General features: G+C 47.8%; 3 protein-coding genes across 7 annotated transcripts; 1 reads left to right on the top strand and 2 right to left on the bottom strand.

The window, feature by feature from the left end:
- Positions 1-4,578: 4,578 nt before the first annotated feature.
- Positions 4,579-18,341, bottom strand: AOC1 (amine oxidase copper containing 1). The gene is made up of 5 exons (XM_069461858.1): positions 18,308-18,341; positions 7,465-9,050; positions 6,436-6,721; positions 5,194-5,326; positions 4,579-4,874 (listed from the first exon to the last, which is right to left on the bottom strand). The coding sequence occupies exons 2-5, from the start codon at positions 9,044-9,046 to the stop codon at positions 4,608-4,610; spliced, it is 2,268 nt and encodes a 755-aa protein (XP_069317959.1). The 5' UTR covers positions 9,047-9,050; positions 18,308-18,341; the 3' UTR covers positions 4,579-4,607.
- A 25,790-nt stretch (positions 18,342-44,131) lies between these two features.
- On the bottom strand, positions 44,132-48,465 carry TMEM176A (transmembrane protein 176A). Of its 4 annotated transcripts, none has more exons than XM_069462364.1 (7): positions 48,392-48,465; positions 47,556-47,743; positions 46,927-47,037; positions 45,812-45,868; positions 45,426-45,644; positions 44,791-44,901; positions 44,132-44,421 (listed from the first exon to the last, which is right to left on the bottom strand). In XM_069462364.1, the coding sequence occupies exons 2-7, from the start codon at positions 47,727-47,729 to the stop codon at positions 44,380-44,382; spliced, it is 714 nt and encodes a 237-aa protein (XP_069318465.1). In that variant the 5' UTR covers positions 47,730-47,743; positions 48,392-48,465; the 3' UTR covers positions 44,132-44,379. The 4 variants fall into 4 exon arrangements, with proteins under 4 accessions (XP_069318465.1, XP_069318463.1, XP_069318466.1 ...); XM_069462362.1 differs by lacking the exon at positions 48,392-48,465 and adding an exon at positions 48,280-48,332; XM_069462365.1 differs by lacking the exon at positions 48,392-48,465 and adding an exon at positions 48,088-48,266.
- Positions 48,302-56,164, top strand: TMEM176B (transmembrane protein 176B). 2 transcript variants are annotated; one of them, XM_069462361.1, is made up of 7 exons: positions 48,302-48,361; positions 51,081-51,289; positions 53,528-53,638; positions 53,965-54,021; positions 54,234-54,458; positions 55,322-55,441; positions 55,841-56,164. In XM_069462361.1, exons 2-7 carry the CDS (start codon positions 51,086-51,088, stop codon positions 55,931-55,933), a joined length of 810 nt encoding a protein of 269 aa, XP_069318462.1. In that variant the 5' UTR covers positions 48,302-48,361; positions 51,081-51,085; the 3' UTR covers positions 55,934-56,164. The 2 variants fall into 2 exon arrangements, with proteins under 2 accessions (XP_069318462.1, XP_069318461.1); XM_069462360.1 differs by lacking the exon at positions 48,302-48,361 and adding an exon at positions 48,865-48,925.
- Positions 56,165-69,798: the final 13,634 nt, after the last annotated feature.

Here is a 69,798-nt window from a genome sequence, read left to right as displayed (position 1 = left end):
TCTGCAAGCTCATGCATGTGCCAAACTCCTGGTGTCCATGGCAAGCTCCAGACACTGGGGCGGGGGTGGGGGAGAGGGCCTGTGAGTTTCCACAACCAGTAGGCACGCAGCAGGGGGTGGCATCCTCCCCCGTGCCCCTAATCTAGGCAGGCACCTGTGTCTCTCTAAGTCATTCCCTGGAGGTCCCTCAATTGACTTGAGGTGGGGGAAGAGCTGTGGCACCCTCCTTGGCTGACCACATCCCCTGCCTCAGTGAACCCCTTTCATGCTCAGACAGGCTGGAGGAGGGTGGTGGTCTCAGGACAGCACCCCCCGGGGCTGGGGCAGCTCCCTGACATGCTCTTTAGGATGTGGGTGTTCAGATTGCTCCTTTCGCTCCGCAGTGAGGGGGGATCCCCTGCCCCAAATAGTATGAGGGGCTGAACACATGACACCCCATGCTGGACAGATGAGACTGACAGTAGTTTCTTAGTCACATGGTCTCACAGCCCCAGGGCAGGAGGGCGCCACAGGGCCACAGGGGGGGTGCACTTGGGATCAGAGTGGACCTCAGGGCTGTGGGGGACAGGCTGTGTAGTAACAAGGGTTGGGGTGACCCCTGGTTCCTACAAGAGGATGTGATCGGCTTGTTTGAATAATTTCACAGGCTAACGGGTAACTAAAACCTGTGAGGTCAAGGACCAGGTGGAGTACAGCTAGTCGGGCTGACAGGGGACCTAGGGGGATGGGGACTCTCTCTTGTGGGGTGGGGGCACATTTGGTGACAGCAGGCGAACTCACAGTTAGGCCTTTGGGACTCTGTGATGCTCTAAGGTGTCAGAGCAGAACATGAAATTTTAGGCCTTCCAATACATGGGGGTGCTATGTCCATGGTGTTCAGCTTTGGACTTTAGAAAAAACTCATAGACCCTGAGAAATCCCATTCGATAATCTGTTGCCTTTTTCTGATTCTTCTTTTTAATGAGCTGCCCTAATAGTGAGAATTCAGGCATCTGCTCAGGCTCGTGGTCAAGTCTAAATGTGTTTAATTACTTCTTGGCCTTAAATTGTTCCTGCAGTGGCCAGAACTGCCAATCCAGGGCCTCCTACCCCCAGAAGAATTCACATCCTCTTTCCCTCCTTCCTTCCTCCCTCCCTCCCTCCTTCCCTTCCTTCCTCCCTCCCTCCCTCCCTCCCTCCTTTCCTTCCTTCCTCCCTCCCTCCCTCCTTTCCTTCCTTCCTCTCTCCCTCCCTCCCTTCCTTCCTTCCTCTCTCCCTCCCTCCCTTCCTTCCTTCCTCTCTCCCTCCCTCCCTTTCTTCTTTTTTTAATACGACAGCTTTACTGAGATATAATTCACATGCCATACAATTCATCCATTTAGAGTATACAAGTCAATTGTTTTTATTTATTTATTTATTTATTTATTTTATTTTTATTTTTTTTGAGACAGAGTCTCACTCTGTTGCCCAGGCTAGCGTGAGTGCCGTGGCGTCAGCCTAGCTCACAGCAACCTCAAACTCCTGAGCTCAAGCGATCCTCCTGTCTCAGCCTCCCGAGTAGCTGGGACTACAGGCATGCACCACCATGCCCGGCTAACTTTTTCTATATATATTTTTAGCTGTCCATATAATTTCTTTCTATTTTTAGTAGAGATGGGGTCTCGCTCTTGCTCAGGCTGGTCTCAAACTCCTGAGCTCAAACGATCCGCCCACCTCGGCCTCCCAGAGTGCTAGGATTACAGGCGTGAGCCACCACGCCCGGCCTCAATTGTTTTTAATGTAGTCACAGATTTGTGCGGCCATCAGCACGCTGAATTTTAGAATGTTTTTGTCATTCCCAAAAGAAATCGTGTACCCATTAGCAATTACTCCCAATCCTCCCCAGCTTTCCCAAGCCAGAGGCAGTCCCTAACCTACAGAATGTAGGAAAATGGCCGCATCATTTTGCACTCCCACTGGTAATGTATGAGGGTTCCAGTTTCTCCACATTCTCACCAACATTTGTTATTGTCTATCTCTTTGATTGTAGCCACTGTAGTGAATGTGAACTGCTATCTCTTTGTGGCTTTGATTTACCCTTCTCTAACGACTGACGATGTTGAGCATCTTTTCACGTGCTTATTGGCTATGTGTGTATCTTCTTTGGAGAAATGTCTATTCAAATACTTTGCCAATTTTAATTGGGTTATTTGTCTTTTTTTTTTTGAGACAGAGAGTCTCACTCTGTTGCCTGGGCTAGAGTGCCATGGCATCAGCCTAGCTCACAGCAACCTCAAACTCCTGGGCTCAAGCGATCCTCCTGCCTCAGCCTCCCGAGTAGCTGGGACTACAGGCATGCGCCACCATGCCCAGCTAATTTTTTCTACATAATTTTAGTTGTCCAGTTAATTTCTTTCTATTTTGAGTAGAGACAGGGTCTCGCTCTTGCTCAGGCTGGTCTCGAACTCCTAAGCTCAAATGATCCTCCTGCCTCGGCCTCCCAGAGTGCTAGGATTACAGGCATGAGCCACCGCGCCCGGCCTATTTGTCTTTTTATTATTGAGTTGTGAGTGTGTGTGTGTGTGTGTGTGTGTGTGTAGTGGACACTAGAACCTTATCAGGTGTATGATTTATAAATATTTGCTACCATAGTGTAGTTTGCTTTTCACTTTTTTGATAATGTTCTTTGAAGCACATGAGTTTTTAATATGGATGAAGTCAAATTTATCTATTTTTTCTTTAGTATCTTGTGTTTTGGCATCAAAGCTAAGAAATCATGCACTAATTCCAAGTAACAAATACTTATACCTATGTTTTCTCCTAAGAATTTGATAGTTTTAGATATTATATGTAAGTCTTTGATTCATTTTGAGTTAAATTTTGTATATGGTGTGAGATAGGGGTCCAACTTTATTATTTTGCATGTGGATATCCAGTTGCCCCAGAACCATTTGTCAAAAAGACCATTTTTTCCTTATTGAATTGTTTTGGCACCTTTGTGAAAAAATCAATTGACTATAAATGTGAGAGTTTATTTCTCAGCTCTATTTAATTGATTTATATGTCTATCCTTATGCCAATACCACACTGTCTTGATTATGGTGTCTTTGTAGTAAGTTTTGAAATCAGGAAGTGCCAGTTCTTTAGCTCTCAAGATTGTTTTGACCATTATGGGTCCCTTCAATTTCCATTTGAATTTTAGGAGCAACTTGTAAATTTCTGCAAAGACTCCATCTGAGATTTTATAGGGATTGCACTGAATCTCCATTCTCTCGGTAGTGCTCAGTTGGAATTCAGCCTATGCAAAATGGGGACTGAGGAATGCTGGTGACCTGCCCCTCCTGGGGAGCCGCCATATTCCTTGGCCAGGAGGTGGAGGGAGAGGGAGCCCTGTTTTCTTGGACACCTTTAGGGGGGTGTCGTTCCTCTGCCCCATCCATCTTGGCCAGCTGCTATAGCACCACTAATCAGCAGTGAGAGTTTCATTTTTCTTTCTTCCTTTTCCCCTCTCTCCCTAAATTTTAAAATTTAAATTTTAATTTTTTGAGTAGGTAATACATTCTCATGATCCAAAAATAAAAATAACATAGTACCAGGGTGAGAGGCGATAGCACGTGGGTTCCTGCAATCAGTTCTTTCCCGGGGCCTGTGCAGGAGCCAGGACACTAAGGGCGGGGGACCCTCAACTGCAGCAGCAGGGGGGAGACCCCCACCCCCACCTGCCTGGCCCTCTCCTTTGTCCCATCTGTCTTCTCAGGCTCTTGTCACTCAACAAACAAACAGGAAACAAACAAAACAACAGCAAAATCCCTAACAACAATCTGAGAAGGTTTACATTGAGGACTCCTGCTCCCACCCCATTTCTGTCATCTACGTGGAGATGACATGGATAGAACTTCCTCTCCTTTCTTACACAAAGGTTAGCACACCACGTAGATTTTTCTACACCTATTTTCTTTTCTTAATATTCCCTGAAGATTTTTCCCTATCAGGATGCAGAATGTCCTTGTTCATATATCTCTTTTACAATCACCTAGAATATTGTGGGGTGGGGCCATAGTTTATTCTATGATCTTTCCTATGGATGGGAAGTCAGTTGTTTCCAGACTTTTGCCGTTACAGACAACACTGCAATGAGTCACTTTGTACATATATTTTTCTTGTGTTTATAGGTAGATCTTAGGGATAAACCCCTAAAAGTTGGATCACTGTGCCAGAGAGTAAAGGCATTGGTAATGTTGCTAGATTTTTCCATAGCATCTTCCTATGGTTGCACCATATTCCATGCCCCCATGATTGACCTGGGAGAATTCCCCTGCAGCCTCCTCAAGAGAGAGTTGTCAGCCTTAGATTTTTACAAACCAATCTGTTAGGTAAATCTAGTATTTCAGTGGGCTCCCTTTTTGTTAGTAATGAAGGTCTTTTCCGGGGCACGGTAGCCCAGAGTGAAGGAGGCCACGCCATGGGCTTGCACATCTGTGTGTGTGTGTGTGTGTGTGTGTGTGTGTGTCCTGCACACATGCCCGTGTGGAGCTTTGCCCTCGGCGCCTCCCCCAAGAAGCAGTACACAGAGCTGGCCCCTGAGAGGTTTATTATCCATCCCTGTGAGGCTCTCGGGCTTCCAGGCGGGAGTTGGGGGCGGGGGCCCTTCACACGGGCCTGTAGGTCCCATTGTAGCTAAAAGGGGGAGGCACGGAGCAGTCCCTATCCTCAGGGATCCAGCGCTGGACATAGTTGGAGCCATTGTCCCGAGGCCACACGATCACATTGTCTCTGGACGCCACGGATGGGTCCTCTGGGAAGAAGTTGAAGGGCCGGAGCAGGAAGCCTACGGAGTTTCCGGGTGTGGCTGTGTTGGGAATGTCCTCCGAGTGGGGGATGTGCAGGAAGCCCACGGTCACCCAGGCCACCAGGTCCTGCGGGAGGGAGGAGTGGGCTCAGTGGGCAGGGAAGTGCTGAGTATTGGCCACTGGAGGCCAGCCTGGCCTTCGGGCACTTGCAGATGTGCCTCGAAACTTGCCGAAATCCTCTCAAGCCCCATTTAAACGAGACAGGCAGCTCTGTCACAAGCCCTGAACTTGCCCTGCACACAGCAAGCCCCGGCTCCTGGGATGGGGACAGGCCCAGGCAGAGGGTGTTAGGGGTTAGGGCTCTCTGACAGTGACGGGGCTGCTCTGGGCTAGGGCTGGAAGGAGGCAGGGCCGGGGCTGGGCAGGGCTGGGGACGGGGCAGCACCTCGTTTTCGATGTTCTCATTGTTGTGCAGAAACTCCTCAAAGACCACGGGTGGGGCCCAGGGGTCGTTCTGGTTGTAGATGCTGCTGCTGTGCAGCTCCGACTCCCGGTACCTGGTCACGGCCAGCGGGTACCTGCCGGGCAGAGGAGCAGCCTAGTGGCTCTGGGCCCTGCGCTGGCCTCCCAGCCCTACCAGCGAACCCCCGTGGGGTTAATAATGGGGGGAAGTCACTGCCTTCCCCCAAATGGGAGATCATCTCCGGGAAGTCAGCAAGATTGAGCGCTGTCACCTGGGGTGCAGGTGCTCAGCGCGAGTTCTTCACTCTCCTCCCCAAACGCACAGAGACACGCCAGGGAGACAGTTGACCTTGAACAACACGGGTCTGAACTTAGACTCAGATTTTCTCCCGCTTCTGCCACCCTGAGATAGCAAGACCGACCCCTCCTCCTCCTCAGGCTGCTCAACGTGAAGATGATGAGGATGAAGAACTTTATAACGATCCACTTCCACTGAAGGAAGAGTAAATATATTTTCTTTTCCTTATGATTTTCTTAAGAACATTTTCTTTTCTTTTTTTTTTTTTTTGAGACAGAGTCTCACTCTGTTGCCCAGGCTAGAGTGAGTGCCGTGGCGTCAGCCTAGCTCACAGCAACCTCAAACTCCTGAGCTCAAGCGATCCTCCTGTCTCAGCCTCCCGAGTAGCTGGGACTACAGGCATGCACCACCATGCCCGGCTAATTTTTTCTATATATATTTTTAGCTGTCCATATAATTTCTTTCTATTTTTAGTAGAGATGGGGTCTCGCTCTTGCTCAGGCTGGTCTCGAACTCCTGAGCTCAAACAATCCACCCACCTCGGCCTTCCAGAGTGCTAGGATTACAGGCGCGAGCCACCGCGCCCGGCCCTTAAGAACATTTTCTTTTCTCTAGCTTACTTTATTGTAAAGATACAGTATATAATACATAGAACATACAAAATATGTGTGTGATCAACCGCAGGCCAGTAGTAGTTAAGTTTTGGGGAGCCAAAAGTTACACGTGAATTTTCAACCGCTGTGGGGCGGGGTTGGCACCTCTAAGCCCCACGTTGTTCAAGGGTCAACTGTACACACACGCACACACAGACACACACAGATACACAGCCACATGGACATAGAATCAATCTCATGGATGGGAACACAGATAGACACAGGCACTGAGGGGAGCCCCTGACCCTCCCAACCCACCCCCAGATCCCCTCACCTGGCCCAGGTGACAGCCTGCTCCTCCTGCCAGCCCGGGGGCAGCACTTGGTCGGCCATCGAGTGGATCTGCAGGCGGTAGCTGCGCTGGTGGCCCCAGGGGTTGTGCTCGGGGCTGCTGAAGAGCAGGTACCTGGGCAGGGGCCGCCCGAAGCGGAAGGCCGCCTGGCGTTCCCGGGGGTACCGAGTCTGCCGCAGAGTCGGCTGGACCAGGTGGTGTCTCGGGCTCCAGGGGTTGGTGATGTTTTCCAGCTTCATCTGCAGTGTCTGGAAGCTATTCTTGGTGCCTGGAGGTGTGCAGGCAGGAGGAAAATGAAGACTACACTCCCAGAGCTGAAACCTCCTCCTTCTGCCCTGGGGTCTCCGTCCCAGACCAACAGCCACCGTTCAGGGGTGAGCAGTGTGTTGGGGCACGTTAAGGGCAGCTGGTGACTGTGTTGCCCTCTGGGCAGTTCTCTTGCCCGTCAGCTGCAGCTGCAATCCCAGAGAAGGGGCAGCCCACCTGTCTCCTGGCATGAGAGACCGTGCCCCGGGCCCGCCGGGGCTGAGGGGTGGGAGCCGCCTATCTGGCCCTGGTGGCCTTGTTCTGTTCTATGATTTGGTGTCAGGCCAACCTTTTGTCACTATCTCACCATTCTTTTATGGTGACCTCATCCAGGAGACACTGAGTGTTCCCAGAGGACACTGTACTCCATCTCAAAGTGCAAGGCAGGGACATTTCACACCTTCCTGGGCATCGTCCCTTCCCCACCCCAAGCACACCTTTGTACTCCACCCACCGCCCGGGGGTCAGCACAGCCCCAGGGCCAGGACAGGGTCCACACTGTGCATCCAGGACAGCCCTCAGCACTGCTCGCTTTCACCATTTGTCATGAGCACACACATTTCTAGCTTTAGGTTTCACAGAAGCAGACTGGGCGAATACTCCTCAGTTTATGCCACCAGGGAGTTGTCGTGCTGTCTCCTGTGGAGTTTAAGTTGTTGGTCGGCTGCTGATGTTTGACGGGGAGGGTGTAGTTTCGAGTCCTACCTGCCACGTCCAGGTCCACGCGGTAATGCACTAAGTGCGTGTGCATGTTGCCAATCAGGTGGGTGTGCAGGCGCGTGCCATAGCGCAGCCCCTCGGGCGTGTAGAAGGTGGCGTGGACGTAACCGGTGGCGTGCATCTTGGCTTCCATCACGCCATTGGGGTAGAAGATGAAGTCCCAAATGTAATCATAATTGTAGACTGTGGAAGTCGTCCGTAGCACCAGCACCTGGCCCTTCAATCCTGCGTAGAAGTTGAAGCCTCCACTAAAGTTGGAATTAAAGTGCCGCCGAAGCGGTACCCCTGTGGGCATCTCAAAGAGGCAGAGGGCTCGGGGATAGTGCACAGGGTCGTTGGCGTCGTAGTAGTGGAGGGCATCCATGAAGGTGGCAGTCTCTGGGCAGTCGATGCCAGGGGCTAACTCGTGACTGACACTGCCCAGGCCCCAGCCCCCGTCGATGTACTTGGTCTGCATGCCCGCAGGTGTGTGTCCTCCGTAGAGCGCCACGGCCTCCTGCACACTGACCTCATAGGCAATGCGCTCTCCGCCAAAGTGCACATTCAGGACCTGCAGCCCCGAGGAGGAGCGCAGCCGGAAGGCGAAGCTCCAGCCCCCGTAGAGCACGGCATTGCCCTCCAGCCTGTAGCGAGGGCCGTGGGGCTGGACCAGGCGGGGGCCACTTACACCGATGGGGCTGGAGAAGTCACCACGGCGCTTGTGGGAGGAGAAGAGGGGTGGCTCCTCCGTGCTCTTCTGCCCCTTCCCCTTGGGCATTGTGCCCTCCAGGACCACCACGTCCACCTCTCCATCGGCATACTTCTGAGCCAGTTCTTCTGGGCTCCTGTAGAAGTCCCCATTGTACCACACCTGCTCCACTGCCCAGCACCGGGCATCTGTGCTCCCATGATCCACAAGGAGCTCCAGCCCCATGGGGTGCAAGAAATAGCCTTCCACAAAGAGCTGTATCATCAACCAACTGCGGCGCTGGCCAGAAGCCAAGCCCCGGGGGGCCACATCAGTGAAGGTGAGGCATCGGTTGTGGCAGTCTTGGAACGAGAAGCCCGTGGTATCAAGGAAAAACTGATGCAGGGGCTTGGTGGCTTCCTGCAGGGTGTGGTAGAGGAGGGCATACTCTGCCATGGAGATGGGCCTGGATGCCCAGGAGGGCTGGTGTCCAGGCCTGGGGGACAGCACCCGCATGTAATAGGGCCATGGCAGGGGCCCCACAGCAAACTCAGTGACATTGGGATGCTCCTGGGCTCCAAAGAAGATGACCACACGGGCTTCCCGAACAGGACGCCTTTCTCCTTTATCCAGAAATCTCAGCACATGCTGCTTCTTGGGCAGGAGCATCTCAATGAGGAACACGGTGTTCTTGGCCATGGTCAATGCCGTGGAGGGCTCCAACCTCAGGTCTTCCCTGGACCAGAGGAAGCTGTGCACGGCCTTCAGCTCTTGAGCACTCAGGTCTGCGAACACCCTGGCCTTGCCGTGCAGGGTCCACGGGGAGTGCTCGGCTGCAGCAGCCTGCAGCACCAGGACCGCGGCCACAGCCCCGACGAGGGCCAGTGTCTCTTGCCCCATCGCTCTGGAATGTGGCACAGAAGATGAACTTAGTTGTCTCATAGGAGCAAATGGGTTTCCATTTGCCATATCTTATGTGAAATGCAGAATTTCCTGGGTCTCACAAGAATGTAACCATTTTGTCTTACTACCCCCTGCCCCGTGTTGTTTTTTTTTTTTTTTTTTTTTTTACCTTTCTTTATGCCCTACTCCCCTTAAATTGCTGAAAATTCCAAATTTTCTTTTGGAAAAACATCCACGGATTTGTCTGTGGTTTGTGTTTTTCCCTGGCATGTGCTCAATGTTGTCTTAATAAACCTCCATTGATTGAGATCTTTTCCTTAGTCACTTATTTTGGGTCCACACAGCTGAGACAACGGCTACCCGCTTGAGCAACGTGCCAAAGGCCACACACCTAGTCCTGGTGGCATTACTTACTAGAACTTGAACCCAGGCAGCCTGACTCAACTGCCTACTCTTTGAACTTCTACACTAAATTTTAAAATTTATCTCCTTAAAAAGTATTTTGTTGTATCAAAAATGTAGTTTTGCTTTCAATATAGGTGTCTGCCTCTGAAGGACACAACAAGCACTTCAGGGCACACATAAGAGCACAGCCTGGGGCCGCTGTGACTCACAGTGCCCCTGGCTGAGTAATCTACCGGCAGAGAGATAAGAGCCCAATGTTCTCCCTGGCTGAGATAACACATAAAAACAAGGGAGTTCACCTGAGTAAGCAAGTCCATGGGACTGTAAGAGGTTTACAAAGGAGCAAGGCGAGAGCAGAATAAAAATCGGGCCTGGACAGTGCATGTGGGCCCAGCTGCCCCTGTGGGCTGCCTCTAGCTGGAGTGGGGCAAGGGAAGGAAGCTCAGCCTATAGGAAAACCATGAGGGTAAGGGTCAATTTGCACAGTCTTTTACAGTATTCACTGACTCAATCATACAAGGTATATTGATTCTTACCCACAAGCAACACCTACTGTCTGAGAGATTAAACTGGGCATGCCAATACAATTTACACTGTCAAGAAGATCACAGGGCTGGGGAAAGAGACAGGATCTCAAAGACCTCCATCCTCCCTCATCAAAGAGTTTTAAGAATAGACTAGATCAGGCGGAAGAAAGAATCTCAGAGTTTGAAGACAATTCTTTTGAATTAATTCAGTCAGTCAAAAATAAAGAACAGAGAATTAAGAGGGATGAACAAAGCCTATGAGAAATATAGGGTTATGTAAAACGGCCAAATAGAAGAATCATAGGCATACTTGCGGGTGAAGAAGGAACATGCACAAAGGCTGGAAAACCTATTTGAGAGAATAATTGAGGAAAACTTCCCTGGTCTTGCTAGAGATGTAGACATCAAAGTACAAGAAGCTCAATGAATACCTGGGAGATTCATCGCAAAGACAATATAGTCATCAGACTGGCCAAAGTCAACACAAAGGAGGAACTCCTGTGAGCCATGAGGTGAAAACGTCAAGTAACTAACTTACAAAGGAAAATCCATTAGGCTAACTACAGACTTCTCAACTGAGACCTTACAAGCCAGAAGAGATTGGGGTTCCATCTTCAGTGTTCTTCAACAGAACAACTTCCAGCCTAGAATTTTGTTTCCTGAAAAACTAAGTTTCATATATGAAGGAGAAATAAAGACTTTCCCAGACAAGCAAACACTGAGAGAATTTGTCAAGACCTGACCTGCCCCCCAGGAAGTACTCAGAATCGCTTTGATCAGCACAACAGACACCTACCCACCAGAGTAAAACCACCCAAAAGCTAAAGCTCAGAGCTCATATAAAACAATAGCCCAAGAGGTACAACAAAGCAATAAGGTATACTCAACAGGATGAACAGAATGGCATCCTACATATCAATTCTATCAATCAACATGAACAGTCTGAATGCCTCACTTAAGAGACACAGGGTGGCTGAATGGATGAAAATATACAACCCAAGTATCCGTTGCCTCCAGGAAACACATCTAACCCACCAGTACTCATATAGACTTAAGGTGAATGGATGGAAAAAAAATAATCCATGCAAATGGAAACCAAAAGAAAGCAGGTATAGCCATTCTCTTATCACATAGAATTGAATTTAAATCAACAACAGTAAAGAAAGACAAAGATGATCATTATATAATGGTAAAAGGAGCAATCCAACAATAAGACATAACAGTCCTAAATATTTATTCACCTAACAGAGGAGCACTCAGATCATAAAGCAAACCCTGCTAGATCTAAGCAAAGAGATAAACAACAGCATCATACTTGCCAGGAACTTCAAGCTCTCAATGACAGAAGTAGACAGATCATCCAAGCAGAAAATAAATAAAGAAACACTGGACTTAAATGGGACTCTAGATAAAATGGGCCTAACAGACATTTACAGAGCATTTTACTCCAAAACTGCTGAATATACATTCCTCTCGTCAATACTTGGAACATTCTCCAAGATTGAGAAAACATGTCTCAACAAATTAAAAAAAAAATAGAAATCATACCATGTATCTTCTCAGACCACAGTGGAATAAAACTATTAATAGAAATCAACTCCAAGAGAAACACTCAATTCTACACAAAGTCATGAAAATTAAACAACCTGCTGCTGAACAATTATTGAGTCAATAATGAAATTAAGATGGAAATCAAAAGATTCCTCGAACTGAATGACAAAGGGGACACAAGCTACCAAAATCTATGAGATTTAGCAAAAGCAGTCGTAAGGGGAACATTCATAGCCTTAAATGCCTACACTGAAAAGACACAAAGATCACAAATTAACAATCTAATAACATATCTCAAGGAACTAGAAAAGGAAGAGCAAACCAAACCCAAAGCCAGCAGAGGAAAAGAAATAACTTAGGTCAGAGCAGAACTAAACAAAATGAAAATCAAAAAAACAATACAAAGGATCAATGAAATAAAAACTTGGTTCTTTGAAAAGATAAACAAAATTGATAGACCTTTTGTTAGATTATCCAGGACCAAAAGAGAAAGGACCCCAAAAGCTCATTCAGAAATGAAAAAGGAGATATTACAACTGATATGACAGATATACAAAATATCATCTGTGAATACTATGAAAATCTCTATGCACATAAACTCAAAAACATAGAGGAAATGGACAAATTCCTGGAAACACACAACCTTCCAAGATTTAATTAGAAAGAAATAGAACTCCTGATCAGACCAATAACAAGAAACAAGATTGCAGCAATAATAGAAAATTTTCAAAAAAAAAAAAAAAAAAAGCCCCAAACCAGATGGATTCACAGCCAAATTTTACCAGACCTACAAATAAGAGCTGGTACCCACATTGTGGAAATTATTCCATAACATCAAGAAGGAGAAAATCTTCCCCAACTCATTCTATGAAGCCAGTATCACTTTGCTGCCAAAGCCAGGAAAAGGACACAAGAAAAAAATAAAACTACAGACCAATATTCCTTATGAATATAGATGCAAAAATTCTCAATAAAACTCCAGGAAACTGAATTAAACAGCACATCAAAAAAGTAATCCACCATGACCAAGTGGGCTTCATCCCAGGATGCAAGGATGTTTCAACATATGTAAATCAATAAATGTGATTTACCACATAAACAGAAGCAAAAGCAAAGACCATATGATCATCTCAGTTGATGCAGAAAAAGTATTTGACAAAATTCAGCACCCTTTCATGATAAAAACTCTCAATGAACTATGCATAGAAGGAATATATCTCAAGATTATAAAAGCTATATATGACAAACCCACAGAGAACACCATACTGAGTGGGGAAAAGTTGAAAGCATTCCCCATGCTCCAAAAACTGGAACAAGACCAGAGTGCCCACTGTTACCACTTCTATTCAACATAGTGCTGAAAATCCTAGCCAGAGCAATCAGGCAAGAGAAAGAAATAAATAGTATCCAAATAGGAAAGAGGAGGTCAAACTATTGCTTTTTGCTGATGATATGATCTTATATCTGGAAAACCCCAAAGACCAAGAGACTCCTGGAATTGATAAATAAATTCAGCAAAGTCTCAGGTAACAAAATCAATCTACACAAAATCAGCATTCCTATACACCACTAACAGTCAAGCTGAGAGTCAAATCAAAGACTTGATATCACTCACAATAGCTACAAAGAAAATGAGATACCTAGGAATATACTTAATCAAGGAAGTGAAAGATCTCTACAAAGAAAACTACAAAACACAGTTAAAAGAAATCACAGATGACACAAATGGAAAAACTTATCATGCTCATTGGTTGGTAGAATCCACAATGTTAAAATGTCCATACTACCCAAAGCAATTTACAGATTGAATGTAATCCCAGTCAAAATATCAATGTCATATTTCACAAATCTAGAAAAAATAATTCTCTGCTTTGTTTGGAGCCAGAAAACAGCCTGAATAACCAAAGCAATCTTTTTTTTTTTTTTTTTTTTTTTTTGAGACAGAGTCTCACTCTGTTGCCCAGGCTAGAGTGAGTGCCGTGGCGTCAGCCTAGCTCACAGCAACCTCAAACTCCTGAGCTCAAGCAATCCTCCTGTCTCAGCCTCCCGAGTAGCTGGGACTACAGGCATGCGCCACCATGCCCGGCTAATTTTTTCTATATATATTTTTAGCTGTCCATATAATTTCTTTCTATTTTTAGTAGAGATGGGGTCTCGCTCTTGCTCAGGCTGGCCTCGAACTCCTGAGCTCAAACGATCCGCCCACCTCGGCCTCCCAGAGTGCTAGGATTACAGGCGTGAGCCACCGCGCCCGGCCAACCAAAGCAATCTTAAGCAAAAGGAACAAATCAGGAAGAATCACATTACCAGACTTCAAATTATACTACAAGGCTATAGTAACCCAAACAGCATGGTATTAGCACAAAAATGGAGACATAGGCCAACGGAACAGAACAGAGAACCCAAATATAAAACCATCCACATACAGCCAACTGATCTTTGACAAAGTAGACAACAATATACACTGGGGAAAAGAAGCCCTGTTCAATAAATGGTGCTGGGAAAACTGGATGGCCACATGCAGAAGGTTGAAACAGGGTGCACATCTCTCACCGCTCACAAAAATTAATTCAAGATGGATAAAATGTAAGGCATGAAACCATAAGAATTCTAGAAGAAAATGCTGGAAAAACTCTTCTAGATATCAACCCAGGCAAAGAATTTTTTTAAGGCTTTATTTATTTATTTTAGTTATGATTACTTTTTTAAAAATTTCAGCATATTATAGGGGTACAAAAGTTTAGGTTATGTATAGTGCCCATGTCCCCCCAACCCCTGAGTCAGAAGGCAAAGAATTTTGAAGAAGACACCAATGGCAATCACAACAACAAGAAAAATAAATAAATGGGACTTGATTAAATTAAAAAGTTTTTGCACAGCTAAGGAAAGAATCAATAGAGCAAATAGACAACCTACAGAATGGGAGAAATTATTCACAAGCTATACATCTGAAAAAGGGCTAATATCCAGAATCTATAGAGAACACAGGAAAAACAAACAACCCCATTAAAAAGTGGGCAAAAGACATGAACAGAAGCTTTTTAAAAGAAGATAGACAAATGGCCAATAAAGATAAGAAAAAATGCTCAACATCACTAATTATCAGGGAAATGCAAATTAAAACCACAATGAGATATCAACTTACTCCAGTGAGAATGGCTTTTATTAAAAAGTCCAAAAACAATAGATGCTGGCATGGATGCAAAGAGAAAGGAATGCTTATATACTGTTGGTGGTACTGTAAATTAGTACAACCTCTATGGAAAACAATATGGAGATTTCTGAAAGAACGGAAAGTAGACCTATCATTTGATCCAGCAATCCCACTACTGGGTATTCACCTAAAGAAAAAGAAGTCATTTTATCGAAAAGAGACCTGCACTTGACTGCTGATTGCAGCACAATTCACAATTGCAGAGATGTGGAATCAACCCACGTACCCATCAATTCATAAGTGGATTAACAAGATGTGGTGTATGTAGACCATGGAGTACTACTCAGCCATGAAGAAGGATGAATTAAGGCCTTTTGCAGCAATTTGGATGGAACTGGAGACAATTGTCCTAGTGAAATATCTAAGGAATGGAAAAACAAACACCACATGTATTTGCTGTTGAACTGGAACTAACCAGTGAGCACACATGTGCACAGAGGGAAGTAAAACTCAGTGGAAATCAAGCAGGGGGGAGTGGGGATGGATGAAAAACTACCTAATGGGTACAGTGAACACTATCTGGGTGATGGGCACACTTATAACCATGACTCAAGCATAACAAAATTGAAAAATGTAACCAAAACATTTGTACTACGGTAATATGTTAAAAAAAAAAAAAAAAGAAATAAGAAATGTTAGCTACTCTTCTTTCAAAATTAAATACAGTCTGTGGACACCAGCACATTTAAAGTTTTAAGCAATGTGGAGTGATTCAACTGTGACTAGGCTGTAGATCTGTGGCTTTGAGGGTGAGGACAAGGTGGCCAGTCTTGCCCAGGCTTCTTTGGCCCCTCCAGTGGGACACTAGAGTTGTGATCTCTTGACCATCCAAGGCTACCAGGAGGGCACTTCAGAGAGATGCCCTCTCTTCCCCTCTGGAAGGAGGGCAGGGTCAGAGTCTTCACCCCATAACCCCATCCCCTGAGCTACAAATACCATCCTATGCATGTAGCTGAGAGTCTCTTGAGGGGCTGGGACACCTTGGCGGTCACCACTTTGTGCTCCCTTGTACCTGCTGGGGCCACCACCAGGCCCTGCTGTGTGCGGAGTCTTTGGGAGACCTCGGCTCTTGGACAGTGCGTCGGCTGCTGCAGCCACTGGTCATAGCTGTCTCCCAGGCCTAGTTTCTCCAGATCCTGAACTGTCCTCCTCGATGCTGCTGGGCCCCTGCCTAGAAGGCCAGCTTCACCGTGTCATCTCTCTACAGGAGAAGAGCTGCCCTTGTTGCCATTCACGCACTTCCTAAAGGCTGCAGCTGACCTTGGAGTCCCACTCAAGGATCCCTCCTGTCTCTGCCTGTGCTGCTCACTGCCCACAGCTGGTGCCCGAAGCACAGGCTGCCAGGGTGGGCACAGGAATGGGGTGAGGACTCTGAGAGAGCCTTGCTTTCACAGGTGATTGCCTTTTGCTCCCTACTTCAGAACCCTGGGTGTAAATCTGGAGAAAACACTTGCTCCTGTGCAGACAGACAGGTGCAGAGAGGGCGAGTCCATTCCTGTCTCCCCGCGTCTTCCTGGCCCAGCCTCCTCCCACTGGCCACTCTGCCTGCAGGGAGGGGCGGGGCTTGCGACACCTAGAAACTTGGTTGCACAGTTGGTGTTAGGAATAACTGAAGTACAGGAGCACTTCCTGCAGGTGCATTATGGAGCACTTCCTGCAGGTACATTATGGAGCGAACAGGCTTTCCTCAGCTAGAAAGGGAACCTGACCACTGTGGACACTTTTTATCCTTTGCTTTTGTGTTTTGGAAAATGTATTTTACACAACACATATCTGATTCATATGTGTTGGGAACACAACCCATTTGTTAACTAGAGGTCCTATTCCCCTTGTGGATTTTTCTCTTCAGAGAAGCTCAAGTCTTGGTGTCCCTTTCCCGCCTGCCTTTCTCTGCTGAGTCCATGTTCTCCACCTCCTTCCACAGCTGGCTGAAGCCCTGCTCTGCAAGGAGCTTTCTGCTTTTGGCCCTCCCTAACTTAGTTCACTTCTCCACTCACTGTCCCCTTAGCACTTTGGTATTTAGCATGTACGCTAGTTAGCATTTCTTTCTTTCTTTTGAGACAGAGTCTCGCTCTGTTACCCGGGACAGAGTGCAGTGGCATCATCGTAGCTCACTGCAACCTCACACTCCTGGGCTCAAGTGATCCTCCTGCCTCAGCCTCCTGAGTAGGTGGGGCTATAAGCATGTGCAACCATGTCTGGCTAATTTAAAAAATTTCTTTTGTAGAGACAGGGTCTCGCTGTGTTGCCCAGGCTGGTCTTAACCTCCTGGCCTCCTGTGGTCCTCCAGCCTTGGCCTCCTAAAGTGCTGGGATTACAGGTGTGAGCCAGCGCCCTGGCCTAGCTAGCATTTCTCGAAAGCTTGCTCTCCCAGCGCTGAGAACACAGTCAAGGCTGGCCTGAGAAGTCCTCTCCACTGTCCCAGGCCCCTCACGCTGCTCTGGTTTTGTTCCATGCTCGTGGCCCATCCTGGGACTTCCCTCTAGTCGCCTTGTCTTGTCCCCCTGGTGCTGGTGGAAAGGCCCAGGACCCACGTGATCTGGGGCTCTCAGGGCCCAGCCTGAAGGGAGCAGGTGAGCAGCGGCTGCTGGGTGCACCCAAAGCCAGCAGGAGGAGATGAGCTCTTGGGTTCTAATATTAAAGTTTGGCTGAGTTGCTTCTTTTTTTTTTTTTTTTAATAGACTTCATTTTTTAGAGAAGTTTTAGCAAAATGTGCCGAGAGTTCCCATATGCCCTCTGGCCCCCCACACACACAGCCTCCCCCACTGCCCACATCCACGCTGGAGCGGGACATTTGCCACAACTGAGGAAGCTACATCCACACATCATTATCGCCCATGGTCCAGTTTACATTAGGGTTCACTCCTGGTGTCGTCCACTCTTGGGTTTGGACAAATGTGTGATGACATGTGTGCACCATCATAATATCACATAGGGTAGTTTCACTGCCCCCCAGATCCTCTGAGCTCCACCTTCTCGTCCCTCCTGCCCCTAATCCCTGGCAACCCCTGACCACTCACTGTCTCCATAGTTTTGCCTTTTCCAGAATGTCTTGCAGTTGTGATCTTATACGCGGCCTTTTCAGACTGGCTTCTCTCACATGCCGGTATACATTTAAGGCACCTCCGTGTCTTCTCACGGCTGGGCCTCCTCTTATCCCCAAATTTCTTTCTGCTTTGCCGAGATGGAGGGAGATGCATAGGAAACTCGCTTTCCCCCGTATGACCCTCAGTTCCCGCGTGCTTGTGGCAGTGGGGGAAGTGGACGGTGGCGGTGGAGCCTTAATGGAAGAGGCAGACCCCCACACGGGGAACAGGGGGCAGGCCCTCTCCTCCCGCGCCCACTCCTCTCTGCGCCTTCCTCTCTCTACCTTGGCCAGCTGACGCCTGCCACCAAGAGCGCCCCGGCGCCTTCTGCGACCCACTCTGGACTCCCACGCTGCTCCCTGGCTCCCCCCACACCTGTTCTGCTTCTCCTGCCTCACTCCGTGCCCTTCCCCCACAGCTTCCCTCCCGCCCACGCAGCCCTTCTCCACTCCCCGCGTATCCCACCAGGACGCACCTGTGTGCTCTGCTCTGGCTCCCCTCTGCTGCCAGCCTTTGTCCCCAGCCAGTCCCCCACTCCTCCCTGAAGTCTATCAGACCCCGCCCTGCAGGGAGGGACAGGGTGTGGCAGGGGCTGACCAAGGTGGGGCCCTGTGGCCCAGGAGATTCCCTGGTGTGCTGGGGGCTGTAGCACACGGTCCTAGGGCTGTCTCCTCATTATTCATCCTGTCACTGTGCCACCGTCCACAAGAACTGCCTTTCTCTGTTACGAGCAGTGCGATGCCGTAACCTGTGGTGGTGCGTTTCAGGGGCCGGAGGTAAGGACGGGGGAAGATTCCTAGCCAGTGGTCTTAGCTGAGCTGAACTAGGACGAAGGCAGGGGCTGGCAGAGACTGACACCTGCCACAGGACAGAGAATTCAACCCGGTGCAGCACAGGGCACCAGAGCCGGAACAGTCCGGGAGGAGAAGCCACTGAGTTGAGAGACTAGAAGCCTTCTTAGGCAGCCCTAGACCCTGACAGTGTTCAGAAAGGAGGAAGGGTTTGTCTGGGGAGAAAGCCGGTCAGGCCAAGGCCCAACCATGGCCAAGGCCATGGCACAGCGAGGAGAAGGGAAAGGAACCGGGGCGGGGGACGCCTGTGCAGGGAGGGGACAGTACTAAAGTGGCTTAGTCCAGTTGGGAAGGGAGGGAGTTCCTGGTTAGAGGGGAAAGAACAGAGTCAGAAAAAGTGCAGTTTGGAAGGCCCAAGAGGCAAGGGCCTCTTAGGTGTGACCCCCAAGCACAAATAACCAAAGAAAAAATAGGTAAATGGGACATCAGTATTTAAAAAGGCTTCGCTTCAAAGGACACCCACAAGAAAGTGAAAAGACAGCCCACAGAATGGGAAAAAAATTTCACAAATCACATATCTGATAAAAAACTGTATTTAGAGTATATAAAAATTCTTACAGCTCAATAATAACAAGACAACCCGATTAAAACACCAGCAAAGGATCTGAAGAGACATTCTTCCCTGGAAGACACACAAATAGCCGATAAGCACGTGGCAGGTATTCAACCCCGCTAGTCATCAGCGAAATGCAGATCAAACCATAATGAGATGTCACTTCTCACCCACTGGAATGGCTGGAATGAACAAGTGAGATCATAACGAGTGTTGCCAGGATGTGCAGAAACTGGAACCCTCGTTCACAACGCACGGTTAAATGCTGCGGCCACTCTGAAAAACTGTCCTCAAATGACGTAGCATGGAGTTGCCGCCTAACCCAGCTGTCCCACTCCCAGGTAGATACCCACGAGAAACGAAAACATACGTTCACACAGAAACTTGTGTGCAGGTGTTTATAGCAGCATTATTCACAACAGCCAAAAGGTGGAAACAACTCAAATGTCCATCAACTGATAAATGGATAAAGAAAATGTGGTCTATCCATACAATGCCATATTATCCAGTCACAAAAGGAAGGAAGTGCCAATACATGCTACGACATGGATGTAACCTTAAAACCACTGTGTTAAATGAAAGAAGCAAGTCACAAAAGATCAGATTTTATATGATTCATTTATATGAAATGTCCAGAATGGGTAAATCCACAGGGTAGATTAGAAGTGCATTTGTGCTTGCGTAGGGCTGGGGTGGGATGGAGGGAGGCTGAGAGCTAATGGATGTGGGGTTTCTTTTTGAGGGTGATGAAAATGTCCTGAAATTGGTGACGGTTACACGTATCTGTGAATATACTAAAGTCCATTGAACTGTACACTTTAAATGGGTGAAATGTAAGGTATGCAGATAACGTCTCAATAAAGCTGTTTAAAAAACAGCGACACTGTATTCTAGATATTAGGGACTACAGACTCAGCAATTCTGCTTCTTGGAGGATGTGCCAAAGGGGCTCTCCCGCGGGCCCCAAGGTAGACACGGACACGTGTGGAAATGAGAGCTGGAGGCTGCCGGGCCGCCTGTCACTAGGGCAGCGGCCAGTGCACACTGTGGGCTGCTGTGCAGCTGGTGGACGCAAAGGCACGGACGTCCACACGGCAGCCCCTGCAAATGGATCTTACGATCTCGGGAAGCAGCAGTATGAGTGGTGGAGCACAGTGTCATTGCACAAATGAAAACATGTGCACACAAAGCCCCCGGCACAGACACACGTAAAGGGACATACATTGAACACAATAGGATGGCTGCCTGGTGGGGACGGGGGTGGGAACACGCAGACATCGGCACATGAGAAAGACAGAGAGAGGCTTGGGCGGCAGCGGTGCCCGGAAGTAAATCTGCCATGAATGTCCATAGGTGAATGGAAGGAAGGCCTGAGACACAGGCTGAGGGACTGCGGGTCCTCACCCCGGGTAGTCACAGCTGTGGGACAGGAGCCGCCAGGTCTCACACCTGGAGGAATGAGGTGGTGAGTGCAGGGAGGAGCTCTGCAGCAAGCAGGTAAGAATTTCGTGTTTTTATTTGAAGCAGTACATAAAATGTGCAAAGAAAGGTGACTGTTACCACATAGCGTAGAGTGAGTGCAGCAGGAGTGACATCCAGGAGCTGTCCCCGCAGGGCTTTGAAAGGAGACCGCCCCCCCCTCAGTCCCCCCTCAGCTCTTTCCCCTCTGCAGGGCCTCCGCGGGCTGCTGCAGTGGTGTGCCGCAAACCGGGGGCTCCAAGCAATGGAAACGGACAGTGTCGCAGCTCTGGAGGTCAGAGTCCGAAATCAAGGTGTTGGCGGGGCCGAGTCCCTCTGAAGGCTGGAGGGGAGGGGGCTTCCCTGCCTCCTGCAGCTTCTGCCGTTGCCGGCAATCCTTGGCATGCCTTGGTTCCCAGGCTTGTGGATGCGTCGCTCCAGTCCCCGTCCTCATGTGCCCACCCTACTCCAGCACACACTGGAGATGACCTCCTCTTAACTAATTCATCCGCAGTGACACTATTTCCAAATAAGGCCACATTCTGAGGTTCTGGGAAGGACATGAATTTGGGGGACACTACGCAACCCAGCACGCCTTCCTCATGTGCCTCACTGCAGAGAGCCCGGCCTGCGCCTGCGAACTCCAGGTCCTGTGCTCTGGGGGCTGCTCCCTGAGGGGCCCCAGGAAGGGTGCGGGAGGAAGAGGGGCCCTGGGCAGGGGCTGAGAGGAGGGGGTGCCCCCGGGGCTCCTGGGGAGTGGGGGTCTGTGCGCCTGTGCTGAGGAGGTGGAGCTGAGAGACGTCGGGGAGGCGGGGGCTGGAGTGGGGAGGCTCGGGCACGTCTGTGGAAAGGCAGGACGGAGGGGTCTTTAAGAGGGTCCTGAGAGAGCTGAGGGAGCAGAGTCCTTGGGCAGAAAAGCCGGACTAAGGGACTAAGGCCACTGTGTTTGACTCCTGCTCCTGCACATGGTGGGGGACTCAGGTGTCAGATTCCGGAATGCTCTCTGCCTGGCCACCTCTCTCCTCCCTGGATTAGGTGCCCCGTGTCTGGCACTGGCCGCTCCCCACGGTAGTGACCTTGATTTCTGAACACAGTCCTCCTCCCTTCTTGGGGTTAATGATTTGGTGGCAGTTAGAGATAACACCTGGGTGAAGGTCCAGTCAGTCCTTGGAGTTCCTGGCGCCTGCCTTCCTTACCGGGGCAGGCGCGATGTCCCCGTGGGTGACCGTGGAGGACAGGAAGCCGGCCTTGGGGAGGGGCAGCTGATGTGTGAAGAGGGATTCGGTGTCTTGGACCTGGGAGGCCAGAGATTCTGACATTTTGTTTTCAGAAAGTCACAACCCATCAGGGACAATTTGAGTTAATCTAGAGAGCAGGGTCGTTCCCATAAAACCACAGGGAAGAAGGTGTCTTCACCAGGGCCTGCTGGGGGCGGGCCAGGCAAGTCACTCGGTTAGATCTTTATACCAAGAAAGCCAACATCATAGGTTTTGTCCCTGATTAGGGAAGACTTGGTTGCAAAAAAGAAAATTCTACCATTTTCCAAAGGCTGGGCCACTGCTGAGGAGGGGCCCTGGCAAGGTCTGGGTGGCTTGGAGCGACCCACTCTGATGTGTGGGAACGTCTGCAAGTGCCAGCCCTGTTTCCACCGTGGGCTGGTGCACTTATTCTTGACATCATTCATTCACTCAGCAAATATTTACAGAGCACCCATTCTGTGCCAGGCCTCCTAGGGGCCGAGATACAGCGGCAAACAAACAGGGCAACCCATGGTGCTTGCGTTTTGGTGAGGAGAGACAGGCAATGAACAGTAGCAAACAAGCAAGCCTGTGAGTCACTATAGCGGACCTGTCACCCAGACAGCCTCCAGGCTGGCCCTGGGCTGGCATCAAGGGACTTTTGGGGTGTTCTCCCTGCTGCCCAACCTGCAATGACTGTTTGTACAAACAGTGTGGTCATGAACACCGGCTTTCCTTTCGGGAGTCTGGAGTCTCAGTAGTTATGGTGGGTAGAAGGTGCCTATGTCACCAGCCCTGACCTATCCCAGGCTCCAACTTCCTACTTCCAGGGTCAGACGCACTTTCTGGGCACGCTCGGGGCAGCCTTCCTGGGTGGGAGAGCAGGGCGAGTCTGTGCACGGACCCCTCCAGACCCTGCTGTGTCCTTGCTGTGTCCTGGCTGTGGCTGTGACTGTCTGGTCCAGTGAGTCCCAGTGAAGCTCCTAATGTTGGGGTGGTCTTGGGGCCTCCATGGCAGAGGTGCTGTGATGTGGCACAAGAGTTCATGAAGGTGTCCTGCAGGTGGTGGCCGCGCAAGTCACAGAAGGTCTGGGTTTGACCTTCTGCCTCTTTTAGTTTTATGATGTGGGCAAAGCAGTTAACTTTTTAAAATCTCAGTTTTCTCATCTATAAAGTGGATGCAATAACAGATGATGAGGGTGTGATAAAATTGTTGAGATGATCAAATGAGATAAGAGGTATATAAGGCACCAAACCGGTGTTTTCAACACATTGAAATCACTCAATAAATGTTAGCTGTGATGAGGACGGCGATTACAGTTACTCCGCTGGGAGGCGGGGTTGGAGGGCGGATGTGATGCGGCAAACACAGAGGACGCCGGGAGGCCTGTGAGTGGCGAGTGTGTACGAGCTCTTAGACCTTCCTCCCCGCCCTGGGAGAGCCTTTTAGTCCACATCTGTCTTAGCCACAGCCAAGACACAACAGTCTCCTGAAAAGGCTTCTCATTCACCCCTCTCTTTTTAAAGCTCTAATGTTTCTTTCCCAGTGTGGGCCTTTCCCCGCCGCATGTGGGTGAGCTGTTGGTCATCCTGGGAGTCGAAGCTTCCAGAGCCAGCTGGTTTTGCAGCAGCCCCGGGCTCGCACCTGCCCACTCGCCGGGTGACACCCTCCGGCCCCTTTCCGGTGAGGCGGCCCTGTCAATCCAGACTCTGTCACAGGCACCACTGGCAAGAAACTAACCCAAAAGAATAACGACGACTGCAGCGTCCCTCAGGGAATAGCAGTCGGCCTCTCGCCGGCATCCCATTGCCGGTGTCCAGTTACTGAATAGCTCTGGATCTCTCCCCAGCTCGGTCTGTATTACCACTGTCTGTGTCAGCGTTTTCAGCCTCAGCACCATTGATATTTTGAGCTCGACAACGCTCCGTTATGGGGCTGCCCTGTGCATTGCAGGATGTTTGGCAGGATCCCTGGCCTTGACCCATTAGATGCCAGTAGCAGGCACTGCCCTGTCGTGACAACCAAAAATGTCTCCAGACATTGCCAGACATTTCCTGGGCGGCAACGTTGCTCTCGCGTCGAGAACCTCTGGTCTATGTTGAAACCTTCACGATTTGACCTGGAAACTGTAACAACTCCCTACTCCCCGACCGTCCTCCTGAGCCCTCCAGTCCATCCTTCCTGCTCTTGCTGGAACACACATCTGACCACGTCCCCTTCCCCATCTGGTGGGTTCCAGTTGCCTATTGGATAAAATGTAAACTATTTAACGTGGCGTCGAAAAGCTCTTGCAGTCCAGCCCCAGTCTCCTTTTGTTCCAGGTACACCCCACGTCCTAACTCCCCCACTGGAGACAGAGCCTGGGGCCACCTGGCCTTTGCCTGCCTGGTTCCCTTTCTGAAAAAAGACTCTCTCCCCTTGTTCACCGAACGGGCTCTTTCTTTAAGGCCCGGCACTAAAGCCCGCTCCTTCAGCCTCCCGCATCCTCGAGTAGCTGTCTCGGTCTCACTAGTTCCAGGGCACTTGTGCGTGGCTTTGTAACTACGGTTCACAAGTCTGTGTCCTCTCCTGCTTGCTCGAGGGCAGGGACTCTATCTCAATTCATTCAAATACGCAGAGACCAACACAGCACACGGCACACAGTGGGTGCTCGTTCTCTGTTTTTGGAGTGAATGACTAAACAGAGGACGTGGAAGAGGAGGACAGAAAAGGTGTTAGGTTCCTACACATCAGAAAAATTTTCTTTTTGTTTCCATGTGGCATTTTAAGAAAAAACATGCTAGGTGGTGTGGTTTCAACCAGGTTACCATTAAGATGGCCACACGGACGGGTTACAGGGTGATCCCTAAGGATGTCTTGACTCTGGACTGCAGGGAAAAGTCTTTATATAATGGAAATAGAGCCCCTGTGGTTGTCATCCTGTGCCACCTTGTGGCCACCTCACCGCTTCTCACCGAACTCCAGTTCTGTCACTGCCTTTATATCTCTTGCCTTGGAAAGTCAACGTCGCTTGTGCTGTGCCCACGGCGTTGCTTAATGTCAGTGGTGGATCTCAGGACGCTGATTTCTTTGGCCTGTCCTTGGCAGCATGGAAGGGTTGGATTGTGGAACACTGAGAGTTATGGGGGAGAGAGATGGGAGCAGAAGGGGCGTTCACGCATTTCTTCCTCTGCTGCTAACATACTCACGGAGGAGCAGTTGTTAAGTTCCATTAAGGAGAGCTAGCCTGCTCTTTCCCACACCCTTCTGCGATCCCGTTTCATAAAGCTCTTAGGCCAAGGGTAGCCGGGCGTGGCTTGAGGGAGCCCTGGCTCCTGGCCGTGGCCGTGCGGTCTCCCTGGGCCCCACACTCAGAAGGGCCCTGCACTCAGTGTAACACTCGCTGTTGCTGTCTGTAGATTCTCAACTTTTGAACGAGAGGACCCGCACTTTGGTTTTGTACTAGGCTTGGCAGGTGATGTAGCTGGTCCTGGCTTGGGATGAGACGGCCAGGGCAGGGAGGGCAGGGGGACAGGGTGGAGGGCAGGGAGGCCAGCCCTCGCAGGGAGTGGGTTAGCTTCACCGGGTTGGTAGGATGAGGGCTGGCGCTGAGTTGCAGAGGGACCAGGGAAGGTGTTAGCAGGTATCGGGAAGAGAGGCCCCAGGCACATTGGTGGCAGCAGCAAAGAGGTGACAGTTAACAGGCCAGAGTCGCCGATGCCTGGCTCTGGGCTCCGATTCCTCCCCCTTGCGATGTGCTCTTTAGCCCCTTCCTCTTACACAGGTCCCCGTCTGCTGAAGGAACGAGTGCGGCGAGGGGTAATTTCTCTAAAATGCCCTTTTGTGGTGACACTGTACCTGGGTCCGGAGGGAGGTTGAGGACTAAAGGAACAAGACCCAAGGGCTGGTCGACATTTGCGTCCTGTTCCAGCTCCCAGAGGCAGGGCTGGTGGGAAGCCCTCGGGCGATTTGAAGCCCTCAAATGCAGAAGAGCCTGGCGGGCCCCTGCCACTGGAACTGTACCCCAAGGGCTCTTTCTCTAGCTTAGGGACTTATCTATTATTTATTTTTTGCTAAAAGCTGTGGGATTTTATAAATAGCAAGAAAAAGAAAAACTATATTACCATGCATTCTCTGCATGAGAAGAGGGATGCATGAGGCCCAGGCAAGCGGCTGGGATGGAGAACCAGCCCCAGCAACAGAGTCCGCGGGCCGAGGGGCTGGCCTCAGAGAATATGTCGAGATGCCGCCGCGAGAGCTGTGTGTGTGCTCCTCAGGGCCCCCCTCACTCTCGGTCTGATTTGCGCCTCACTAGGAGTTGGCCAAGTTTGGCTTTGCAAGTTCCAGCCCGTGTGAGCCATGGTAAGAGGAAGCAAGGTGAGGGGTTGTGCCCTGTGTCCCTGTGGAAGGGAGGCGGGCCTGGCCCTTGTCCTGCCCGAGGCACCGTGGGCGGTGGGTTTGATGAGCCCTCAAGCCCTGGGAGAAGTTTATCTTGGTGAAGGGGCAGCCCAGGCCCACTCGGAGCAGTCTCCAAAGACACAGATAAGGGAAAACTGAGACGATGTCCTGGTCGTACCTGTGGAGCTCACACAGGGCACGAGGCGGCTTCTGTGGCTGACACGGACTGACTGGTCACGTACAGGTCTGTGTTACATGCTCTAGGTATATCATCCCATTTCGCCTTCCCAGCAGTCCTCTGAGAAAGGCATTTTCCAGATGAGGAAACTGTCCCTGAAACACCTAGTCATGTGTAAAGACCCCAGCACAGGGCCAGCTCCTGGGCCGGCCTCACCCAGGCTCCCTGGAGAAGAACCCCATTTTCTAACCTGTCAGCGTAGGTGTCTGGGCTGTTTCTTGCTCCGGCCTGTTCCTAAGTGGTTTTCCAGCACCCTGAGGATACGAGCCAGGGAGGGCTCAAGCCATCTGGGGACGGCGGGCCTGCTGCCTGGCTGGAGAAGGCAGATGTTTTATTCCACTCTCGTGGGCAGGGCTGCGGGGTCGTGGAGCTGCTGGCGCTGTGCTGGAGCCCCTTTCCGGACGCACGTCTCCAGCAGGGGAGCCCCGGGCCACAGGGGTTTAACGGTGCACAAGAAGGAATGCCTGGCGGTTCCAGATGTCCAGAAGTTTCCCCACTCAAACTGGTCTGCTGGACTTTCTCCAGGCCCCTGAGGGATGACCTTGACTTCACAGTGCACGGGAAGAACTGCTATTGCCCAGTGTAGGCATTCAAGTGTGTTGCAGGCTGCCTTTGCTTTGGACATAATTAGAGGTGCCTCTAGAATCATAGAAGATGACAGATGAGCTGGTGTTTTTCACAGGCCTTCGTGGCTCTGGAGATGTGTGAGCACTCAGGGTAGAAAAGGTCTCTCTGCCATGGGGCTCTGACGCTGTCCAAAGATGCGAGGTCTCGGCTAGGCTGGGCCACTTGGTTATTAGGTTGGCTAATCCCACGTAGGTTCCTGCACCTAGAATATCTCCCTGAGTTTTGCTGGTCACTGGGTTTTTCTGTTGCTCAGAGACTGGGCCATGACCCTGCCTTTCCTGGTTTTCCCTGTCTGTACCTGACACAAGCGCTGGATGCTCAGAGTGTCTTCCTGTCCCAGAGGTGTGAGCTCCCCACTGTCCCTGGGTCTCACGCAAGGTTGTCCGATTGCTTGCTGTCCCCATAGCTCTTCTTTGAACCCCTGTTCTTTAGGCTTTTGGTTTCTCAGGGAGGCAGCCACAGCCTGGAAGACCCTCTCTGGCTGTCACTGCCTGGGAGACAGTGACTGAACAGAGTTATGCAGATCCTTGAGAACCTCAGCGGAGGGCCTGTGGAGCCCCCAGGACTCCACACCCTGGACCAGACCCACCGTAGGCTGTTCTTCCCCTGGCTGCACACCGGAAACACCTGCACAGTGCTCCTAACTATTGGTGCCCTGGGCTTCCGCCTCTGGATTCTGATTTAGTTGGGGGAGGGGAGATTTGGCTTGTGAGTTTTTAACAGCTCCCCAGGTGAATCTAAGGTACAGCCAGGATTGAGAGCCACTCATGGAGCAGTCCTGTCGACAGAAGAGAACGCACACGCAGGCACTCTGATTGTACTTGGAGAAATCTGCTTTGATTTATTTTTCCTTTTTCTTCTTTTTAAATTGACAGATAACATTGTATGTTTTCATTACGTGCAACATGGTGTTTTGAAGTACGTATACATTGAGGAATGGTTAAGTATAATTAACTAACAAATGCATTACCTGGCATAGTTATCATTTTTATGGTAAGAGCACATAACATCCACTCTCTTTACACTTTGCAAGAATAGAATACATCATCATTAACTATAGGCACCTTACTATATAGATCTCTTAACGTTTTTCCTCCTAACTATAATTATGTACCATTTGGCCAACATGTTCCCATTCCCCCTCACCTCTAACCACCACAGCCTCTGGTGACCACCGTTCTACTCTCTACCTCTATGAGGTCAGCTTTTTAAAAATATTTCATATACGAGTGAGATCTTGTGCCATTTGTATTTCTGTGTCTAGCTTGTTACACTTAAGATAATGTCCTCCAGGTTTATCCTGTAGTCAAAAATGACAGGATTTCATTCTTTTAATGGATGAATAGTATTTCATTGTGATATATATCACATTTTGTTTATCCATTCATCCATTCATGGACACTTGGGTTGATTCCATATTTTGACTATTATGAGCTGAATAGTGCCGCAATGAACATGGGAGTGCAGGTGTTTGACATACTGATTTCATTTCCTTTGCATGTATACCCAATTGTGGGATTGCCAGATCAAACGGTAGTTCTTTTAATTTTTTGAGGGACTACCATACTGTTATTCCATAATGGATGTACTAATTTACCATCTCATCAAGTGTGTAAGGGTATCCTTTTCTCCATATTTTTTCCAGCATTTATTATCTCGTCTTTTTGATAATGGCTATTCTAATAGGAGTGAGGTGATATCCCATATGGTTTTAATTTGTATTTCCCTGGTGTTCAGCGAAGTTGAACAATTTTTCATACACCTGTTGTCCATTTGTATGTCTCTTTTGAGAACTATCTATTCAGGTCTTTTGCCTATTTTTTGATTGGGTTATTTTTTTTTTTTTACTATTGAGCTGTTTGAGTTCCTTATATATTTTGGATGTTAACCTCTTGTCAGATGTATAATTTGCAAATATTTTCTCTCATTCTGTAGGTTGACTTTTTGCTCTGTTGATTGTTTCCTTTCCTGTGCAGAAGCTTTTTAGTTTGATATGACCCCCGTTTGTCTACTTTTGCTTTTGTTGCCTGTGTTTTTGAAGTCTTATCCAAAAAATTCTTGCCCAGACCAATGTTAATTTTCTTCTAGTAGTTTCATAGTTTTGGGTCTTACATTGAAATCCTTAATCCGTTTTGAGTTAATTTTTGTGTATGGTGAGATATAGGGGTCTAATTTCTTCTGCCTGTGTATATCCAGTTTTCCCACCATCATTTATTGAAGAGACTGCCCTTTCTCCCTTGTGTGTTCTTGCTAACATTGTTGAAAATCAGTTGGCTATAAATGTGGATTTATTTCTGGGCTTTCTATTCTGTTCCATTGGTCTATGTGTCTGTTTTTATGCCAGTACCATGCTGTTTTAGTTCCTAGACCTTTCAGTATATTTTGAAGTCACGTAGTTTGATGCCTCTAGCTTTGTTCTTTTTGCTGAAGATTGGTTCAGCTATTTGGGGTCTTTTATGGTTCCATACAAATTTTAGGATTGTTTTTTCTATTTCTGTGAAGAATGTCATTGGCATTTTATTATGCTTTGCTTTTTTAAGTTAAATAGCAGATTTTCATTAAGTTCAAATTTCTAATCTTTAAAATAATTGATTCTAAGGAACTGAAATTTTCCTTGCTAGCTTATGGCAATGGAGAAGCCCGGTAAGAATCAAGGATGAGGCATTGTCACAGGCAGAATTGTGCCCCCTCAAATTCATATGTCGAAGTTCTGCTCCAAGTACCTAAGAATGTATTTGGAGAGAGGGTATATAAAGAGGCAACTAAGTTAAAATGAGGTCATTAGGGTAGGCCCTCACCCAATATGACTGGTATTCTTATGAGAAGAGGCAATTAGGACACAGACACCCAGAGAGGGACAACCACGTGAGGACACAGGGAGAAGATGGCTACCTGCAAACCAAAGAGAGAGACCTCAGGAGGAACCATTCATGTAGATGCCTTGATCTCCGGTTTCCAGCCTCCAGAATTGTGAGAAATTAATGTTTGCTGTTTAAGCCTCCCAGTCTGTGAAACTTTGTTCTGGCAACCCTAGCAAACTAGTACAGGCACCAATCAAACAGCCAGCTGTCACGGTCACATGGAATTAAGGCTCAGATGAAAGAATCTGACAGGAAGCCAGGAGGAAGGGGAAATGGGAGCAGTTAGACGGCACTTGATTCTCTGCTCTCCCCACCGCATTGGCCAGGCCAGTGCCTGGGCTTTGGGTTGCAATTCACCATCTGTGCAATTAGGGGCATATGTTTGCTGCCTTGGCTGCCTCTAAGGGCTGAGTTAAGTTTACAAACACTTATGTGGCAAAGATGAGCCAGTGAAGAATGAGCCAGGTGGGATGTTGGGATTGGCAGAAGGGTTAACATGACTTGCCCAGACTGGAATCTTGGGACCTGCTCAGTTGGCAGGTCCAGGAGTTTTCTTCAATATGTCTTTCCCCTCAGTCCATCTTGATCACATGGAGAGTCTCTAGAAAACTAGGCTGAGTCTGGCTAGCTGATCAAGAAATTATTGTTTTTTTCCATTTCTGGGAAAAATATGCATAATGCATTTGTGTGTCTGTCTATCTATTTATCTATCACTAGTAGAAGGAATCATACAAAAATATTAATGGTTATTTCTGGGGTGTGAAATTATGGATAATTTTTGTCTTGTTATATTTTTCCATATTTTCCAACTTTCTCCAGTGGGCATGTATTATGTATTTTTATCATCAGAAAAAAGCAATAAAAAGTCTACAACAAAAACACTGTGATCAAGAAGCCCAAGTTCTCAATGAATATATTACTCTGAAAAAAGATAAATATTAAACGGCAAAGACAGGAAGAACTTATATCAGGATATTCTTCATAGTTGTTGCTGGATTGTTAACCTCTTTAGGTCCTAAATTGGCTGAGGATGAGAAAATTTAGAAACCTCAAGACCTATGTTGGAGCCAGTTTGACAGTGAAAGTCATGACCCCAAGCCCAGAGCGCAGCAAAGTCTTTGTGCTAAGAGGGGAACAGGATATGTACACCCTAGAGAAACAAGCAGCTCATTATTCTCTTCCCTGGCAGCCTGTTAAAGCTTCTCAGACACTGGACTAAATTCTGCCCTTCCTCCAAGGAGAAGAGGACTTCCATGTCCTCTAACAGTAACCAAAATAAGTTATGAATAGAAGCCAACAGCTCTTCTCACGGAGCAGGCAGCAGAGAGTCGCTACTTGTCTGCCCTCCGGGCTCAGGTCAGTTTTCAGAACAAAGCAGATTTCTCACTCCACTCGGAATGGAAAGAGACCAAGGTTTTGCCGGCCAAGGGCCAACTGCATTGTTATTTAACAAGTTCCTCATCCCTTTATTCCACAGTCATGTATTAAGGGGGTAAGTATCAGATGCTGACTCTGTGCCAGGCACGGTGCTAAGTGATTCACACACGTATTTTATTCACTCCTCACAACGGTCCTTTGGGGGTCATCACGTTACAGATGAGGATGCCAGAACCAGGATCTCAACCCCACCCCACCCCACCCCCCAGCACTGGCTCCAAAGCTGTGCACCTTCACCACCCTATCCCTCCCTCACTGTGGCAATGCAGACATGAAAACCCCTGGCTTTGCCCTGGGGGTGTGGACTGGAGTGAGGACAGCCTGATCTGTGAACAAGTGAGGGTCATGGCCAGGCATGGGGGAGGGAGTGGTCCACTTGGCCAGGGTGGGGCAGCGGTTTTCAAAAGACTTCCCAGAGGGGTGGACTTTGTACTGGGTCTTGTGAGTCTGACTGGTGAAACTGATTGTGAGGGTAACAGATGCTTGGGGTGAGGAGGTTATTTCAGTCCAAAGGAGCGATGTTAGCAGCAGGTTCAAAAGCACAAAGGCTGGAGTCCGCCATCAGGAGAGGGGTGGGTAAGCTGATTGCAGTGTATTCGTAGGATGGAGTATTACTAAGAAATAAGAAGTAACACACTGATATCAACACAGGTAGCAAGGACAAGTCTCCATGACATGGTGCCAAGTCAGAGAAGCCAGATTCCAAAGCGAAGGCCTGTATTCCTCCATTTATAGGAAGTTCTGAACAGTGGCTGTCTCTGGGGGTGGAGGTGAGAGTGGGGACTGACTGGGAAGGGGCATGAGGGGGCTTCCTGGGGGTGATGGCAATGCTCTGTGTCTCGACGGAAGTTGGAGTCACACAAGTGTATGCATTTGAACAAACTCATTAAATGGTACACGTGGTAAGGTGAATATGGCTCCTAAGGTTGTGCCACATGGAACCTGTGAATATGTCCCTTCCCATGGTGGAAGGGGACTTTGCAGTTGTGATTAAGCCAAGGATCTTGAGATGGAGAGTTACGGGGTCTTACCTGGGAGGGCCTCATGTAATCACAGAGCTTAGAAGAAGAAGGCGGGAGATCAGAGTGAGTAGCAGGAGATGTAACTATGGAAGCAAGAGGTTGGCGTGATGTGAGGAAGTGGTCATGAGCCAAGGAATGCTCCAGAAGATGAAAAAGGCAAGGAAATGGACTGTCTCCTCCAAAGGAACGCGCCCTGCTGACAACTTGACTTTGGCCCAGCCAGATTGATTCTGGATTTCTAAGAGAATAAATCTGTGCCATTTTATGCCTCTAAGTATGTGGTAATTTGTTACAGTGGCAAGAATACTAATATATTGCACCTAAGATTTGTGCATTTCATTGCTTTACCTCAAAGCAAAAAAAAAAAAAACCAAAAAACAACAACACTGAAAACAAACCTGGGATCGAGTTAATGATACACATGCTGAAGTATCGCGGTCTAAGTATGCAGATGTCTACAACTTACTGTGAAATGCATAAAAATGGACAAAGGGATGGATAAATGAATAGATATGTGATAAACACGCAAAATGTTAATTGCAGAGCTTAGAGATATGGGTATTCCCTGCAAACTTTTGTCAATTTTATGTCTGAAAATTTTGATAGTCAAATGTTGGAGGTGAAAGGCAGAGCCTGGGTGGCGTGTTTAGGCCTGTGAGCAACTCTGAACAGCTGACTTGTCTGTGTTGGGGTAGGGGGAGCTGGCACAGCCAGGGGGGCCGCGGAGGTAGGGAGGGAGACGTGGAGGGACTTCCAAAGCTCTGACGAGGAGCAACAGAAGAGGGTTTGCCTTTGCCACTCTCACGGCACAAGCCATACCCCAGACCGAATTTTTGGGACAGCCGCTTGCTTGGTTTGAAATGCATGTCATTTGCAGTGGAGTTAGGAGTTAATTCGGCATTAGCCAAAGCGGTTCCTCCTCTGTGTTGGCTTCCTCAGTGGTAGATGGGGGCAAAGCGGGAGGCTCTTTCAGGAGAGAGACAGACCCGCCAGACAGTTTGTGAAGTTCGTGAGAAAAGTGCAGTTAATTTCAGCCTTATCTTTAAGGACTGCCTGTTCTTAGGGGTAAACTATGGGAAGAAGAAAAATATATAAAACCCTTGTATATAGACTGAGTAACTGAGGTGTTTATTCAGTGAAATGATTAAAAGAAAGTCCAAAATCAGGAGTCAGTGTCTGCATTGAATCAAGGTGATGAACTTACCGTCTCAGTTATGACATTTTCTAGCTGTGTGGCCTTGGGCGAGTTAGTTTTCTAGTTGTGAAATGGGCATAACACTGGTCAGGGCCTCACAGGGTGCCAGGAGGATTGTAATAAGTGAGGTCAAAGTATTCACCGTCCGGTACCTGGTACAGTGCCTTCACTGACCTACTTCTCAACAAAGAGCATGGACGTAGAAGCTGCTCTGGACTCTGGGCTTATGCCACTCCTTCAATGTCTTGAAAATGATTATTGAATGCATATCTTCAGTCTAGATGATTCTACGTTTCAGACCCATGTCCCCAGGTTCCTGGTAGGCGTTTTTAGTTGCCTAGCTTGCAGGTACCTCAAACTCAGCAAATGCCAAGCAGAACATACTGCCCCACAGATTTCTGTGCCTCCCTCCTCACGGGAATGCAGCCATCGCCCACCCAAACGCTCCAGCCGGGCATCGGGAGTCCTGCCACACTCGCATTTCTTCCCCTCCCAGCCACACCCACTGCCCGGCAAGTTCTATTTCCTGAGGATTTCCTTCATCTCCCTTTCTCGCTCCACTCCCCTGCTAATGTTTTGGTTCAAGCTTTCATTATCATTTGCCTGAATTCCTGCCGTAGACCCCTACTGGCCTTCCTGCTCCCACACTTGCCTCCTCCAACAGTCTATCTCTGCTAGAAACTCTCTGCAGCGAGAATCTGGCCACTTGCTGCGCTGCCCACGTCCTCCAGGGGCCCCTCGCTGGGCCATACTGACGACTCCTGTGTACTTCCGTGGTCCGATCTTGCATCAGTCTGAGCAATGCCTGGCCACCTATGCTCCTTCTCATCCCTGCACACACCGCTCTGCCTGGAACATTCTACACGCCCCCCCGCCCCCAGCCCTGACCTTTGCTTGGCTGCCGCTGACTCTCTGTTGCCTCTCTTGATCACTCCCTCCCCGGGCTGTGCCCTGACCTGGCATCCACCTCCATCACAGCCCTTGCCACTGTGACCCCGCCTCTCACGTCTGCGTCCCCGGTGCTTAGCGGAGCGGCTGGCTCGTCACAGGGACTGTGTCTGTTTCATGAGTGGAGTTGATTCCAGGCTCACAGGGGACTAAAACTGAAGAAAAAGAAAACTCAATATGTCAGTTACGGTCCGGTTAAGAAACAGATGGCCTTCTCAGAAAGGGGAACGAGAGTTTCAACAAGGACCTGCTTATAAAGATGAGGGGAGGCAAGGAAACCCCAAGAGATGGAGAAGCATCCTGAGGCCAGCAGCAGTTGGAAGCCATTTTCACCTCTAGGCGGGAAGTGATTCCTAGAACCCGGAGACTTGCGGGACAGAGTCACCTGACAAGATCAGTGCTGCACCACACTCTGGCCTGGCACAGCAGAAGCTGGGGAAACAGACACTTTGATCTCATTCACCTGCCAGGGCCACCTACGGGCTGAACCCTGCTGTAAACTGCGCATGCGAGGGATCTAGGTTGTGCTCCTTATGAGAATCTGATGCCTGATGACCTGAGCTGGAGCTGAGGCGGTGATACGAACTTTTAGGAGAGGCTGCAGTTCAAAAAGTGGCACATGTTCCTCTTTCAGCCAGCACCAAAACTATATAGATGAATTAATGAGATAGCAGAAGATACTGAAGCACAATTGTTAGAAAGGATTAATGAGTCACCATGGTACCCAATGCAGGTAGACAAGTCTACCGACGTTGGCAACAAAGCAACAATGCTTGTTTTTGTGTGATACATTCTTAAGGAGGATGTGAGTGAAATGTTATGGATGCTTTTGTTGCCAACCAACACCACAGCTGCAGAACTATTCAAGTCTTCGAATGATTATATATCAGGAAAACGGAATTGGTCATTTGTGTTGGTATATGCACGGACAGAGCAGTTGCCATGACTGGGTGGCCTTCTGGTTTCACTCCTCAGGTCAAAGAGGTCACTTCTGAATGTGAGTCTAGGCACTGTGGGTCATAGGGAAATGTTGGCTAGCCGAAAAATGTCACCTGAACCAAACAATGTTTTGCAGGATGTGATTAAAATTATCAACCACATTAAAGTACATGCACTTAACTCGTGTCTATTCACACAGCTCTGTGAGGAGATGGATGCAGAGCACACACATCTTCTCTAATACACAGAAGTGAGGCAGCTTTCTAAAGGTGGATCACTGGCCAGAGTTTTTGAGTTATGAGAGCCATTCCAGAGATTTCTTTTAGAAAAACAGTCACCGCTGGCAGCGTATTTTAGTGACACAGAATGGGTTGCAAAACTTGCTTGCTTGTGTGACATATTCAACCTGCTCAACAAACTCAATTTGTCACTTCAGGGGAGAATGACAACTGTGTTCAATTCGGCAGATAAAGTGGCTGCATTCAAACCCAAACTGGAATTATGGGGCAAAGAGTGAACATTGGGATTTTTGACATGTTTCAAACATTAGCAGAGATTTTGACAGAGACTGAGCCGGGGCCTTCTTTCTCCCAGCTGGTGCATGACCACCTGTCTCAGCTTTCAAAAGAGTTTGAGCATTACTTCCCAACCACAAAGACCCCCGAACTGGGAAGGAGTGGATCCTCGACCCATTTGTGATAAGCCAGGTGAATCAACTTTGTGCTAGAAGATCACATATGACAGTGGCCTTAAAAGTATGTTTGAGACAACTTCAAATCTCCATATGTTCTGGATTAAAGTCAAGGCAGAATATTCTGAGATTGCCACAAAAGCACAGAAAAACCTGCTTCCATTTCCAACATCGTATCTTTGTGAAGCAGGGTTTTTTGCAGTGACAGCCACCAAAATGGGATTACAGAGTAGACTGGACATGAGCAACACACTTTGGGTGTCACTGTCTCCCATCACCCCCAGATAGGATTGTCTAGTTGCAGGAAAACAAAAGCTCAGGGCTCCCAGTGATTCTGCATTACGGTGCATTGTATAATTATTTCATTATATATTACAATGTAATAATAGAAATAAAGTGCACAATAAATTTAATGTGTGCATGAATCATTTCCAACCCCCCTCCAGTCCATGGAAAAATTATCTTCCAGGAAACCAGTCCCTGGTGCCAAAAAGGTTGGGGACCGCTGAGCTAGTGTATCCCAGGCAGGGAACAGAAGCCATTGCAGGCAAGGCTGTGGGGTTAGGCAAACACACCTGAGTCAGTCCTGACTTCCAGGGGTTTACAATCGGTTGGGGAGGTAAGGCGGCCACAGAGAAAGTGAAGCAGGTAAGTGCCAGATGAGTGCCTCCTTCGAGAGGACAGCAATGCCTATTTGGGAAACAGTTGTAAAATAGATGGGGACGCTCTCCTTCCGTAGAGATTGAAAGGGTGTGAAATTCATAGGAGGGCAGAGAAGGATCTCTGACACAAAGATTAGGATAGAAAGGTGTACAAAGTTTATTATTTCTCCTAAGAGAAAGGGCACGACACCACCAGAAAGGAAGAGGGTGTGTTGACCTCAAAGCCCAGTGGTTTGGGGGCTTTATTAGGGAAGGTAAAAGAAAATTTATGGCTATGTTCCAATTGACAGGAGACAGCTGTGAAACTGCTGTGTCCACCTTTTCCTGTTTCTCCCGTATCAGATTGATAACAGGAATTGGTCTTTTCTTTCTTCTCTGCTATAGACTGATGACCGAAGGCATTTGGCGAGGTTTATTCTTGAGGAGGTGGGAAGTGTGTGCACCCCTGCTGTCCGAGCAGGAACTCTTCAAGGCTATTTAACCCCCCCCCCCCAAAACTTCCAGTCTATAGGTAGTGAATCTCAATGACAGCCAATCAGACAGTTTACCCATCCTTTCCTTCTCCTGGAGACTCTCATCTCTGGAATGTGGATTGAGCAGTTCTTTTCTTTTGTTTGCTCAGCTCCTTTTAATTGCTAGGTAAACATCTCTGCAGGAGATGTGTTGATGTAAATTTTATCACATTATATAACTTATCTTTTTATTTTCTTTCTTTATTCATTTTTTGAGAGTCAGAAATTTTTAATTTTAGTACATTTGGATCTATCGCTGCTTTCCTTTGTGGCTGATTCTTTTTGCGTCTTGTGTAAGAAATCTGTGTCTTTTGGGCTGACGGTGACCGGATTGTGCTGGGGTTTTGGAGCTGTGTTTTCAGGGTATTCCCAGGTGGGCCCTGGGTTTTGCTGCTTCCACTGGGGGGAGGGCTGATACCTCTGCACCTCCAGCCTTGGCTTGTTGAGGGAGGGAGGAAACCCACTTCTAGGCTCCTTCTGTGGTGGCACCCATGTTTCCAAGAAGATCCCTTCCTGCAGATTATTTCCACATCCTTCTTTCAAGTGCAGAGGGTCTTCCCAGTGAAGCTGCAGACCTGCGTCTCACTGGGCCAGGGTTGGGGCGGGACTGAGCCGACATCACTGTGGATGCTTGGGCAGGGTGGGCCATGTCAGGTGCTGACTCCAGCTCAGAACTGAAAAGCCTGTTTCCTGAATTGTGTGTCCTGGAGCTGATGAGGTGGGACAGGGACGAAACTGACCAGAGACAATGGAGCAATAGGAAAAACCCTACCTGCCCTGTAATTCTGGGGCTTGGCGGTAGTCTAATGGCATGATTCTGCCCATTTGGCTCAAGCAGAGCAGGTGGCATGGGGCATGCCCTGTGGAGGAGCTGGGAGATGTCATCATTTCTTTTTTTTGGTTGTTTCTTGTTTTACAAGATGGGAAATTTAATGAAAAGTTATAATTTGTTGAATCAGCCAGTTGTAAATGCATATGTCATGATACATACACACACACACCTGTGTATACATGTATGTCTATACATGTATATTAATGTGTACAACATAGGAAGAATAAATGTAGTGTATGGAGATAGAATTATGAATTGTCTGGACTTTTTTCTTTGTTTATTCTGCACATTTCACAATAAAATGTATTTGTTTTATAAACAAACAATAAACCTAAAACAATTCCAGTTTTCAAATTTAGAAAAGTAACAGAAATAAAATTTTATAAATAAAACAACTGTTTAGTTGATGGAATATTTGTTAACATTTCATAGGAAAAATAAAGCATTGACATTATGCATACATTTTATTTTCTAAGAAATTTACCATTTAAAACAAGCAAACAAATTCTTAATAAAAATAGCATACCCAGAGACAAAGCCCAGGGGTGTCAGTTTACACTGAGCTCTTTCCATTACATCATATTGATATAGCAAACATTCTTAGTACATTATAAATTTTACCTCAGGCATTTAACAACTGTGTCATATCAGTGAAGTTTTTCCTTCACATGATCTAGTGAGGAAAATAATATAGAAATTTAAAAATATTTATTCAAGACATATAGTGTTACAAATGAGTCTTAAAGGTTTTAAAAAAATTTGCCAGAGAGAGAGCATGGGCGAATGAATTTTAAGGCAATAATATCCTGGTAGAGAGAACATTTGCTTTAACCCCAGAAGGTCCTAGGTTTTGTAAATGTAGTTGATAGAGTCAGGACACACCACCCCAAATATATAGCACCTTGGTATTTGAATAAACAGAAGCAGAAAGTTCTCTCTGATCTTTTCCTACACTTTCCCCTAAATTAGGCCATAAAAGAATTCTCTTCTAAAGTGATATCATGATTTCTTGTCCCTTACTCCTCAATGTCACCCTGGGTTGGGGGAGGCAGGGAGCCATCCAACTTGTTTCCAGTTCCATTTCTAGTTCTGAAAGCCCTTGTCACATGGGATGTGTTCATAGATACTTGTTCAACGAATGAATAATTTGCAAAGAATTGTGTAAAAAATTTAATTTTTTCTTGTCTATTTTTTCCTGAAGAAAACTTTTTTTATAGCCACTAGGTGGCGAAGTTAATCGCATCTAGATGCCGCATAAGAGAAAATTCAGACAGGGAACCAGACATTTGCCTTTAAAATCAAACTTGTTCTAATTCTGTTGTTGAACTCGTTAATCATTAAGTTTAAAAAACATATTGTCCTAAGAAACACTGGCAGAGTAAAACTGAACTAAAGACCATGGTAAATTACTTTTTTCTCAAGCTAAAGATGGTATGAATTTTTCTTCCAAATCAGTCCTTTTACGGCCAGATTGGATATAAATACTTCTCATTCTTCATTCAGATAAACGAATGTCCTCTGCTCAGAAATGGTTTCTTACTGTCAAAATCTGGCAACTTCTTTTGCCTCTTGCATCTGGAGGATCTGAGTGTGAGAAAACAGCTCCTCTCTGCCAGAGCCCCCCCCACCTCCCGCTGACCTCTCAACAACCCCGCCTCCTCCCCAACAGTCTTGGAAAGTTCTGAATATTTGGTTTTTCTCTTTTAGGAAGTCAGATGTCACATCACCCTGCCCTTTCATTAAAAAAAAAATTCACAAACAATTTTTGTGTTTGAAAATACGCTAAAGCCACAGACTTGAGGTTCCTGTCTTGATGAGGAAAATGAATATTCACACCTGGAAATAATTTTGGATGTTGAGATAGAGACAGGCAAATTAATCCCAAACTTATCTCCTTATCATTATATTCCTATTATTATCAATTATCATGATAGTAAAACTGACCTTTTTTTTTTTTCTGTGTACAGTTCTATGAATTTTAATACCTGAATAGATTCGTGTAACCAACACCATGATCAGGTGAGGCAATAGTATCATCACCCCCCAAGTCTCCCCAGGGCTATACCTTGTCTGTCGTTCCCTCTCGCATCCGTAACCCAGGACACCATTGATTTGTTCTGCATCACTAAAGTTTTTACGTTTTGAGGGTATCATATCAATGGAATCATGTGATATGTAACTTTTGGGGACTGACCTCTTTCCTTCGGCATAGTGATCCTGAGATTCATTCTTGTTGTTTTTATCATTAGTTTCTTTTTATTGCAAGCGGTAGTCTAGTGTAGGAATGTTCCTGCAGTTTATCCATTCACCCATGGAAGGACATTTGAATTGTTTCCAGTAAACATTCACATACAGGTTTTTGTGTAAATACAGCTTTAATTTTCTAGGGTAAATACCCAGGAGTGTGACCACTGAGTCACATGGTGTAGGCTTAAATTTAGAAGAAGCTGCCAAACTGTTTTCCGGAATAGCTGGAAAATACTGGACCATTTTGCATTCCTGCCATTGTTCACGTTTTCTACTTTACCTATTCAAATGGATGTACAGTGGTATCTGATCATGGTTGTAATTTGTATTTACCTATTGCCTAGTGATGTTGAACATCTTTTCATGTACTTATTTGCCATATGTATAGCCTCTTTGGTGAAGTGTCTAGTCAAGTCTTTTGCTAATTTCTAAACCTTGGGTTGTTCTTTGCGTTGAGTTTTGAGAGTTCTTTATATATTCTTGATCCAAGTCCTTTGACAGATACATGGTCTGCAAATATTTTCTTCTAGCATGTAGTTTGTCTTTTAACAAGTATTTTATAGGTGAACAGTTATTAATTTTTATTAAGTCAAATTTATCAGTTTTTTCCTTTTGTAGACCATGTTTTCAGTGTCGTGTCTAAGAATTTTTTTCCTAACTTCAGGTCATGAAGATTTTTCCCTGTGTTTTCTTATACAGGCTTTATGGATTCATGTTTTACATTTAGATCTATTATACCTCATATGTTAAATTTCCCTACACTGTGAGATTTATGCTCAGGTTAATTTTTTTTGCCTATAGAGGTCCAGTTGTTCCAATACCATTAGTTGAAAAGACCACCCTTTGTCCACTGAATTGCTTGGGTACCTTTATCAAGAATCTCTTGGCTGTATTTGTGTGACTATTTCAGGACTTTCTAGTCTGTTCCACTCATTTAACTCATTTTTATGTGTATCCTTCCAGCAACATCACAACGTCTTGTTTGCTATAACTTTATTAGCAACTCCTAAAATATGCAGAATGATTCCTCCAATTTTATTCTTCTTCTTCAAAATTGTTTTAGTGACTGTAGTTTATTTGCTTTTTCATATACATTTTATAATTGGCTTGTGTATATATATTTACATATATACATAAAAAATTTCTGCTGGGATTTGATTTGAATTGTGCTAAATCTATAGATATATTTGAGCAGAATTGACATCTTTACTATGCTTAGTCTTCCAGTCCATAAACACAGTATATATGTCCATTAGTAAGGTCTTCTTTGAGACCTTTCATTAGCATTTTGTGGTTTTCAGCATACAGATCCTATAAATAATTTTTCAGGCTTATATCTAAGTGTTTCATTTCTTGGAGCTATTGTAAATGATATATTAATTTCAGTTTTGAATTGTACATTGCTAGTATATTGAAGTCTGATGATTTTTGTGTGTTGATTTGTATCTAGTAACCTTGATAAAGTCACTTTTTATCTCTAGGACTTTGTGTGTGTGTGGGCGCGCAAATTCCTCGGGATTTTCTACACAGGCAATTAATTGTTGTTATGCAAAAATAGGGACAGATTTTCTTTTTCCTTTTTAATATATATGCCTTTTATTTATTTTTATTGCCTTACTGTACAGGCTAGGACTTCCAGTATGACACTGAAAGGAAGTGGTGGGAGTACACATCCTTTTCTTGTTCTCCATCTTAGGGCCAGAGCACCCAGTCTTCCACCATTACGAACAATGGCAGCTGTAGGTTTTCAGTAGATGCCCTTTATCAGTTTGAGGAAGTCTCTCTCTTTGTCTAGTTTGCTGAGAGTGTTTTTTTTTTTTAATCCTGTTGCATTTTTTGAAATGATTTTTCTACATCGGTTGATATGGTCTTTCTTATTCAGACTCCTCATAGAGGATGTTGGTCTGTAGTTATCATGTTTTGTACTGTCTGTCTGATTTTGGTATCACGGTAATGTGTGAGCTCATAAAATTAGTTTGGAAGCATTTGTTCCTCTTCTATTTTCTGGAAGAGATTGTGTAGAATTCATGTTATTTCTTCTTTGACTACTTGGTAGAATCACCCAGTGAAACCATCTAGGCCAGGAAAATTCTTTTTCAGAAAGTTTTAAATGACGAATTCAGTTTCTTTAATAGTTATAAGACCATTCATGTTATCTAATTCAAATTGGTAGTTTGTGATTTGGGGAAATGAATTTATTTCATTGAAGTAGCTAAATTTCTATGTATAGAGTTGTTCATGATATTCCCTTACTATCCTTTTAATGTCTGTGGAACTTGTAGTGATAGCCTCTGTTTCAGTCTGGATATTGATAATTTGTGTAGTTTCTCTTATGTTCTTTGTCACTCTTCCTAGAGGTTTATCAATTTTATTGATCTTTTCAACAAACCAGTTTTTGGTTTCATTGATTTTCCCTATTTTTTTCTGTTTTCTATTTAATCAATTTCTCTTATTTATTATTTCCTTTCTTCTTGGGTTTATTTTGCTCTTCTTTTGCTAGTTTCTTAAGATAAAATTTTAGATTATTGATCTAAGAACTTTCTTCTTTTCTCATACAAACATTTAATACTATAAATTTCCTTATTTAGCTGTATCCCACAAATTTTGATAGAATTTTAACTTTTGTTCTGTTCAAAATAATTCTAATTCTTTGAGACTTTTTCTATCCCTGAATTATTTAGAAGTATGCTGTTTTGTTTCCAAGTGTTTGGAGATTTTACCGTTATCTTTCTGTTTATTGATTTCTAGTTTGATTCCATTATGGTTTAGAGAACATACTCTGTGTGATTTCAATTCTTTTAAATGTCGATGTTTGTTTAATGACCCAGGATATGATCTATCTTGGCGAATGTTCCATGAGCACCTGAAAAGAATGTGTATCCTGATGTTGTGGAATGTACTGTAAGCGTAATTAGATCCACTTGCTGATGGTGTGGTTCTGCTCTTCTATATCCTTACTAACTTCCATCTGTTCATTCTGCCTGTTACAGAGAGAGGAGTGCTGATGTGTCTCCACCTTTGAATGTGGATTTGTCAGTTTCTCCTTTCAGGTCTAGCCCATGTATTTTGAAGCTCTGTTGTTAGGTGCAAACACATTTAGGATTGTCTTGGTAAATCAACCCTTTTTGTCACTATATAATGACCCTGTTTATCCCTGGTAATTTTCTTTGCTTTAAAGTCTACTATGGGTGATATTAATATGGCCACTATAATTTTCTTTTGATTAGTGTTTGCATGATATATCTTTTCCCATCGTTTTGCATTTAACATACCTATATCATATTTAAAGTGAATTTCTTTTCTTTCAAAGCCTGTGGATGTTGTTACATAAAGCCAATTTCTTAGACATAGCATATAATTGGGTAATTAAAAAAATCCAATTCTCAAATTGCCAAGCATTCACCTTCTTAAATCTGAGTGGTAGGGTGTGGGGCACAGACTCGGCCCCCTTCATCTTTCATTCCCCAGCACTGGACCTGCGGCCACAGGACCAGCCTCACAGAGGGTCTAGCTGCAGGGCTGGCCACTCTGGACGCAGGTCTGTTGTCGGCTCACTCTCCACTGCCTCCCCCAGCCAAGTGCAGGTCCCTGAAATAACCGAGCAAGAAGCTGTGAACAGCGTGAGAATTTATTATCAAATTACTGCTCAGGAGGGGACCACAGCAGAGCAGAGTGATGAGTGAGCAGGAAATGGGCAAGCCGTGCCGTGACAGCAGGTGGAGCAGGGCAGTGGCTGTGGCTGCAGCGGAGACCGGGGCTACTGAAGAGCCTCCTTCCCAGTCTGGTTCTTCTTCCAGGAGTCGGAGGCAGGGCTGCCACTGCAGACGGGGCGCCGGCGCGAGGATCAGCAGGGCAGGGCTAGCTGCCACTCACTTCCTGCAGCTTCTTCTTGTCTCTTTCCTAACGGAGGGAGAAGGGCAAGACCATCCTGACTGGGAGGGAAAGGGTGAATTCTCTCCTCCAGGGCAGCTTGGTTCTGTAGCCAGCCAGTTCTGACACTGTCGCCTGGGACCTGACGTGGAGAGCCCCAAGGCCTGGCGTGGATGTGGACTTCCCTCGCTTCCTGGGGTCTTTTACTTGGGGGCCACTTGGTTGGGGACAGGGACTCTCTGGGCTTGGCCACCACTGGGGTGGAAGGACAGGCATAATGCTACTTGGGACTTGTGTAACGGGCCCTTTTCTCCACTCCAAACTATCCATTCTCCACTCCTGTCTCCTCTGAACAGCCCTGCTGCCCCAGACACACACGCACACACTTTAGCGACTCACCTCCTTACATGGGAGTCTTCTCCAGCAGTACAGCCACAGGGGGGCCAGGGATGCCAGAAGCAGCAGAACCCAGACACCCAAGAGCATGGCCTGAAGGCCTGTGAATAAGGCCTGGGGACAGAGGACCAAGGCTGTAGACACCAGGGTAACACTGCCTTTCTGCTGTGTCCCCACACTACTAACTGACATGGGTCACTCTCCACCCCTTCATCCCCAAGTTCATGGCTTCTGGAGGGGGGTAATGTACCCAGTGTGCAGAATGCAGCCAGAAACCCCGCTCACTGGGCCAGCATCCTCACCTGTACAGTGTTGGGCTTGGGCTACGATTTGACTCCCTGATAACCTCTAAGACTTGAGAGGTCAAGAACATTCATTTGGCATCTCTGCAGCACTCGCACACTTGCAACATGGGTTCAGTTGTTATTATGTTAATAATGTCTGTATTTACCACTAGTCTGTAACACCCACGACTGCCGGAGCTGTTTCTGCTTTGTTCAATGCTGTGTCTTTGGTGACAATAATGAAGCTTGGAGCAGAAGAGGCAACACCTATTTCTGGTGGCAAGCCTGACTCTGGCCCCCAGCCTGGCCCTCCCTGCCCAGCACCTGCCGCTGCCCCTCCCCTCGGCCACCTACCTGCAGCATGTTCACGTAGGAGGTGCACAGGTGTAGCCGTCTGACTTCTTCTGGGCTCTGGGTGCTGGGGGGTGGGGTGTACCAGCTCCCTGACCGGGAGTCACAGTTGCAGACATAGTCTCCATAACCATAGCCGTACTGGAAACTATTGGTCCCAAATACAATAGCAGCAATGGCTGTGGAGAAAGCTGCCAGTGCCAGCAGGGTCCTCAGCAGGGCCTGGGGAGGGAGGAGGCAGAGGGAGACCTCAGTGATTCAGTCTCTCCCAGAGCCCAGTCCGGGGGAAAGAGGGCAAGGCCCAGTGGAACTGGTGTATGGAGGGGCAGGAGCTTGGGGTGGCCTCCAGCCTGAGCCTGGTTCCCTCCCCTGCTCTTTCTTGAACTCACCCAGCAGATGCCACCCTGTTTCTCATAAATGAAGGCAACAGCTCCAGCCAGCACAGCCTAGGGAGAGATTAAGCCAGGAGCAGGGTTAGCACAGGAACTGCAAATCCCCTCCCATTGCCTGCTTCTATTTTCCTAGTAGCCCCTGCAGAGGGACCTGACACGTGGCCAGGCCCTCCCCAGCACCCTCTGCATGGATGGGCTCATGGGTACCAAGTTCTGTGCTAAGATAACTGTCGAGGGTGTTGAGTCTGGATCAAACTCACGAGGCTGCAGAACACTGTTTCAGTGACAGCAGACAGTGCTGTGGTCAAGTCAAGCACTCCCTCCTCCAAAACCTTCCTTTTTAAGCAACACCAAGTACTTTAAGAACGTTCCGGGGATCTTCTGGACGGAAGTCGTAGTGTGCTGGAGAAGCTGTCGGTGCAGCGTGAGTCTTTGGGCTGCCTGGGGTCTAGATGCCTACCAGTGCTCCAGCAGTGCACCCAGCTGGGCTGGAAGGGCAGGAAGTCTAGTATATCCCACCGGATAGACGGATCCAAATCCACCTGGCTACTCTGTAACTAATCTGCGTGCTTTTGCCATTGGATGGAGATGATTACTTCTGGCTCCTCTCTCAATAAATATGTGTGTTTTGCTGATATTCTGAGCGTGTGGGTATGTCCAAAGGTGGCTCCATCCCACCAAGCTCCTATGCAGACTGCCCTGCAGACACTAATCCCCGATTCCCACTGTGTGCAGGACCTGCAGAGGACAATGGGAATAACCAGGAGGTGACACTTCCTTGTGGATCACATATTGTTTGGCATATCCTGCCTCCCCTCTCAACGCAAGCATCTGCAGGTGAGTGGGTCCTTAGACCCTTAGTTGATATTTGCTGTTGAAGGTGCGGAGAGGCAGCCAGCTTGGTGGGAGAAGCACTGGGCAGGGAATCCGGAGAGCTGACCATGTGGCTTTGGACATGCCACCACCTCCCTTGGCAGGGAACGGGCCTGGATAATCAGGGTCTTCTCAATGGCTAGTGTTCTGCGGCAGGTGGAAGGTGGTGGTATGAAGACAACAAGGACAGCAGCACCTCCACCTCTGACTGGAGCTCAACCTCCCACCTCCCGACTCACCACAGCGCCTGCCCAGATGGCAGCTCCGGAGCCGAGCAGGAGGGAGTAGCTGCAGATATAGAGGCATCCTCCCAGGACCCCACTCAAGACTCCCAGCACGATCTGCACCACCTGAAAGACAAAGGGCCTAAGAACCCAGCTCCCAGATGCCTGGGCACACAGGCTACCTTCTGCCACTAAGCCCTAGGGGCCTGCCCCTCTCAGTATCAATGGCTAAAATCCAGGAAAGAGAAAGGGGGTGGGGGAGGGGGAAGCAGAGGAGGGAGAGGGAGAAGAGGGAAGAGGGAGGGAGAGAGGAGAGGGGGGGAGGGGGAGGAAGGAAAGAGAAGGGCAGGCCAGCACAGGGAAGAGGAGAGGCTGCCCTTCCTGAGTGTGGCCTAGGGAAGGACGGATTCGGGGCTCCGTGGACTGGCTGTGCACGGCCAGCAGCTCTTTGTGGCCCTTCAGTGTGAGCCTCCCTCCCCGCAGCTCCTGCTGAGGAGGCCAGGGGAGCTGCCCTCTAAGTCAGAAGACAAGCTGGCATTCAGAGAGAGGCTGGCAGAGGGTGTGCATGGCAAGGAGAGAGCCCTCCCTTGGCCTGCTGTGAGGGGGCTGGGGTGGCCGGCCGTGAGGTCAGCAGCCGCACTCACCCATGAGGCCACCAGCAGCCGGCTGCTACCTGGGGCTTTGCCAGTTGGGGGCTGCAGCCAGGAACATCCGCTCAGCAGGGACTTGACCAGGGCCGACTCCTGGTGGATGTGCACGTCGATGTGGGTGAGCTGTGGGGCCTCCGGGGCCAGCTCGCCACCTTCTGTCATCCCCATGGCCAGGGACACCTCTGAGGGAGGACAGGGGAAGCAAGGAGGAAGAGCTGACAAAAGATTTTTACATATTTCATTGGAGTTGGGGAGGTCAGGGGCCAGTGGGGGCTCAGGGACACCGAATGGCTGCCTCTGGTCACAAGGCTGCCTTCCTGGCCCCCTCTGAGGGAATCTGTCAGGGCACTGTGACCCTGCTGGGGCTGTGAGACTGCTGGGCCTTCTGGAACCTTCCCCTCAGCCCCAGATCTGCTCTGTCTCCCTCTTCCTCCTCCCAGGGCCCTGGAGTCTGGGTCAAGCGGTGTCCCACGCCCCTACCTCTCACCCCTCTGTCGTGCTCACCCCTTGTGACAATGCCGCCCACCTCTTCGGAGCCCCAGCCTGGCTGCCTGCGAACCTCCCACTACAGCAGCTGTGCTCTGGCTGGGCTCCGGGCCCCAGCCCTGACCGCCCTCTCTACTAATGGCCCCTCCTCGCCCATGGCCTGCTCCAGCCAGCCCCAGCCCCAGAAGGACTGATCTGCGGTACAGACGAAGGTCAAAGGCCAAGGGAGCACCTGGTCTCTCTCGGGCCATCTCTGGAGTCACATCCTTGTGCGGGGACCCTCCTCCTTCCCCAGGGTGCTACAAGGGCGCAGGGTAGGGCTGGGGCGTGGGGCGCCGCCTCACCTGCTGTCCTCGGGGCCCGCAGCGAGAGTGCGGCGCAGGGCGGGGGCGAGGACCGCGGCTGGGCGGGAGGCGGGGAGGACGGGGGGGAGGAGCGGGCTTCCGCCTGCGGTTTCCTGGCAGCCGGCTGGGCCCAGGGACCCCTCTGGGGCTTTCCAGCGGCCGGTGGGTCACTGGGCTCCGGGCGGGAGAGCGCGAGGGGGGCGGCCTGGGAAAGCCTGAGCCTGTACTCGCCGCAGCCGCCGGGCCAGGGTTTTCTGGATCAGGGTGGGCCTGGCTGTGCGTGTGCGCGCCTCGCGTGCCGCCTGCTGTGACCGCGCGTGAGTGTGCGCGCTTGTGCGCGCGGGCCCCGCCTGCTCCCGTAGATCGTCTGCTGGAGACCGAACCCCCCTGCGGGCCCCTCCGCCCAGCTGTTTGCCGGGAACTCGCTGGGCCCAGGCCAAGCCTCGCCCTCCGCCCCTGCCCTCCCGCCGAGGGTCCGCAGCTCGGGTCGGCTCCTGGCAGCCCCGCTTTGCTCTGGCTCCGGGAGAACAGCAGGTGAGGCGGGCCCTCCGCAGCCCGGGTGGCCCCGTTCCCAGGGTCTCTCTTGCCGCAGCACCCCTCTCTCGAGGAGTCTCCAGGACCACCCCCCCAAGCCCCATCCTGTCCACGGGATGCCATTCTTCTTGCATTCCTGGTTTCCCGCAGGACTCGCGTGGGCGGGAGGAACACGCTAGATGGGGATGTTACCCTAGGAACATGGCTGGGGAGGGGAGGCCTGTGCCTGGCTGAGGTGGACGAGGCTCCTTTGCGACCGACCGGTGCCCTAAGGTGGAATGGCTGCGGGGACGGCGGGCCCAGGGCCTGCAGGGGTGCCGGCCTCTTTCCCCAGCTCCGGGCCACGGAGGAGCTGGGCAGAGAAAAGTGTCCCGGCGGCAGGGAAGAGCCCCACCACCTGGAGCCTCAGCGGCTGGGGAGGGGAGTCTTCGCGGCTGGCCAGGTTCAGATCCTGCTCTTCAGGGGAAGAGCCTGGCGAGGCAGGTTGGGGTTCGGGTGGGGCGAGGGAAGTGGTGGTACCGGGCTGGAGCCCGAGGCGTGCAAGGCCTGGCAGGAATCAAAGGTGTCAAGGCTGAAGTTCCTTTTGTGTGTCTGTAAGTCTGAATCTCTTTTGTGTATCTGCAGAATTGTCAAACACCTGTCTTTTCTTGGAGATAGAGACTTGCTCTGTCACCTGGGCTAGAATTCTGTGGCTTCAGCCTAGCTCACAGCAACTTCAAACTCCTGGGCTCAAACGATCCTCCTGCCTGAGCCTCCCCGGTAGCTGGGACTACAGGCCTCACCACCACGCCCGGCTAATTTTTTCTATTTTTAGTAGAGACAGGGTCTCTGCTCTTGCTCAGGCTGGTCTTGAACTCCTGACCTCAAGTCACCCTTCCACCTTGGCCTCCCAGAGTGCTAGGATTACAGGTGTGAGCTGGCCCCTTAAACACTTGTCCATTTTAACTCAAATGAGGCCAGGTGGGTGAAAGAGTGAAACTGCTCTGAAAAGTATGTAGAGCACAAATGGGAGGTGTTATTAGAGTTGTTATTAATATTTGATTTAAACTGTGATACTTAACCAGAATGCCCCTTATAACTGCCAATGCAGGATTTAATTTGGAGGTAGACAAATTGATTCTAAAGTGTACATGGCGAAGTAATCTAGCAAAAGTGGCGGAGACAAGTCTGAAACAAAAAACTACCCGTCAGAGGATCGTGCAACAGCCCAATTAGATATTAAACTCTGTACTTAGAATTAAAACTGTGGTAACAATGCATGACTCCTCAGACGTACCAATGGGCAGAATATAAAGACTAGAATAGTCCTAAATTCTTATGGGAACCTCCTACTTGCTGAGGAGAGAATTTTAAGTCGGTGAGAGAAAGATGATGTATTCTGCAAATGGAGCCACGCCCTTCAGAAATTGACCATCTGAACAGCAACAGCAACAACTTGGATCCATGTCTTCCAACTTAAGAAATAAATTCCAGATAAATCAACATTTAAAAGTGAAAACCGAAAGCATATAACCACTTAGAAGAAAATATGGAAGAATCATTTTAAATCTTAAAATGGGGAGTCCTTTAAAAGTGTGATATAAAACCTAGACACCAGAAAAAGAATGAAACTTTGATTATATAAAAATACAAGCAAAGTAAAAAAATAAATCACAAATTATAAAGAAATATTTGAAACTCATATCACAGATGGTAATCTTTTGAATAAACAGAGAACTCCTACAGAGCAAAAGAAAAAACAACAGAAAGGACATGAGACACAAATGGGGAGCTCACAAAAGAAGAAATAAATATGGCCCTTAACGTAAGAAAAGATGATCAATCTCACTCATAATAGGAGAGCTACAAATTAAAACTGTACTGAAATAGTTACAGATAGCAGATCAGTGGTTGCATGTGACCAGTGGTTGGGGGCTTTCCTGGGCAGGGGTACTAGATAATTTTGGGAAGGGGCCAAAGAATGTATGTGGTGAACAGCTCTAGAAGTGATTCAGATTTACATCTCAGATTAAGGTCACTGTGACATTGATATCTGTACTGGAAGACCCCTTGGGTCTTGACAAGGAGACCATTTCTCTCCCCTCACCCGTGCTGTGTACTTCTTTTACCTTACCTAGTTCCCAGACGTCACTTCTCTAGGTCTTCTTCCCCGCAGGCACGATGGACCAGAACATGGTGACTGTGAATGGAGTTGCTGTGGCCTCTACGTCGACCCAGCCCACCCAGATCAACATCCACATCCACCAGGAGTCAGCTTTGTCAGAACTGCTGAAAGCTTTGGGTTCCCTGAAGCAGTTTCTTTCTTGCTCTGGGAATACTAGGCCTTCCAAGACCAGGATAAGCCATGAGCAGCTGGCTCTAGGGGTAAGAGTGGGCTGGCAGGTGGATGAAGGAGGTGACAAGGATGGTGGGGTTGGAGCCAATTAAAACACAGAGCCAAATCTCTGAAATTAAAATGTTTCATCTGCGAGGAAAGAATTGCAATTCAGGGTATCCACACAAACCCCATGATCTTCAGTATGTTTTTAGAACAAAGAGAACGTTAGAGGTTTATAAAAGGAGAAATGTTACATGTTGTTCTTCAGGAAAGTTAATTGGCACCAGTAAGGTCTGGGGAGCTGGCCAGGTCTGATGGGTGAGTGACGGCGTGGGTACAGCTGTTCTGAGAGTCCCAGCGGGTTGTTTCAGCAGCCACGCTTGCCGAGAATTACATTCTTGGAGCAACGTTTTGTGTTCTAAGTGCTTTTTCCTTCTGGCTTCCAGGCTCTGTTTTAGTTGCCTGTGACAAGATTGACCCAAGTTGCATGACCAGCTTTCACAGTGGAAACTCTCCTTCAATAGGATGCAAAAAAAGGAAAGGGTTGGATCCCTATGAGGAGGGATATGAGAACTCACTGTAGCTCATTCTTGTATTGGAAGAGGTTTTGGATGTTTCCCCACAGAGATTGGTATGAAAAGGAATAATTAACCTCTTTGGTGCAGAGGGGTCTGTCCCCATCAGAGGTGGGGAGACAGGAAGAACCTCTGGCGACTGTTCATTCGGTTTCCCTGACCCCGCATGCACTGGGGGCTTGCAGGTGCAAGGCCGTGTGCCGTGTGCCGGGCACTTCAGGGAAAATTACAGAGAGAACCCCCAGGCTATTTCCTACAAATGTTTAGCATTCATCGGAAGGGGTCCGGTACTACCCAAACAACTAGAAATTAAAGGTAGATCAGGTGAGGTGAGCAACCAGGAACACAGCTGACATCCTTGGGGGCAGGAGGACCCCGAGTGGAGTAGTGGCTTTAGACAGATAGAGGTGGAAGGTGGAAGAAAAAGAATCCCAGCTTACGGGAATGGCAGGAGGAAAGTCAAAGAGGCCAGAAAGCACAGGGCAGCTCCGCAGTAGTGAAGAGCAAGGAGGCTGGGCTGCGTGGTTGATCAGGGCCCATGTTGCCGAGAGCCTTGAGGGACAGGGCGAGGAATCTGTCCTGAACCAGCTTCAGCAGTGGGAAGGGTGTGGCTAGACTCTCGGCAGGAACCTGGGCTCTGGGCTGCTTTGGAGTTGGGAGGTGTCCAGGCAGGCAGTATCGAGGGTCTGCTCTTGTGTGATCATAGCAGAAGTGGTGAGGAAAACAGGAGTCTAAGTCCTTTGTGGATAGGGTTTCCATGAGTTGGGAGTGAATGGGTTTGGGGTGTAAGGGAAGAGTCCAAAAACAGGCAGAGGTTTGAAGTGTGGGTGACCAGGAGATTGGAGGGGCAGACATCGCAGGTGTGTGTGGGATGGTGTGGAATTTGGATGTGACAGATCTGAGATGCTGGCAGGACATATAGGTGGTGATGTTCAAGAGGCTGTGACAGTTGGGTTCTCCAGGAAGTAGAGGCTGAGTGGGAATTAGGTGTGCAGATGGTTTATTTCATTTCAGGTGTAACACCCCTGAAATGAAAGGTGGGGGTGCAGGCCTGGGCAGAGGGAGCCCTCAGGCTGCAATGCAAACTCTGCCAGCCAGCGGGGAGCTCCCTGGCGGAGACTGCCCATCACAGGGGCTCCCCGTTGGGTAGAATGGCCTTGAGCTACTGCCTTGCTTAATCATTTTCTGGGGCGGGGCGGAGGTTCCCTAAAGAGTGTGCCCTCAGCTGGAAAGACGAGGCTGACCCCGAAGGGGCTGACAATGGTCGGCTCTGAGCAGCCACACCCCTTTCTTGGAGAAGGTCTTGGCGGTACATTTTGTGTCTGCCACGGAGCCCTCGGAAGTCTGTGTTTGGATCTGAAGGTTAGGACCAGAGGCTGAGCTCAGGCTGAGTTTGGCTGGGTGATGGGACTCCCATGGGAAAACGAGGAGGAAGAAAGTGGGACTACTTAGGTGGGCTGAGAAAGAGTTGAACTTGGGAAGAAGTAATGGAGAATAAACAGGCAAGCCTACAAGAGGGATGAGGGGAGACCCAGGCCGGTGCAGACTGATGGATGTTAAGGAACAGAACCTTCCAGCATCGGAGCTGTGGAGAGGTCAAGGCAGACGAAGAGGAGGGGGGCCGCCTGTCTGGGAGCTGGGCAGCAGCTCCTGGGGCTGTGGGGCACGTGGGCTCACGGGAGGGGTCTGGTTTCTCATCCTGTCTTGCAGGTGGCTCAGATACTGCTGGGGGTCGTGAGCTGTGCCCTCGGGGTGTGTCTCTACTTCGGGCCCTGGATCGAGCTTCTTGCCTCGGGCTGTGCCTTCTGGGCAGGGTCTGTGGTGAGTGAGGACAGGCTGTGAGCTCTGCAGGCTGCGAGTGGTTACGGGCAAGGAGAAAGTTCCCTTGGATCCAGCAGGGCCGGGGATTTGGGGAGCGCCCAAAGACTCAGGTGCAAATGTCTTGTCGTGAGGATGCTGCCTCGAGGGGACTCTCCTCTCCGGCAGAGTTGGGAAGGGGGCAGTTGGGCCTGGAGTCCTGTCCGTGTGCTGCGTTCCTTGCTTGTGTCTCGGGCACCGCTTCAGACTGGCTGTTCTGGGAACGGTGGGTGGAGGGGTGGTGGGAGACCTATCAGGAGAGTACATCAGAGGCCTCTTTCTTCTCCCAGGCGATTGCAGCCGGGGCCGGGGCCATAGTCCATGAGAAGCACCGGGGCAAACTTTCGGTGAGTCTCAGATGTCTCTGTCCCCCACCCTGTCCATCCACCCCTCCTGTGTCTGCTCTATTGTTTTATCTTCTACCTTTTGATTCCCAATATCCTGGGGTCTTTCCCAGAGGGGCGGGGAGGGTTTCCTGGACAGGGGCTGGGGAAGAGAGATGGGTTTGAGGCGGGGACCTCACAGCTCTGCGTCTGTGTCCTGACCCTCTCTCTGCTAGGGCTGTGTATCCTTCCTGCTCACCCTGGCTGGCATTGCTACGGCCGTGGCTGCTCTTGTCCTCTGCGTGAACAGCTTAACCTGGCAGACCGATGGCTTGTTCTACATCGACTCTGTGTGTGATTGCCCAGGGTCTGTCGACCCCACCACTGGGTACTGGAGGCGGACGATGGACCGCTCCGACTGGCGGGAGGAGCAGTGCCGGGCCTACATGAGGATCCTGGTGGTGAGAGCCGGGTCCAGTCTTCAGGGCCCCGGCCCAGCCCTTTGCTCCCGAGGTGCTGGGCCTGGAGGGCACAGAAGCGTAGGCTTTCCCAGCTCGGACCTCTCTTTAGGTCTCTGCTCCAGGAGGTTTTAACTTAAGCTGAAGACATTTCTCAGACCCTCATGGCATGAAGGTTCTCTGAATCAAAGGGGATGGGGAGCAAAGAGCAGGCATTTCAGAGAGGAGATTGTGGGCCACCGTCTGTCTTTTCTTGTGTATGGGTGTTCCAGTTTTCTATTGCTGAATTAAAAACCACCCCAAAATGCAACAGCTGAAAACAATAATTTATTGGTAATTCTCACAGTTCTGTGAGTTGACTGGACTCAGATGGGCAGTTGCAGTCAGTTGTCATCTAGGGGTGAAGTCATCCAGTGCTCGACTGAGCTGGATGGCAGCTGGGGCTGCCAGCAGAGCCTACAGTGGCTTCTCCCTGTGGCCTGGGCTCTAGCACGGTAGCTGGGTTCCAGCAGGACCACCCCAGCTGTGAGCATTTCAAGCGGTAGCAAGTGGAGCTGTCAGGCCAGTTAAGGGCTACTTCTGTCACCATACAGTGCCACTTTCATTGTGGCCAAAGCAGACACAGGTCCTTCTGGATTCTAGGGGGTGGAGAAGGAGACTCCAGTTCTTGCTAGGGAGTGGTGGGCCCACACTGCAGACAAGCAGGTGGGATGCAAGCTGTGGCTGCCCCCATCGCTGGGAAACGCAGCTGCCGTGGTGGGTCGGAGCTGGCCGGGCAGTCTGTGCGTGGTGGGGGACGAAGGTGGTGTGTGGGCAGAGTTGGCAGAGCCGCCTCCTGACTATCTTTTTTGTTCCTTCATCTCCAGAACTTGTTCCTAGCAATCCGAGCCCTGCTCCTGGCTGTCTGTGTCCTGAAGGTTATCGTGTCCTTGGCTTCCCTGGGACTGGGTCTTCGAAGCCTGTGTAGCCAGAGCTCCAGGCCCCTGGTGAGTTGTCTGTGGGGAGCTGCTGGGCAGCAAGCGCAGGCCGGGGCGGTGGGAGTGAGGGCGCAGGAGGAGCGCCGGAGAGCTCTCAGCCGGTGGCTCCTCCCTCCGCGGTCTGGGGAGTGCGACCCCATCACTAAGGGGGGGGGGCTGTGCCCTGCTGCCCCTTCCTCTGTTCCGATCTCCCCCTTTCCCAGCCACTCTGTCCCAGGTGTGTGGGTACTTGTCTGACGCCCCTTCCTCTGCCACCTTGCCCCGTTGGCTTGGTCCATGCATGTTTCCTGTCTCTTTGCCTTCTTTCCTCTTCTTGGTTTCCAAGTTCTAGGAAGCTAACTCTGCCTCCATCCCTTTTTCTCTAAGGATTAATGTTTTTTTCTGTTTTTTTTTTTTTCTTTCCCCCAGAATGAGGAAGAGTCAGAGAGGAAGCTACTGGGGGAGAATTCAGTGCCCCCCTCCCCCACTAGGGAGAAGGCCCCGGCTACCATCGTCCTGTGAGCTGCCAGAGACCCTGCTGGGCCCCCTCTTGTGTCATGTCCTTGTCCTCAGCAGCCCAGGGCCCTCCCAACCCCGTCCTTGTGCTTGTGCCCCACTGGGCCACTGTCCTTCCCTTCCTTCCTCCCCCTCACAGTCCACACTCACGGCTCGCACTCCAGGGTTCGCAAATCCATGAACAGATATTGCCACATTTCCCCAACGCTGATTAAAAACAAACAACCAGGAAAAGCAGTTTTGCCCAGGAAGGTGTGGTCTCTCTTTGTTTATACACCTGGTTTGCTGGGGAAGACCTTTGTGTTGGTAAGAATGGAATCAAACAAGAGCTGATTTATTCCATGGAAGCAGAGCCCAGTAAGACTAAATTTAATTACATTCCGCTCTACATCCCAAAGGCAGAACTCCTTTTTATGGTTTCCTTCCGTCCAAGGTAAAGTGAAAGCAACTCTGGCGTGCTTAGAGTCTTTCTACTCACTGAGGTTGTGTCAGCCGCCTGGCTTTGACCTGCTGTAGGCCTTTACGGAACTGTGGAGCAGGAGCGAGATTTTCCCCTCTGCCTCCCTGCCTGCTTCCTCTTTTTTGTTTTTGCAGTAATTGGTGTTGGTTCTCTCTCTCTCTCTCTACACACACATGCACACACACACACACGCCCACCCCTACTGTTCTTCATGTTCACTGTCAATGATACCAATTTGTTTTTTACTTTTTTCATTTTCTTTATACATATATAAATACATAATATAGATATACAGATATAATCATGTCTGAAGGGCAGGAAAGCAGGTTCGGGCTTCATGGAATCTCCAGGAGGTGGGTGTTATTCCTTAGCAGTCCCACAGGGGAAGAGCCGGTGTTGGGATCCAAGCAGGTTGGCTCCAGAGCTGCCCTGTGTCCTCCGGGTCCGGCAGAGCCAGTGTGCCCCCTGGCAGAATGCATTTTTGTAAATACATTTTTATTGAAACACAGGACACCCATTAGTTTACACATTGTCTTCAGCTGTTTTTGTGCTACGAGGGCAGAGACGAGTGGTCTTAACAGAGACTGAATGGCTCACAAAGCCTAAAATATTTACTGTCAGGCTTTTTACAAAAAAGTTTGCTGATGGCTGATGTAGAAGATTACAATGGAGGGAGCGGCTAGCTCTACTTGGTGGCTGGGGCGTGTGGAGAGCTCACAAGTCCTGGCCTAGAGGAGCCAGCCCTTGGATGAGTAGCAGGTGTGAAACCAAGAGGTCTCCCAATCTCCAAGAGTCCAGAGCCCACAGAGGATCAGTCAGACACACTTGGGACCCCTGTGGTCCCCAGCCCATCCCAAATAAGGAAGAAGTTAGAGCTTCAGAGGCGTCTAGAACGGCCTGCACCTCATTTATTTTACCCCCAGCAGTGGAGTAACGAAGCCCCTCATTCCGGGCTAAACAGCGCCCAGCTGGGTTGAGATGGATGGTATGTAGGGATGAGGGACCCACTCACAGGGAAGGGCCTAGGAAGCGCCATGTACGCTTCGGGGAAAGCCTCCGCCAGGGTCTCTCCTGTTTCTGCACATCTTGTGAGCAGCGACACCGACTGCCTGTGTTCCAGACCGTCTTTCCAAAGATGTCTGCACCTCCTAGTGAGCAGCCTTGGAAAATACTGACTCCCTCTGGAGCAAAGGACGGGCATGCTTATTGCCTATTATAAAAGAATCAGGTTCCACGTGCTCAGGTTCCTCTCCTGGAACCCAGCCCACTGCGTGTCACCCGCAATGCCTCTTTGCACTACCTGTGGGAACTGGGCTCAGGGGACAGTGCAAAAATTCTGCTACTGTGGCCCTGCTATTGCTGTGCAAAACAAGTTGTTCTTTCTTGTGACCCAGGCAGGGGCTTTGTGGCTTCTACCAGCATCTGTGAAACTGTGGCAGGCTGACTTGTTAACTTGCACGTAGGGTTCAACTTCAGACCCTTCACTGCTCCTGACCACTGTGTCCCACTGTACACAAGGCTTATGACACACACAGACTTAACACCTAGCTTCTGACATCAGGAAGTTTACGATCTGGTTAGGAAGTGAGGTGTAAAGCCTACACTACAAAGAAAGGGCAGTAATTGGTTGCCAAGTCAGTGACGCACCAGGCAGGAAGGCGTGCTTGTGCTTGCTGACAACCGTAGGAAGACGAGGAACACAAGAAGGGAGGACACAAAGGAGCAGACGCTTGGGGAGGGTGCTCTGAGTTTGCCGCTGGTGCACGAACCACCGTGAGAACACAGAGCGGTCAGGGCTGCTCACACTCCAGTGTTCACAGGTGCATTTGACAGGGCTGGGTCACCTGCCCACTCACCAGCCCGACCCCAAGGAACTGGGCCAAAGTTGAGCAGGGGGTGTTGTCACAAATATTGACATGCAGGACTCCATCTGCAAAGATCCCAGTCTACTCTACACTGCAGCGTGGAGAGAGCAGTGGTCCTCAGGCCTGACAAGTACCAGAGTCCTTGAGGAGGGGGAGGGCACCATTCTGTGCACTTTGGGGTGGGGTGGGAGTTTAGGGCTGAGTTGTGTCCCCCCACCCCAAATTTGTATGTTGAAACCCTAATCCCCAGTAGCTCAGAATGTGACTGTATTGGAGGTAATTAAGTTAAAATGAGGTCACTAGGGTGGGCCCTAATCCAATGACTGGTGTCCTTATGAGAAGAAGCAATTAGGACACAGATACCCCAGAGGGGTGACCATGTGAGGGCACAGAAAGATGCCACCTACAAGGCAAGGCGAGGCCTCAGAAGAGCCCTGCTGTCACCTTAGTCTCAGACTCTGGCCTCTAGAACCTCGAGAAAGGAAATTTCTCTGATTTAAGCCCCAAGTATTTGACACTTTGTTCCGGCAGCCCTAGGCAGCCCTAGCAAACCCACATGCTGGCAGCAAACACCCCAGCACCCTCTTCTCAAGTCCCTACCCGGTTTACTGTTGGGAACCCTTATGCCGCCTCAAGCCTCCCACAGAGGGGTGCCTCTGATGGTTTGGGACCACACCTACGTTTGCCAGGGTGGAGAGCTACAGCTCCCTGGGGCTGGCGTTCCCGGGCAAAGACATAGCTATCGTCACATGGGCCACTGTGTCACTCAGCATTGGCTGATCCTGCTGCCCTATCCCCTCCCTCTACATCCGACCTCTCATGGGCTCCAGGACATCTCCCCACACCCCAGTGCTGCCTTAGCAGCACCCACCTCCTTCTTTCCTCCCCAAACCTCTGGTGTATCTCAAGGCATTTCTAGTACAATGTCTTCTAGGAGAATTTCTAGTAAACCTCATGGACTTTTCTAGTATAGTCTCTTCCAGGAGCTCAGATGCTAAGGTGAAAAGCAGCTTCTGGTGTTCTCAGCTTTAGATTTTAGCCCAGAGAGCCAGAGGCCCGGGCATGCTTCTGACACGGCTTCCCATCAGGGGTCCAGCCACGTGGTCAAAGAGAGGAAGGGGAAATACTTGGAAAGTGGGGGCTGGTGTCCCAGTCAGTTATCCTCTCGCAGCACTCCTGGTTCCTCCTCAGCGTCCTCTGTCCCCTGGAGCAGGGCCCTGAGACTCTGCCCTTTTTGTTTCCACTTAGGGCAGATGGCTCTGCTACCCCAGAGGGGGACTTTGTGGGAGCCACCCTATCTCAGATTGGGCTTGTCTGTTCCTTGGGGGGTGTCACTGGAGCAGATGAGGTGGAGGAGGGAGAAATGTGGCTGGGAGAGTGAAGGCGTAGGAGAAACCCACCTGGCCCCTGTGATCTTAGGCCTTTGGGGGCAGGGGCAGGGGCAGGTGCAGGTCACAGCCACCCAAGGGATGGCACGATGCTGACCCATTGGCATTGGCAAAGCAGGTGTCTGGGTCATGCCCAGCCGGGAGTGGAGGGAGGGAAGATGTCACAGTTTCTGGGCTGCCAATCCCCTGCTTCTCCATGGGCTGGGAAAAGGCTATGTTAGTCCTGTACCCAACCTCAAGAGAAGTATTAATAAATATTTGCTCAATAAACAAAAAAAAATTTTAATAGGAAAAGTTTGTTTTTTTTCACTTCTATATATTCTGTAAAAGGAAAATTTTAGCAGCCAGTGGGTGGTCTAAATTCCTGCTGCAAGGGCAACCTTGGAGCTTCCTACAGATGCAAAATCTTCCCCAGCCCCCCTCTCAGACCTGCAGAGTCAGCACTTGCATTTTCACAAGATCCCAGGAGCTCTGTGTGCCCAGTAGGTTTTGAGGAGCACTGGAGTAGATACCACGGCCAGGCGGCTTGCGGGGCAGAATTCAGATATGGAACAAGGCCCCTAGAAATGAGTCTCTTTGTTTTAATTTTTTCATGAACTTCTTAACCTTGGGGTTTTAAAAAGGAATTTTCGTGATAAGAAACACTAAAAATTACAAATACAAGGAGGCATCTTCACTTTCTTCCTTAGCTTAAGATGGTATTAATTTCTGTGCTTCCGTGTTTCTAAGCTGGTCCTTTTATGGCCAGATTGGATAGAAATTCCTTTCCTTTTTTATTCTGGTAAACAAATGTCAACTTGGTGGGGTGGTTTTCCCCCCCCTGTTTTTGGGTTGTTGCATGAAATGGTCTGTTTCTGTCTGGCAACTTCTTTCCCCCTCCCCCCTGGAGTTTCCCCGGTCTGGTAGGGAAGATGGTCTCCCCGTGTCTGACCCGCTGTCCTCCTCACTTCCTCTATTCCTGCTCCCCTGCCCCCCTCTCGCCCTCCGCTCCTGTGAATAGACTTAGAAGTCTGAATCTTGTTTTTCTTTTCTGTAGAAAATCAGATGTCACAGTCCTCCCCTCTGCTTTTGTGTGGAAGAGCTGACAGCCGTTGGTACAGCTCAGTCCTGGTGGTGAAACTACACAGGTACAGACAGACAGGACCGCACCGCCCCCACGGGAGGCCCAAGCCTGGTTACGAAGTTACATATTTACTGAAGGATTTAAAACCATCCGGAGTGTAAACAGGAAATGGTTTCATGTTTTTCTTCCAGTCACTGCTTTTAGTGGTGTTTTGTTAACTTGCCGTCTCCTCATCGAATCTTGGTTCCTCTAACATCAGGACCAGATTCCAGATTCCACAACTAGGTCATTAAAATGGCCTCGCATTTGGCGATCTAGGCCCTGTCCTACTCATTTTAAAAACTGCTGTCATCAGAGCTAGCTCTCCCCTCTGCTGGAGCAGGTCCTGGTTGGACTAGGAGGAGTGGGGCAGGCACGTGTGGTCGGGGTGAGACTCTTCCCTTCCTTTCCCACTGGAGCTCCCTCTCCACTCCCGGTGGGGACAGGGAAGAGGGCAGGGGCCAGGGTTTCTGTAAGGGACGGGAAGGCTGCAGAGGGGATGGGTGTCTGGGCTCAGCCCACAGACAGCAGACGTTAGTGACCTTTGCTCAGGTGGAGGGTGGTGTCTATTTTTATGGCTCAATCTGGGAATTTGCCTGCCCTACAGTATTAGCTGCCGGGGCCAATCAGGAAATCTTCCAGGAAAAGTACATCCAAAGAAAAGAAATATGCAACGGCAGGAAGGGCAGGGCTTTCCTGCAGTGGGAAAATTCTTTAGCCCACCTCTTGCCCCTGCACAGCCAGAGCCAGAGTCTGATTTACGGAAGTTTCCAGCTGACGGGGTGAGGCCCCACGGCCTCAGACACCACACACACGACCTGGAGCCTCAGATCCAAAGAAATGCGCAAGTAAAAAATTGCAACTAAGTGTTAGGAAAACTGTCAACTTTACAAAAAAAATTCCCTTCTAAAGTAGAAAAAGACATACAATTGTTCATTTTTGCCGGGTGCTGCTGTGAACTTCAGGATTCATCTCGTTCAACTCCCTCCCGACTCCCCGCTTTCTTTCCAGTTCACTTTGTTCTTCCCTCTCCCCTCTTCTCCCCACTCAGGAGGATTTCTGCTTTTAGTGGTTTCCCTTGAAATCTTTACTTAAAAAACACATGTGTTTAATTAAACATATCCTACAGCCAACCAGTATCTTTATCCTCTATTGGAAAAATACAACACCATTAGGTTCTGCTCCTTGTTGTGTGATATTCTTGTTTTGAATTTTAGTTCTATCTTGATTTATTTCAACCCCACAAATTAAATATTTTAATATACTCACCGTTTGTTTAGATTTACCTGTGTTTGTATTAAGAAATAAATTTTTTTCTTGTAGTTCAGGCCTTCTGTCTGATATCATTTCTCTTTTTTCTTAAGGTGCATCTTTTGTAAGTTTTTTTTTTTAAGAAAGTGAAGATCTCTTGGTAGTAAGCTTCTGTTTTTATTTATCAGAATATTCTTTATCATATCTGGCTCAAGATAGATAGTCTCACTGGTTATATAATTTTAGCTTCACAGTATTTTCTGTGAACACTTTTAAGGCTGTTACCCAACTGCCTTTTGACTTTTCTTCAATAGGAAATCTGTCTTCTCTCTGGTTATGTTACTGAGAAAATTGGTTTTTCCCCAAAAGGTGGGATTCTCTCCCCTTCGATGTCCTGAAGCCGAGTGTTAAATGGATCAGACTTTATTAGATTGCCCAAGGAGTGGAGAAGCAGGAGCATAGCTTGAAAATTGACTTCTCCTTGTATGAGAGGGGAGGGGGCTAAAATATAGGATTTATTTTATTGAAGGGGTTGGGGATTAAAAGCAGAGGGTGGAACATTCACATCTTTTCTGGGAGTGGGTGGAGAATTTCTCAGAACCTGGAATACCACCTTTCCTTTCATGGTTTCTTCTGCTCATCACCATGGTGATTGCCAACCATCAACGTGCCTGATGGGAGCATCTTTTAGCATGGAAATGATCCTAAAGAAGTTAGGGGTTTCTAGAGGCCAAGAGGACCGTCATCTTGGATCCCACAGTCTAAGTCAGTTCCAATCAGTCTGGTCACAAGGATGCCAGGCGTCCTCCTCCTTAAAGATGCGCACAGTTGGATGGGCAGCGTTTGGGATGAAATCAGTACTCAGCTGTGCTGGGCAGAGCTGGGGGCGGGGTGGTAAATGCTCAGTTACTTTCCACAGCATCACACCAGGTCGCGGTGTTCCACAGCATCACACCAGATAACTGTTCCACAGCATCACACCAAGTAGCGGTGTTCCATGGCATCACACCAGGTAACTGTTCCACAGCATCTCACCAGGTCTCGGTGTTCCACGGCATCACACCAGGTCTCGGTGTTCCACGGCATCACACCAGGTAACTCTTCCACAGGCGTCACACCAGGTCTCGGTGTTCCACGGCATCACACCAGGTAACTGTTCCACAGCGTCTCACCAGGTCTCGGTGTTCCACGGCATCACACCAGGTCTCGGTGTTCCACGGCATCACACCAGGTAACTCTTCCACAGGCGTCACACCAGGTCTCGGTGTTCCACAGCATCTCACCAGGTAGTGGTGTTCCACGGCATCACACCAGGTCTCGGTGTTCCACAGGCATCACACCAGGTCTCGGTGTTCCACAGGCATCTCACCAGGTAACTCTTCCACAGGCGTCACACCAGGTCTCGGTGTTCCACGGCATCACACCAGGTAACTGTTCCACAGCATCTCACCAGGTCTCGGTGTTCCACAGCATCTCACCAGGTCTCGGTGTTCCACGGCATCACACCAGGTAACTCTTCCACAGGCATCACACCAGGTCTCGGTGTTCCACAGGCATCTCACCAGGTAACTCTTCCACAGGCGTCACACCACGTCTCGGTGTTCCACGGCATCACACCAGGTAACTGTTCCACAGCATCTCACCAGGTCTCAGTGTTCCACAGCATCTCACCAGGTCTTGGTGTTCCACAGGCATCACACCAGGTAACTCTTCCACAGGCGTCACACCAGGTCTCGGTGTTCCACAGCATCTCACCAGGTAGTGGTGTTCCACGGCATCACACCAGGTCTCGGTGTTCCACAGGCATCACACCAGGTCTCGGTGTTCCACAGGCATCACACCAGGTCTCGGTGTTCCACAGGCATCTCACCAGGTCTTAGTGTTCCACAGGCATCACACCAGATCACGGTGTTCCACAGGCATCACACCAGGTCTCGGCGTTCCACAGATACTCCCCTGGGTAACAGTTGCTTTTAAGATTTTTTTCTGGTCTTTGGTGTTTTGAAGATTTACTTCAAAATGGGTAGGCCTTTTTTTGTGGATTTATTTTTTTCCCTGAAAATTCTTCCTGAGGAATTATTTTAAAGAATTCTGAGTCTTAGAATTCATATTAATACTTTTCTTTTTCAATTCTGAAAAGCTCGCTAAATTATCCTTTTGAATAGTTCTTTTTCTACATTCACTCTAATATCTCATCCTGAAATTCTGATTAGACACGTTAGAACTTCTCACTGCAGCTTCCTTATTTGCTCACCCCTTTGAAATTTTTTGATTTTTCATCTCTTTATTTCTCCCTGCTATATTCTGGTTAAATTATTCTATAATTAATTTCCAAATTTCTTCACTAATCTCTGCTTATGTTATGTGCAATCTGTTTTTAAGCATTCCATTAACTTTTAAATTCAATTTTCAAATTTCTATATATTATCCTTGCTTCTGTTGTCAAAACTGCAAGAGAGTTTCAGTCTAGGTCTAGTTGCTTGTTGCACAAAGATCCAATTATTGAGAAAATGAGGATTACCAAGGAAAAAGGGAATTTTTTAATACCACAGACATGTTGTCAGGAGAACAGGAGAAGCTGCCTCAAATCCATCTCTCTGACTAACAAAGATCATGGGCTTTTAAAGAAGGGGTCACGTGCCTTGGGGCAAGTCATGGTGTAACTAACAAGGTGCTACTATGTGCATAGGGGGCAGGTTGTGGGGGACGTGGATCTTGGCATCAGGAAGTTTGCCCAGGGGACTTCGGAATTTTGGATTCTTTGTCTTGCAGAAAATCCACCATTCCTGGGAAACAACTCAAAAGGTCAAGTAATTAAGGGTAAAAAACATGTAGGCTCAGTGAGAATGGCCTTTATCAATAAGTCCCAAAACAATAAATGTTGGCATGGATGCAGAGAGACAGGAACACTCATACACTGCTGGTGGGACTGCAAACTAGTGCAACCTCTGTGGAAAGCAATATGGAGATACCTTAAATAGATACAAGTAGACCTACCATGTGATCCAGCAATCCCGTTATTGGGCATCTACTCAAAAGAATAAAAGACATTCTATAACAAAGACATCTGCACCTGAATGTTTATAGCAGCACAATTCACAATTGCAAAGATGTGCTTAGTGTTTATCAAAGCATTAGTGTACAACTGATCAAGGTTACATTAATATATCACAACATTTCTAAAATAATTTAACAGTAGTGTTTTAATTTGGGAAATGTATCTTTCAATGGGATGGATGAGACTTTTCCTCATTTATTTTATATGCATGGATGATGCCATTCTTTGCTAGAATGAGATAATGTTCAACATTAATTCTATTCGTACTTTTTATTTTGATCAATGTGAGCATTGAGAAGCCTTGTTTACATAAATGACTCAATAGGAATGGAAAAATTTATGGCAATACCACTCAATTCTTTGTACTCCTTCCAAAATCAATGCCAAATACTACACAGTTGCCTATCATTAATTTTTAATGATCTATTAGTGGATACATCAGCCTTTCTTTTTGTTCAAAACAAATAATGGAAAATACTTGACTTGCAAAAGAATTTAATGGCCAGTCAGTATAGTCATTTGATTTCTCACTATCTTGGAGGTATAAAAAAGGCTTTACCAAGACTTATCAAATGACTATAAATTATATCTCTTATTGTTTCATTGAGAGGTTAAGTATCCCATTTAACTCAATATATCTAAAATGTTTAGAAAAACCTGAAATATTGTGAACTTTGATGAACCTTTGTCAATAAATTTAAATAACATTTTAAGTGGAAAATTTTAAAATACATAGAAGAAGAAAAAATAGTGTACTGAACTCAATGTATCCATCAATAGGCATCAAAAATTATACATAGGCAATCTTGTTTTATATGAACCCCTATCCTTTCTTCTGATTTTTGAAAGACAATCCTATATATCATATCATTTCGTCTGTAAACATTTCAGCACATTACTCTAAAACAGTAAGACTTTTCCTTTATTATTATCACATCTAAAAAAACAATAAATATTTAACATCATCAAATATCCAGGCAGTGTTTATAGTCCCCCAATTGTCTTACAGATTTTTTTTTTTACACTTTGTTTGTAAGGTTATAATTTCATGCATTGCACCTTATAAGAAGTGTGTGCATTTCCTCTGGAGGCATATCCTGGTTGTCTTTTAGTGATAGTGATCATTGACTAGATCTTTTAATTTATGGAGCTACAAAATGATGATACTCGGCCAGGCGCGGTGGCTCACGCCTGTAATCCTAGCACTCTGGGAGGCCTGTAATCCTAGCACTCTGGGAGGCCGAGGTGGGCGGATCGTTTGAGCTCAGGAGTTCGAGACCAGCCTGGGCAAGAGCGAGACCCCATCTCTACTAAAAATAGAAAGAAATTATATGGACAGCTAAAAATATATATAGAAAAAATTAGCCAGGCATGGTGGTGCATGCCTGTAGTCCCAACTACTCGGGAGGCTGAGACAGCAGGATCCCTTGAGCTCAGGAGTTTGAGGTTGCTGTGAGCTAGACTGACGCCATGGCACCCACTCTAGCCTGGGCAGCAGAGTGAGACTCTGTCTCAAAAAAAAAAAAAAAAAAAAGATGATACTCTAATATTATCATTTCTTCTATTTCCTCGTTGAAATACTTCTATGAAAAGAAAACTTTGGCCATTAGGAGCTCTTTCAGGTTGCCTCTTGTGTCTGAAGGAGTTCATCATCCCAAAATATACCACTTTGGCATCAGAATTATTTTGAGCTAAAGGCACATAAAAAAACAGGAGGTGCAAGAAGATCACTTTGACCTTTGCTCTGCTTCTTAAAAGCTGACAATGAAATTCCCATGTGAAAGATGCCCTCCCTATAGCAAAAGGAAGATAACATTTGTATTGCCAATGACAGGAAGTGGAGGCTGAGGGAAATCTATACCAATATCTCTTGTCTTCCTAATCACTTCTTTATCCAATATCTTACCCTAGCTCAAGCCCTTTGCCTTACCACATTTTCACAACTTACTACTCTTTGTCCAATTCAGTATGTAAATGACTCTAAGAGCTTCTTTGAGACTTCATTTCCTTATAAGGGCTCTCCCACCACATAAAACTTGTACCAAATAAATTTGTATGCTTTTCTCCTGTTGATCTGTCTTATGTCAATTTAATTCTCAGGACTAGCTGAAAAATATCCCTAAGAGGAAGAGGTACAATCTTGCCCCCACCCTGCAATTTCTGGAAACCCCGACAGGATGGTAAAAAGCTGGGCTACCTCACTGACTCTAGAACCTGAGAATGGGGTCCTGGGAGAACTGATGAATGCTGACAGAAGGGAAGAATTCTTGCCAAAGTTGGCTCTTCCAGCCCCTTGTCTACAGTGTCCAAATGAGAAAGGAAGGTCAAAATGTCTTCTTGTCCCTTTGTTTCCAATTCAGATTGGCAAGAGCATGGTATTTGTGAGAATTAGTTTGAAATGTGACTCTTGAGTTTTGGGACTTTTTGATAAAAGCCATTCTCACTGGAGTTGGGTGATATCTCATGTTTGTTTTGATTGATCAGGGATGTTGAGCATTTTTTCATATGTTTGTTGGCTATTAGTCTATCTTCTTTTGAAAAGTTTCTGTTCATGTCTTTTGCCCACTTTTGAATGGGGTTTTGATTTTTTCTTGCTGATTTGGTTGGGTTCTTTGTAGAGTCTGGTTATCAGCCCTTTCTCAGATGTGTAGCATGCAAATATGTTCTCCCATTCTACAGGTCGTCTGTTTGCTCTGTTGATTATTTCCTTTTTATCCTATTTGACAATCTCCATCCTTTAACTGGTAGATTTTGATCACTGACATTTAATGTGCTGCTTTACATGGTTGAATTAAAATCTACCATCTTGTTAGCTGCTTTTTTTATTTAATCCATCTGTTCTTTGTTTATGTTTTTCTCTTTTTCTGCTTTGGGTTAATTGAGCATTTTTTGTGATTCCATTTTATCACCTCCACTGACATCATTTGTATCTTTAAAAAAAAATTTTAGTTGGGTGTGGTGGCTCACGCCTGTGATCTCAGCTACGTGGGAAGCTGAGGCCAAGAGGATTGCTTGAGTCCAGGAGTTCAGAAAAAAGTTAGCTGGGTGTGGTAGTATACACCTGTAGTCCCAGCTACTTGGGAGGCTGAAGTGGGAGGATCTCTTGAGCCCAGGAGTTCAAGACTGCATTGAGCTATGGTTCCCGCCACTGCACTCCAGCCTAGGTAACAGAGCAAGACCCCATCTCTTAAAAAAAATTTTTTTTTAAGTCATGAGTATAAGATTTATAATATACATTTTAAATTAATCAGAGCATATAATTAAATAATATTGTGTGTATTCACATATAGTTAAAGGCCTTAAAATACCATAGTCTCATTTCTCTGATCTTATCTTGGTTGTCTCTCCACAGTACTGTAAGTTCTTATTAGGATGGGGAGTTTACCGTACGCAAATGACTCTTGTTCTCCACCTTCCCTGCTCCTCCCTGTTTTCCTCTTCCCCTTTGCCTCAGTCTCTTCTCATCCCTTCTCACCTCTTTTCTCCATATCCCATCTCCTTTCATACCCTCTTTCTCTATCTTTCCTCCTTTCATACCCCCTTTAAAAATAAACAATAAGCTTTATTTTTTAAAATGGTTTTAGGTTTACAGAAAAATTGAGTGGAAAGTACCAAGACATTGTATATACTCCTCACCCCTCTGCCATCACCCCTCTGCCCCCACAGTTTCCAGTATTAGTGTAATTCATTTGTTGCAATTGATGTGCCAATATTAATACATTATTATTAATTAAAGTCCACAGTTTACATTAAGGTTCAATTTTGGTGTTGTACATTCTATGGGTTTTGGCAAATGTATAGTGACATGTATCTAACATTACAGTATCATACAGAGTAGTTTCACCAACCTAAAAGTTCCCTATGCTCCACCCATATATCTCTCCCTTTATCTCCCTGACTCTCTGGCACCCACTAATCAGTTTATTGTCGCCATCATTTTGCCTTTTCCAGAATGTTCTACAGTTAAAATCATACAGTATGTAGCCTTTTCAGATTGTTTTCTTTCATTTAGCAATATGCATATATGTTTCCTTTGTCTTTTTGTGGCTTGTTAGCTAATTTCTTTTTAGTGTTGAATAAGATTCAGTTGTTTGAATGCACCACAGTTTATTTATCCATTCACCTATTAAAAGACATGTTGGTTGTTTCTAAGTGTTGGCAATTGCCATAAACCTTCCCATGCAGATTTTTGCATGGATGCATGTATTTTTAACTATTGGAATGAAAAAAGAGAACTTTCTAAGAAGGATAGGAGCCATAAAGAAAACAGTTATGACTGAGCAAAAACCTTACCATAACAAATGTAAGAGACAAACAGCAGGGGGTAGTGTTTGCAAGACATTTGACCACAGTTGACTGTTCTGTTTTACTTGTCATACTACAGATGTAAATGAAGTAAGATTCTCAAACTCTTTGATTATTTTATTTTGTTTTATTTTATTTTCTTACCTGAATGTCTGTGGTAAAAGAGGGATGTATCAGGGATTCCCTTTGGATTTGTCCAAGAAATCTTACAAATATTTAGACCTGTTAGGAATGACCAGATTTCAATTTACATCTCACTATTAGGAAAACGCATTATGAAATAAGACAACCATAATTCTACGAACTTTTAGAGAGGAAAGGTTATTTTCACAGGACAGAGATACAATTTTCTAGCACTAGTTATCTCCCACACCCATGTAGAGATAATATTTAATGTTTTTCTCTATAGGTGTCAGAGAAAAGAATACTTTTCCCCCTTTAT

The sequence above is a fragment of the Eulemur rufifrons genome, chromosome 29 (genome assembly GCF_041146395.1).
Source record: "Eulemur rufifrons isolate Redbay chromosome 29, OSU_ERuf_1, whole genome shotgun sequence".
Classification (NCBI taxonomy): Eukaryota; Metazoa; Chordata; class Mammalia; order Primates; family Lemuridae; genus Eulemur; species Eulemur rufifrons.
Note: the sequence above shows the minus strand (reverse complement) of the source record. Positions and strands in the feature narration are given on the sequence as shown.

Coding starts and splice junctions, on each gene's coding strand:
- AOC1 (XM_069461858.1), bottom strand. CDS start 9,046: ATGGGGCAAGAGACACTGGCCCTCGTCGGGGCTGTGGCCGCGGTCCTG. Junction 6,722..7,464: donor CGTGGACCTGGACGTGGCAG/GTAGGACTCGAA, acceptor GCACACCTCCAG/GCACCAAGAATAGCTTCCAG. Junction 4,875..5,193: donor ATGAGAACATCGAAAACGAG/GTGCTGCCCCGT, acceptor TCCCTCCCGCAG/GACCTGGTGGCCTGGGTGAC.
- TMEM176B (XM_069462361.1), top strand. CDS start 51,086: ATGGACCAGAACATGGTGACTGTGAATGGAGTTGCTGTGGCCTCTACG. Junction 54,022..54,233: donor AGCACCGGGGCAAACTTTCG/GTGAGTCTCAGA, acceptor TCTCTCTGCTAG/GGCTGTGTATCCTTCCTGCT. Junction 54,459..55,321: donor CCTACATGAGGATCCTGGTG/GTGAGAGCCGGG, acceptor CTTCATCTCCAG/AACTTGTTCCTAGCAATCCG.
- TMEM176A (XM_069462362.1), bottom strand. Junction 45,869..46,926: donor CCATCTGGGCAGGCGCTGTG/GTGAGTCGGGAG, acceptor ATCTCTCCCTAG/GCTGTGCTGGCTGGAGCTGT. Junction 45,645..45,811: donor AACAGGGTGGCATCTGCTGG/GTGAGTTCAAGA, acceptor CTCCCTCCCCAG/GCCCTGCTGAGGACCCTGCT.